Source organism: Ovis canadensis, chromosome 3, assembly GCF_042477335.2.
Source record: "Ovis canadensis isolate MfBH-ARS-UI-01 breed Bighorn chromosome 3, ARS-UI_OviCan_v2, whole genome shotgun sequence".
Taxonomy (NCBI): Eukaryota; Metazoa; Chordata; class Mammalia; order Artiodactyla; family Bovidae; genus Ovis; species Ovis canadensis.
The window spans coordinates 118577533-118649621 of record NC_091247.1 but is presented as its reverse complement, the minus strand read 5'-3'; the positions used below and the strand labels follow the sequence as shown (position 1 = coordinate 118649621).

At 43.3% G+C, this 72089-nt stretch overlaps 1 protein-coding gene across 2 annotated transcripts; it reads left to right on the top strand.

Annotated features, from left to right (window-relative positions):
* The first annotated feature begins 32650 nt into the window (after positions 1–32650).
* Positions 32651–69861, top strand: E2F7 (E2F transcription factor 7). 2 transcript variants are annotated; one of them, XM_069580642.1, is made up of 13 exons: positions 32651–33048; positions 33740–33829; positions 41994–42269; positions 43845–44013; positions 48476–48766; positions 49946–50104; positions 51543–51677; positions 59075–59260; positions 59705–59777; positions 61913–62420; positions 64218–64473; positions 66049–66470; positions 66921–69861. In XM_069580642.1, exons 2-13 carry the CDS (start codon positions 33740–33742, stop codon positions 67089–67091), a joined length of 2736 nt encoding a protein of 911 aa, XP_069436743.1. In that variant the 5' UTR covers positions 32651–33048; the 3' UTR covers positions 67092–69861. The 2 variants fall into 2 exon arrangements, with proteins under 2 accessions (XP_069436743.1, XP_069436744.1); XM_069580643.1 differs by lacking the exon at positions 59075–59260.
* The last annotated feature ends 2228 nt before the right edge of the window (positions 69862–72089 follow it).

Here is a 72089-nt window from a genome sequence, read left to right as displayed (position 1 = left end):
GTACTAAGAAAACCCCAAAGATAGTATCAGAAAATTACTAGAGCTAATCAGTGAATTTAGCAAAGTTGCAGGATACAAAAGACAATTCGCAGAAATCACTTGCATTTCTATAAACTAACAATGAAAAATCAGAAAGAGAAATTAAGGAATCAATCCCATTCACCATTACAACAAAAAGAATAAAATACCTAGGAATAAACTTACCCGAGGAGACAAAAGAACTGTACACAGAAAATTATAAGACACTGATGAAAGAAATCAAAGAAGACATAAACAGATGGAGAGATATTCCATGTGCCTGAGTAGGAAAAAATCAATATTGTGAAAATGACTATACTACCAAAGGCAATCTACAGATTCAATGCAATCCTTATCAAATTACCAATGGCATTTTTCACAGAAGTAGAGCAAAAAATTTCACAGTTCATATGGAATCACAGCAGACCCTGAATAGCCAATGCAGTCTTAAGAAAGAAAAATGGAGCTGGAGGAATCAACCTTCCTGACTTCAGATTATACTACAATGCTACAGTCATCAAGACAGTATTGTACTGGCACAAAAATAGAAATATAGACCAATGGAACAAGATAGAAAGCCCAGAAATAAACCCATGCACCTATGGGTACCTTATTTTTGACTGAGGAGGCAAGAATATACAATGGGGCAAAGACAGCCTCTTCAATAAATGGTGCTGGAGAAACTGGACAGCTACATGTAAAAGAATGAAATTAGAACACTTCCTAACACCACACACAAAGATAAACTCAAAATGGATTAAAGACCTAAATGTAAGACCAGAAGCTATAAAACTCTTAGAGGAAAACATAGGCAGAACACTCAATGACACATATCACAGCAAGATCCTCTATGACCCACCTCCTAGAGTAATGGAAATAAAAGCAAAAGTAAACAAGTGGGACCTAATTAAACTTAAAGCCTTTTGCACAGTAAAGGAAACTATAAACAAGGTGAAAAGACAACCCTCAGAATGGGAGAAAATAATAGCAAATGAAACAACAGACAAAGTATTCATTTCCAAAATATACAAGCAGCTCATACAATACCAGAAAAACTAACAACCCAATCAAAAAGTGGGAGAAAGACCTAAACAGACATTTCTCCAAAGAAGACATATAAATGGCTAACACACATGAAAAGATGCTCAACATCACTCATTATTAGAGAAATGCAAAACAAAACTTCAGTGAGATACCACCTCGCACCGGTCAGAATGGCCATTATCAAAAAGTCTACAAACAATAAATGCTGGAGAGGGTGTGGAGGAAAGGTAACCCTCTTGCACTGTTGGTGGGAATGTAAACTGATAGAGCCACTATGGAAGACGGTATGGAGATTCCTTAATAAACTAGGAATAAGACCACCATATCCCACTCCTAGGCATATACCCTGAGGAAATCAAAATCAAAAAAGACACATGCATCCCACTGTTCACTGCAGCACTATCTACAATAGCTAGAACATGGAAGCACCTAGATGCCCATTGACAGATGAATGGATAAAGAAGTGGTGGTACGTATACACAATGAAATATTACTCAGCCATGAAATGGAACACATTTGAGTCAGTTCCAGTGAGGTGGATGAACCTAGAACCTATTATACATGACATAAACCAAAAAAAGAAAGATAAATATTGTATTCTGTGAAGAAAGCTGAGTGCCAAAGAATTGATGCTTTTGAACCGTGGTGTTGGAGAAGAGTCTTGAGAGTCCCTTGGACTGCAAGGAGATCCAACAAGTCCATTCTGAGGGAGATCAGCCCTGGGATTTCTTTGGAAGGACTGATGCTGAAGCTGAAACTCCAGTACTTTGGCCACCTCATGCAAAGAGTTGACTCACTGGAAAAGACTCTGATGCTGGGACGGATTGGGGGCAGGAGGAGAAGGGGACGACAGAGGATGAGATGGCTGGATGGCATCATGGACTCGATGGACATGAGTCTGAGTGAACTCCAGGAGATGGTGATGAACAGGGAGGCCTGGCGTGCTGCGATTCATGGGGTCGCAAAGAGTCAGACACGACTGAGCAACTGAACTGAACTGAACTGAATGCATTCATATAGAATCTAGAAAAATGGTACTGAAGAATTTATTTACAGGGCAGCAATAGAGAAACAGACGTAGAGATTAGACTTATGGCCACGAGGAGAGGGGAGGAGAGGGTGAGATGTATGGAGAGAGTAACATGGAAACTTACATTATCATATGTAAAACAGATAGCCAACAAGAATTTGCTGAATGTCTCAGGAAACCCAAACAAGGGTTCTGTATCAGCCTAGAAGGTTGGAATGGGAAGGGAAAATGGAAGGAGAGTCAAAAGGGAGGGGATATATGTATACCTATGGCTGATTCATGTTGAGGTTTGACAGAAAGCAACAAAATTCTGTAAAGCAATTATCCTTCAATTAAAAAATAATTAACAAAAAAACAGGCACAAACTTTTCAGTTTAAAATAAACTACAAGAATATATCATAAAACAGGGAATACAGCAAATGAGGAGTAAAGCCTTTAAAAATTGTGAATCACTATTTTGTACACCTATAATTTATGTAGTATTATACAGCAATGAAAAATAACTTATTTAAAAAAAGAAAAAAAACTAATCTTAACAGACACAGTTGTTATAGTGACGATCATCCTTTTCCCTGAACATAATGAAATATACTATTTAGTCTGATATTTGCCATTGGCTTCTTATATATCAGTTCAGTTCTGTCACTCAGTCATGTCCGACTCTTTGCGACCCCATGAATTGCAGCACGCCAGGCCTCCCTGTCCATCAGCAACTCCCAGAGTTCACTCAGACTCATGTCCATCGAGTCAGTGATGCCATCCAGCCATCTCATCCTCTGTTGTCCCCTTCTCCTCCTGCCCCCAATCCCTCCCAGCATCAGAGACTTTTCCAATGAGTCAACTCTTGGCATGAGGTGGCCAAAGTACTGGAGTTTCACCTTTAGCATCATTCCTTCCAAAGAAATCCCAGGGCTGATATCCTTCACAAGGGACTGGTTGGATCTCCTTGCAGTCCAAGGGACTCTCAAGAGTCTTCTCCAACACCACAGTTCAAAAGCATCAATTCTTTGGTGCTCAGCTTTCTTCACAGTCCAACTCTCACATCCATACATGACTACTGGAAAACCATAGCCTTGACTAGACGGATCTTAGTTGGCAAAGTAATGTCTCTGCTTTTGAATATACTATCTAGGTTGGTCATAACTTTTCTTCCAAGGAGTAAGTGTCTTTTAATTTCATGGCTGCAGTCACCATTTGCAGTGATTTTGGAGACCAAAAAAATAAAGTATGACACTGTTTCCACTGTTTCCCCATCTATTTCCCATGAAGTGATGGGACCAGATGCCATGATCTTCGTTTTCTGAATGTTGAGCTTTAAGCCAACTTTTTCACTCTCCTCTTTCACTTTCATCAAGAGGCTTTTTAGCTCCTCTTCACTTCCTGCCATAACGGTGGTGTCATCTGCATATATGAGGTTATTGATATTTCTCCCAGCAATCTTGATTCCAGCTTGTGTTTCTTCCAGCCCAGAGTTTCTCATGATGTACTCTGCATAGAAGTTAAATAAGCAAGGTGACAATATACCGCCTTGACGTACTCCTTTTCCTATTTGGAACCAGTTTGTTGTTCCATGTCCAGTTCTAACTGTTGCTTCCTGACCTGCATATAGGTTTCTTAAGAGGCAGGTCAGGTGGTCTGGTATTCCCATCTCTTTCAGAATTTTCCACAGTGTATTGTGATCCACACAGTCAAAGGCTTTGACATAGTCAATAAAGCAGAAATAGATGTTTTTCTGGAACTCTCTTGCTTTTTCCATGATCCAGCAGATGTTGGCAATTTGATCTCTGGTTCCTCTGCCTTTTCTAAAACCAGCTTGAACATCAGGAAGTTCACAGTTCACGTATTGCTAAAGCCTGGCTTGGAGAATTTTGAGCATTACTTTACTAGCATGTGAGATGAGTGCAATTGTGTGGTAGTTTGGGCATTCTTTGGCATTGCCTTTGTTTGGAATTGGAATGAAAACTGACCATTTCCTGTCCTGTGGCCACTGCTGAGTTTTCCAGATTTGCTGGCATATTGAGTGCAGCACTTTCACAGCATCATCTTTCAGGATTTGAAACAGCTCAACTGGAATTCCATCACCTCCACTAGCTTTGTTCGTAGTGATGCTTTCTAAGACCCACTTGACTTCACATTCCAGGATGTCTGGCTCTAGGTGAGTGATCACACCATCGTGATTATCTTGGTTGTGAATATCTTTTTTGTATAGTTCTTCCGTGTATTCTTGCCACCTCTTCTTAATAGCTTCTGCTTCTGTTAGGTCCATACCATTTCTGTCCTTTATCAACCATCTTTGCATGAAATGTTCCCTTGGTATCTCTAATTTTCTTGAAGAGATCTCTAGTCTTGCCCATTCTGTCATTATCCTCTATTTCTTTGTATTGATCGCTGAGGAAGGCTTTCTTATCTCTTCTTGCTATTCTTTGGAACTCTGCATTCAGATGCTTATATCTTTCCTTTCTTCCTTTGCTTTTCGCCTCTCTTCTCTTCTCAGCTATTTGTAAGGCCTCCCCAGACAGCCATTTTGCTTTTTTGAATTTCTTTTCCATGGGGATGGTCTTGATCCCTGTCTCCTGTACAATATCACAAACTTCCATCCATAATTCATCAGGCACTCTATCTATCAGATCTAGTCCCTTAAATCTGTTTCTCACTTCCACTGTATAATCATAAGGGATTTGATTTAGGTCATACCTGAACGGTCTAGTGGTTTTCCCTACTTTCTTCAATTTAAGTCTCATTTTGGCAATAAGGAGTTCATGATCTGAGCTAGAGTCAGCTCCCAGTCTTGTTTTTGCTGACTGTATAGAGCTTCTCCATCTTTGGCTGCAAAGAATATAATCAATCTGATTTCGGTGTTGACCATCTGGTGATGTCCATGTGTAGAGTCTTCTCTTGTGTTGTTGGAAGAGGGTGTTTGTTATGACCAGTGCATTTTCTTGGCAAAACTCTATTAGCCTTTGCCCTGCTTCATTCCGTATTCCAAGGCCAAATTTGCCTATTACTCCAGGTGTTTCTTGACTTCCTACTTTTGCATATACTATTTGTCAATTTAAGAAAGTTTCCTTTAAACTCTAATTTACAAAAAATTTGAAATCAGAAATGTCTAATACGCTTGTCAAATGACTCTTTATTTAGATCAACACTGCCCAACAGAAGTTTCCACAATGATGGAAATGTTCATTATCTGTGTTAATTCCATAGCCACAAGCCATACGTGACTATTGAGCACTTGAAATATGTCCAGTGGGAATAAGGAACAGAAGTTTTAATAACTTAACTTCTATTATTCAAACTTCTATTGGAATAGCTATGCATGACTAGGCTCTACCACATTGGACAGAGCATATTCAGATGGTCATATAGGTATTCTCTTGTAATCTATTAATATAAGATATTGAAATACTAGAAATACTGATATTAAACCACCTTTTATTTCTGGAACAACATCTACTTGGTAATGCTAGATTTGACTTGCTAATATATTATTAATGTAGTAGGATGGAGAAAATTGCACTCACCAGGAATCTTAGAGAAAGCACTATATTTGCTGAGATGAAATGCTTCACAAGCCTCATAGGATAGGATATAGGTCCTTGAGGGAATGTGAAAATAACAAGGATAATGGAATTTTCCCTCCATAATGACGGAGTATGGAATTTTATGTCCAAAACAGAAAAAAAATGGCAGGGGTAGAATGGAGCCTGTGAGGCTGAGTATGGCATGAGGAATGAAGGAGAGAAAAATAAGACATTACTGACACCATGAAAGAAGAATGAGAAAGAGAGATTTCAGATAGAGAGTTTTCTGAAAGATTCTAAATATCATGTGATATAATTCTTTCTCTGGCCCCCACAAATTTTTTGTAAAGTCCACAAAGGTCATTAAACTTGTAACGTGTGTGTCTTATTTATTAAATGGGTTCACAGATATTACACTCCTCTGTTCTTCCAGAGGTGTGGTACAAGCTAATTTTTTAATCTCTTAAAATTAGTTGTGACTTGCACTGACCAATAAATGTGAGAGGAATTGGCATGGATCATTTCCAGACAGAAAGCTCTTGTTGCCATGGTTTTCCACATTCCCTTTTTCCGTTTTATGTTCTTGTTTCAGATGATGGATTCTCTGACAGCCCATGTCCCTGAATAAGGACTATATGTAACAGAACCCACAGTCAACCTGTGATAGACACAGTGAGAGTAGGAAATGAGTTTTTGTCAACTTGGACCACTAAAAATTGCAGATCATTACTGTAACATAATCCAGTCTAACTGATATGGAAAAGATAGCTTCTAGTGGAGCGTTTAAAAAACAACACTAAAATATTTGGCACTGGGTTAAGGACTGGGAGGTAGACAGTGAAGAAAATATTGTTTGCACACGAATAGGTGAAAATCGACTTTATACAGTAAGAAATCATTTGGTACAAGGTAGAGAAAACAAAGACATACAGAAAAACGGAAATTATGTCCAGAAGAGAATTGTGGGTGCCCCTATTGGTACATGGAACTGACTGAAATCAGATAGGAAAGTAGTCACAAATGTCTTTGAGTGATTTGTACTGCAAAATTCTATCAACCTGGACTAAAAGCGATTATAACGTCAATGATTAAAAATGATCCTAGACTTAAGACAACCATGGGTCCCCATCTTCTATTGAAGAAGAAGTGGACCATTAAACCTGCCTTCCCCAATAAAGAACATAGTTCCTGATGCCTACTTCAGATATGACCAAAGAGAATAGTGGAAAAGGAAGAATCTCTGAGACGTAGAATCTAGGAGCAATGAATAATAGATGTTCAAGGAGGCAAGTTAGGATTTGGTCAAAGGTTAATACTCACTTCCAGCAAAGGGGCTCTTTTCACATTACCTAATCTGTGTGCATACTGAGTGTGTGAGGGGCAGATAAAATTTTAGTTCATAAGTCTTCAGATCAAAAGAAGCCATACCCAGGCTTGATAGAGACTGTTTATTACCATCATCTCCCTGCTGATAAACAGACCATCACACATCATCCAGTGATCCTGGACTTTTAAGAATGGTTTTCTTAGAGTATAGAAATTTTGCATAGTGTCCTTTGGAGAGGGGACAACTGTACTGTGAATGTGAAAAGGAGCATGAACCCAATACTCGGTGACCAGCAAGGAGTTCTCTGGTAATTATTAGGACTATTAGTAAATATTCCAGTCCTTTCCACTTCCAAGATGAAGGTAGGATTCTTCTTGACCTCTAAAAGTTAGAGGCAACATTTAACTTGCCTTGGCCAAAGATATATGAGCAGAAATTATATATATATATTTATATATATATATAATCTCTGGAACAATGCTTGAAGAGCCAAGAATATGATTACCCACTAAATAATTTTCCAAATGATTGACATTCTGAAAGCCTGTATCCCTGTGTGAGGAAATCCCCAGCTGACCCTGAGTTGAGTAAGCGAGAATAAACTTTCATTGGTTTGAACCACTAAGGATTTGGGGTCTTTTGTTAGCAAAACCTTGAGGATCCTGACAGGTACAATGTGACTGGAGAAAACCCAGCAAAAGGATGAGCTCGCACTGAAAGGTGCAGGGCCAGAGTCATCCTGTGAGGATGTGGAGATAAATGCTTTCTAGGACACATTCAGGATACGTACATCTGTGTTCACGTATATTCATTATTTTTGTGCTAAAATTTTTCATATCTCAGAGTTATGCTAGTCTTAAAAAATGGGCAGACAAATATTGTGAGTTCTTTTTCCCTAAGCTTTTGAAGAAGAAAAGAAACAAAAGGATGATCTGTGCCTTAATTAATTTTTTAAGTTCACCTTTTAGTCTAAAATCATTTTGATCAGAAGTATTCCACTAACAAATGAAAGATTCCTCAATTAAACTACAAAGAAAAGAAAGGAAAAAAGAAGGCAGGGAGAGAAAGAAAGAAATGTATTGCTTCATATATAGGAAGGTCAGGAGTAGCGCCAGGGACTCAATGCTGGAAGCCTTCTCTTTTCTTTCTCTTTTATGTTCATGTCTGCATCTGAGTTCTATGTCTGCATGTACGCCTGTCTCTCCCAGGCTCCATCTCTCAGTCAAAGAGATTCTGACTGGGTTTCTGTCTGTCCTGGGTCACCTTGGCCCTGCCCCTTATCCGTTTCTCTCCTCTTTCTTACCTTTCACTGCGGATGGGCTTAATATATATGGGAGGGAGTTGCTACAACCCCAGGCAGTTATAGGCTTACATCATCACCATTTAGCAACCAGGAAGAGAACTTTCTCCACAGATGTGAATACAAAGCTAGTGGGAAAGCCTCTGATTAACTCTATCTAGGTCATGTGCCCACCTTGGATACTTTTATACAAGGATATCTCACTCCAGTACTCTTGCCTGGAAAATCCCATGGATGGAGGAGCCTGGTAGGCTGCAGTCCATGGGGTCGCCAAGAGTTAGACATGACTGAACGACTTCAGTTTCACTTTTCACTTTCATGCACTGGAGAAGGAAATGGCAACCCACTCCAGTGTTCTTGCCTGGAGAATCCCAGGGACGGGGGAGCCTGGTGGGCTGCCGTCTATGGGGTCGCACAGAGTCAGACACGACTGAAGTGACTTAGCAGCAGTATACGCAAATATGGGCTTCTACGGTGGTTCAGCAGTAAAGAACCCGCCTGCAATGCAGGAGATACAGGAGACACGGGTTCAGTCCCTGAGTCGGAAACATCCCCTGGAGGAGCGCATGGTAACCCCCTCCAGTATTCTTGCCTGGAGAATCCCATGGACAGAGGAGCCTGGTGGGCTAAGTCCATGGGGTCACAAAGAGGGGGACAGAACTGAAGCAATTGAGCACACACACATGCTCATGCTCAAATGCGGGCCAGCATGATTTGTTTACTTCTGTGGCCAGCAATCAGTGTACCCCAATATCTCACCATCAGAATATCATATAACTGAGGGATGGAGGTGCAATCCCCCTAAAGCAAGGAGTGTTACTGATTAATAAAAGAAAAAGAAGAGAGAGAAAGATAACATGCAGAGACAGAATTCTTAGGCAGATAAACACAGTAGATATACAACCCTCCCCCCCACACACACAAAAAATGGCCTCAGCTTTTTGGGGAATATTTTGTCCACCTGATGTGAAGAACTGATTCATTGGAAAAGACCCTGATGCTAGCAAAGATTGAAGGCAGGAGGAGAAAGGGATGAGAGAGGATGAGATGGTTGGCTAGCATCACCAACTGATGGACATGAGTTTGAGCAAGCTCCAGGAGTTGGTGTTGGACAGGGAAGCCTGGTGTTCTGCAGTCTATGGGGTTGCAAAGAGTCGGACATGACTGAGTAGATGAACTGAACTGAACTTTTGGGGAATAAATCTTTGGCAACCTTTTCCAACTCTGTCCATGGTCACCAGTCTATATGGATTTTCTGAACTCTGCTTGAATCAATTTTGATAATTTATATTGTTATTAGAAAGCGACTTATTTCATGTAGATTCACCAATGTATTGCCAAAAATTGAAAAAGATTTTTCTTCTAATGTCCATCAAAATGAAAGCCAATGGCATAATGCCAAGGGCAATTGCCTACAAGCAATTCTCTGGAGAACAAAATCAACAGTATTCTAATCTACAGCTCTCTCTTGGTTTGGTTAATCCAGGAAGAAAATTGAGTGTGTCTAGAGAACAGATGGACTACATATCCTTCAGGCAATTCTCCATATATATTAATTTTCACAGCTGAGCTTTTGATAGGTACTGGGCAGCAGATATTTCTAGGTTAAAGCTTCTGACAAGAACTTGGAGTACGGATTATTTTACAGTGCTCAATTTCATATGTTTCACCGGTCAGTCAAAATGGAGAGAGTTAATATGCTCTTATGAGAGTTGAGCCATCTAACTAGGACACAGGTCTGAAGAGAGGAGTCCTCAGGACCTTACAAAGGTAGGTCCATGGAATAAGTTCCCATGGGCAGGACAAGCTTTTCTCAGATCAACTGAACAGCTGAACTGAAGTCGCTTAGTCCTGTCCGACTCTTTGCAACCCCATGGACAGTAGCCAACCAGGCTCCTCCGTCCATGGGATTTTCCAGGCAAGAATACTGGAGTGGGTTGCCATTTCCTTCTCCTGGGACTCTTCCCGACCCAGGGATCGAACCTGGGTCTCCTGCATTGTAGGCAGATGCCTTACCGTCTGAGCCACCAGGGAAGTCAAAACATAAGAAAGAACAACAGACAGCATTCTGTGAGAACTTGGAAACAGCTGGTGTGACGTCATCAGAAGGTACGGAGGGCTTCCCTGGCGGCTCCGTGGTAAAGAATCCACCTGCCAATGCCAGGGACACGGGCTCAATCCCTGATCTGGGGAGAGCCCACATGCCACGAGCAGCTAAGCCCATGTGCCACAACTACCGAGCCTGGGATCTGCAACTACTAAGCCCACACACCACGACCACTGAAGTCCAAGCACCCGAGAGCCCCTGCTCTGCAACAAGAGAAGCCACTGGAAGGATAAGCCCAGGCGTTGCAACCAGAGAGTAGCCCCCACTCACCACAGCCAAAGAAGCAGCAGCAAAGACCCAGCAGAGCCAAAAATATATGCATAAAATTATTTTTTTAAAAAAAAGAAGGTATGGATACAGCAAGTGGAAAAGAAAATTGTCATATGGGTTTCATCACTAAAGTGGTAGTAGAGACGGACATTATAGGATGGGAGGGACTTCAAAAAGCAGAAGGTAGGCAGGGGGGCAAGAGAGGACTTAAGAAACGAGCATGTCTCATGAAAAATGTGTCTTTACAGTTTAGGGAGTGGCTGGAGGGATGAAACAAAGGTTGAATGGAAAGATGCACCAGCCACTGTGATGTAACGAGGTCCAAGCTAAACACTGAATGATGCTGGAAAGTGGCCCTGAGACAAAAGGCCTCCTCCTCGAGTTGAGCTCCTAGCTGGATTCAGTCACATGAATTACCCCAAATATGTTCAAAGGAAGCACAGGAAAAGTGCAGGTGTGCCCAGCCTGAATGCAAACCAAAGCTAAGAAATAATAAACTGTTGTAGTTCTAAGATACTACATTAGGATGTGGCTTGTCCTTTTAGGTATATAGTCAGGTATGGAATGGCTGGCCCAGTCTGGTGCTACCCTTATACTGAGTATTTTAGCATACACTCCTTATACTAATATACATTAGCATTCTGAATGTAAATCATCCTTCACAAAGGACCATGAACTTCTTCTTCTTTGAGAAGGAAGAGTACAGAGGTCCACTGAGTATTGAAGAAAAGAGTAAACTTAATACCAGGGATGTTACTTATACTGTGTCTATTAACATTTATCTTATGTGTACTTTTTTCCCTTTCCCTATAAGATAAAATGTTTGCTTTTATTAGGATTTTGACAGTGCTTTAAATTACTGTCTAGATGTTCAAAATCCAAGACCCTACATTTTTCCCATGAATGTGTCCGTGATGACTGACAGCTACACCAGTGACACGTCCACGTGCCTTTATCTCAGAGGTTCGGAAAGCCCACCCCACTGGCTATGTAATCCTCTTGCCTCCATTCTTCGGTGTAGTCAATTTGGAGGATTGAACATGATGAAATGTCTGTGAAATATTCGTGAAAAGTTAGACAGCAATTTGAAAGATCACAGAAAGTTCATCAGAATAACTTACTCCTTGATTCCACTTTCCCCAACAATGGGAGGAAAAACACCCTGATTCTTTTCTTACACCACCTTCCTCTAAGCAGCTCTTCTTTTGCTTCCACATCTAGATAATTCAACCTTTGACAGCAACTTGTTCTGTCTAATACTGTCTCAAAAGGCAGAATCAATTGTTCTTCCCACTGGTTCTCCCAGCCTTTAAAAGCACTTCTATGACAGGGAACTGCATTTTATCAAACTACTTCCGTATGTGTCTCTCTCACTGTGAGGACAGGTCCAGTTATCACTTTTATTTTCCCAGTTCCAGGATCTACTGCTGCTGCTAAGTCACTTCAGTCGTGTCCGACTCTGTGCGACCCCACAGACGGCAGCCCACCAGGCTCCCCCGTCCCTGGGATTCTCCAGGCAAGAACACTGGAGTGGGTTGCCATTTCCTTCTCCAATGCAAGAAAATGAAAAGTGAAAGTGAAGTCGCTCAGTCATGTCCGACCCTCAGCGACCCCATGGACTGCAGCCTTCCAGGCTACTCTGTCCACGGGATTTTCCAGGCAAGAGTACTGGAGTGGGTTGCCATTGCCTTCTCCGAGTTCCAGGATCAGCACACTGCAAATAGCAGGGACTTGATAATTCTCAGAACTAAAATGAAATGTGAAAACTAAAAATGTTCCCCTATTTAACAGAATGTAAGTAAACTTAAATGGAAGAAAATAATCTCATGATTAATTTTGGCAGGATCTTTAAGTCATGTCCAACTCTTTGTAACCCTCTGGACTGTAGCCCTCTAGGCTCCTCCGTCCATGGAATTCTCCAGGCAAGGATACTGGAATGGGTTGTCATTTCCTTCTCCAGGGGATCTTCCCAACCCAGGGATCAAATCCGGGTATCCTGATTTGCAGGTAGATTCTTTACTGTCTGAGCCACCAAGGAAGCCCCTTTTCGAAAGACATGATTTGTGAAATGACGGAGAATAAAAGAAAAAGTCAGAACCAGAGCAGTTCATATAAACATGTAAGTAAGTGTAAGTGTTAGTCACTCAGTCGTGCCCGACTCTTTGCAACCCCATGGACTGCAGCCCACCAGGCTCCTCTGTCCATGAGATTTTCCAGGCAAGGATACTGGAGTGGGTTGCCATTTCCTTCTCCAGGGGATCTTCCCAACCCAGGGATCAAACCCAGGTCTCCTGCACTGCAGGGCAGATTCTTTACTGAGTGAGCTACAAGAGAAGCCCATAAACATGTAAAAATCATCATTAATTCTGAAAGATAATAATGCAGTGATAGGACAATTGCTTTTCTAGCTTTCTAGTGTCCTCTAGTTCTTCTAAAACTTTATATTTGGTTTATAATTTGACTCTAGAAACAATTATTACATTCCAAGTCAAGATATTATCTAAGACAATATGGAAATCCTTCACCATTAATCTCAAAGCCAGGTCTTAGATAGCAGGAGAGCGGAAAAAAGGGATAACAAAAATTTCACCACTTAGTGTTCTACTTTTTGTACTTAACTTTATGGCCACAGAGGAAATGGAGGTAAATCAGAGGCTGGAGAGAACTATTATAAAATTCCAATTAATGTCATCAGATAATTTGGGAGCTATTACACTCACTGAAATAAGAACAGATGTCAATGAAAAGAGCAGTCAGAGAAACTTCTGGAACAGAGCAGCTCTGCCAGTAATTTCAAAACCTTCCTGTCTGTAGCACCCACATTAGAAGCTGTTTCCAGAAATATACTCCACCGGTGGTACAGAACAGCCATGTTAAGCTAAGATGAGATCTGACATTGATTTATTTGCTATCTATCTTTTTAATCAAGTTTATTGAAGCATAATTTACATGATAAACTACATTTATTTTAAGTACTCCATTAAAAGTTTTGACCATTTATAACTACCACAATTTGTAACCACTACCATAACCCAGATATAGAACAGTTCCTCATCCAAAATTGTTGTGGTTCTTTACAGTCAACCCCATCTCACTCCCAGTCCTAGGGAGACACTTATTTGCTTTCTGTCCCAGTAGGTTACTTTTTTTCTGTTTTGGCTGCAACACAGGGCATATAGGATCTTAGTTCCCCGACCACGGATGGAACCCAGGCCCCTGCATTGGAAGTGTGTTGTCTTAACCACTGAATCACCAGGGAATACATTTTACATTTTCTAGAATATCAAGTAAGCAGAATCATACAGAGTGTCCTCTTCTTTGGCTTCTTTCCTGCAGGTAGTATTTCTGAGATTCTTCCATGCTGTGTTCCTTTCTCTTTATCACTGAGCAATATTTTGCTTACGGCTATCTTGCAATTTGTGTATTCATCCACTTCTTGATGGACCTTGGAGTTATTTCCAGTTCGCTGCTATTATGAAAAAAAGTTGCTTTGAGCTCATGATTAAGGCTTTGTGTTGACATATATTTTCATTTATCTCAGGTAATGTTCACACGTGGAATTGCTGGATAATATAACTGCATGTTTAACTTAAACTACAACACTGTTTTCCAAAGTATGTGTACCATTTTATAGTCCTTCCAGCAAGGTATGAGTTACAGATGCTCCACGTCTTTGCCCACACTTGATATTATTAAACTTTTTCATTTTTTTAAGCATTCTAGGGGGTCACTAGTGGTATATCACTGTTTCAGTCTGCATTATTCTACTAACTAATAATGCTAAGCATCTTTTTATGTGTTTATTGGCCCTTTGTATTTCTTTTTTTGCCAAGTATCTGTTCAAATATTTTGCTCATTTATTATTGGGTTGATTATTTTCCGGTTTTTGCGTTGTGAGAATTCTTTATGTATTCTGGATGCCAAAAAAAATTCAGAAAAAGGATGAAAGCACTTTTTAATATATATGTAAGGAGAATAATTTCTTTTAGTCTGTGGCACACCTCTCATTTCCTTTTCCTCTCATCTTAAAGAACAAAAGGTTTTAATTTTGATGAAGTCTAGTTTATCCTTTGTAAAGATTTTAAATTTGTTTTATCTAAAAAACTATAGTCTACTCCAAAGTTACATAGATTGTCCCTTAGACTTTGTTCTAAAGTCTTACAGTTTTGGCTTTTGCATTTAGGTCTGTGATCCATTTCAAAATGATCTTTGTGTAGAGTGTGAAGTACATGCCGGGTCATTTTTTCCAGGTGGATATCCAGTTATCTCAACATACTTTGTTAGAATATTACTTTTTGATTCTCTGAATTACCTTGAAATCTTATCAAAAATCAATTAATGTGTACATTTTTTTTCTGGACTCACTATTCTATTCCGTTGATCTGTATGTCTACACTTATGCTAAAATTCATTTCCTTAACTCCTGTAACTTTATGACACCTTGAAATTAGCATAAGTTTTCTAACTTGATTCTTATTTTTCAAATTGTATTAAATATTCTTGATCTTCTGTATTTCCATATAAATTTGCCAATATCTATGAAAGAAAGGCTATAGGAATTTTGACTGAGACTATGTTAAATCAGTGGCTTCCCAGGTGGCTCAGTGGTAAAGAATCCACCTGCCAATGCGGAAAACACAGGAGATAGAGGTTTAATCCCTGGGTCAGGAAAATTCTCTGGAGTAGGATATGGCAACCCACTCCAGTAAACCTGCCTGGAAAATCCCATGGACAGAGGAGCCTGGCGGGCTAGTCAATGGGGTGGTAGTTGGACATGACTGAACATAAGGGATATTATGCTAAATCAATAGAACAAGTCAGGGAATTATGAAATTTTAATAGCATTGATGCCTTCAATCCATGAACCTAATATGTGCATTCCTATTTGTTTAGATCTGTTTTAATTTTCCTCAGCAATTTATGGTAATGTTCTACATGCAGCTATTCAATATATTTTGCTAAATTTACTTTAAGGTATTTTATTTTTATGGTATAAAATAGTACGTGTTTTAATTTGATTTTCCAATTGTTTGTTGTTAGTATTAAAAGCTCCAATAAAGTTTTACATATTGAACTTATGTTATCTGGCTGAATTCACTTACTAGTTTTAGCAGTTTTTTCACAGATTCATTGGGTTTTTTTACATATACTACCATATCTTCTACAAATAAAAAACTTTACATCTTTCCTTCCAATCTATATACCTGTTATTGGTTTTTCTTGCCTGTTCCAACAGCTATGATCTCCAGGAAAATGTTGAATAACAGCAGTGAAAGCATGTACTCCTGCCTGTTCCTACCTAATGTTATAGGAAAGATATCCAGTATTTCACTACTAAATATGATATTATTTGCAGGTTCTTCAGACTCCCTTAATTAGACTGGAAAAGTGTTCTATTTCTAGTTTCCCAGGGTTTTTTTTAGATCATTAATTGAAAGTGAAAGTGAAAGTCGCTCAGTCACGTCCAACTCTTTGTGACCCCATGGACTGTAGCCAGCCAGGCTCCCCTCTCTCTGGGGATTCTCCAGGTAAGAATACTGAAGAGGGTTGCCATGCCCTCCTCCAGGGGATCTTCCCAACCCAAGGATCAAACCCAGGTCTCCCACAGTGCAGGCAGATTCTTTACCATCCGAGCCACCAGGGAAGCCCAAGAATACTGGAGTGGGTTGCCTATCCCTTCTCCAGGGGAACTTCCTGACCCAGGAATCAAACCAGGGTCTCCTGCATTGCAAGCAAATTCTTTATCGGCTGAGCTACCAGAGAAGCCCCTGTACAACCAATACCACTATCTATTTCCAAAACTTTTTCATCAGCCCAAACGAATTCTGTAACAATTAAGCAATAAGTCGCTCATTCTTCGCATTCCCCAGCCCCTGGTAACATTAATCTACTTCTGTCTCTATGAATTTACCTATGTTTGATATTTCACACAAATGCACTCATATAATCCTTGTCCTTTTGTATCTGGCTTATTTCACATAGTGTAAAAATGCCAAGATTCATTCAAGTGGTAGCACATAGTGGAACTTAATTCCTTTTATGGTTGAATAATATTCCATTGTATGTACGTACCATAATTTGCTTATCCATCCACTTGTTGAAGAGCATTTAGGTTATGTCTACCTTTTCTATATTCTAAATAACTATGCAGTAAAAATTTGTGTGCAAATATCTGCTTAAGTCTCGGCTTTCAACTATTTTTGTTATACATCTAGATGTGGAATTGTGACTTGCTTTCTATTTGATTTTTTTTCCTTCTGCTGGTTGAAGATTACGGATTCTCTGTCTACTCTTTACTGATTATCTTTAAAATAATATTTTGCATTTATAATAACTAACAAAGTCTATAGTTAATATTTTAACTCCCTCCAAATAATTCAAGGGGTTTAGAAACTTAACTGATAACCTCCCTCCTGGCTTACATAGATTTGTTATCCACAATTAATTTGTCTTCTTTTTAATCCCACAAATTATGTATTTTCATCATTATAGTTACTATTACTGGTATGCTGATATGATACAAATTAAATAAAGAGTACAAGTAGGTTATATGACTTAAAAAACAGAAGAAAAAATAAAATCTTGATTAAAAAATGTATAAACATATCTAGATTTTTCTAGCCACTAATAAAAAAATAAAAATTAACAAAGAAAAAATCAATAGGTGCTGAGAAAACAAAACACCAGGATAGCAAATTTCTGCTCAAGTTAAAAATCTCTGATGTTAGGTTGATATCACCACTATGTCTAACGCTAGTCTGATCGTATCTACAAACAGAATATATCATTTATCTTGACAGTACTAATGGGTTCTGAACTATGTCATCTCAAGTACCTAGATTGTTACCTATGGCCTAGCAGGCCAGTAAGGTTCAATCATTAATTTGGTCAGCATACAACCCTTCAGTATCTGGAATAGGACAGCACAGTTCCACGTACTAGTAACATAGCACTGAATCCACAGAAGAAAATGACTATCTCCAGACATTAGTAAACAGTTTTCCAAAGAAGACATACAAATGGCCAAAAACACATGAAAAGATGTTCAATATAACTAAGCATTAGAGAAATGCAAATCAAAATCACAGTGAGATGCCACCTCACACACATTGGGATGGCTAATATAAAATTTAAAATAAAAACAGGAATAACAAATGTTGTCTAGGAGGTGGAAAAATGGAACCTTGAGCATTGCTGAGAATGTAAAATGGTGCAGTCACTGTGAAAAAGAGTATGGACGTTCCTCAAAACGTTCAAAATAGAACGATCATATAATAAAGCAATTCCACTTTTGGGTACAGATTCAAATGGATTGAAATCAGCATCTCTGTGGGTTATTTAGGACCTCAGGGATATATGTATACTAATAGTCATAGAAGCATTATTCACAATAGCTAAAATTAAAACGCTGGGCTGGAAGAAGCACAAGCTGGAATCAAGATCGCCGGGATAAATATCAATAACCTCAGATATGCAGATGACACCACCCTTATGACAGAAAGTGAAGAGGAACTAAAGAGCTTCTTGATGAAAGTGAAAGAGGAGAGTGAAAAAGTTGGCTTAAAGCTCAACATTCAGAGAACTAAGATCATAGCTTCTGGTCCCATCACTTCATGGCAAATAGATGGGGAAACAGTGGAAACAGTGTCAGACTATTTTTCTGGGCTCCAAAACCACTGCAGATGGTGATTGCAGCCATGAAATTAAAAGATGCTTACTCCTTGGAAGAAAAGTTATGACCAATCTAGACAGCATATTCGAAAGCAGAGACATTACTTTGCCAACAAAGGTCCACCTAGTCAAGGCTATGTTTTTTCCAGTGGTCATGTATGGATGCGAGAGTTGGACTGTGAAGAAAGCTGAGTGCCAAAGGATTGATGCTTTTGAACTGTGGTGTTGGAGAAGACTCTTGAGAGTCCCCTGGACTGCACGGAGATACAAGCAGTCCATTCTAAAGGAGATCAACCCTGGGTGTACATTGGAAGGACTGATGCTAAAGCTGAAACTCCAATATTTTGGCCACTTCATGCGAAGAGTTGACTCATTGGAAAAGTCTTTGATGCTGGGAGGGATTGAGGGCAGGAGGAGAAGGGGACAACAGAGGATGAGATGGCTGGATGGCATCACTGACTCGACAGACACGAGTTTGGGTGAACTCTGGAGCTGGTGATGGACAGGGAGGCCTGGCATGCTGCGATTCATGCAGTCGCAAAGAGTCGGAGATGAACTGAAAATTAAAATTCTTTCAGACCATCAGTTCAGTTCAGTTCAGTCACTCAGTCATGTTCGACTCTGCAACCCCATGAATTGCAGCACACCAGGCCTCCCTGTCTATCACCAACTCCCAGAGTTCACTCAGACTCGTGTCCATCGAGTCAGTGATGCCATCCAGCCATCTCTTCCTCGGTCGTCTCCTTCTTCTCTTGCCCCCAGTCCCTCCCATAGATAACTGAATAAGCAAAATGTGATATATGCATGTATTGGAATATTATTTAGCCTTAAACACATCGAAAATTCTGACATATGCCTCAATATGGATGAACCTTAAGGACATTTTGCTCCATAAAATATGTCAATCACAAAAAGACAAATGTTGTATGATTCCACTTATATGAGAAACTTACAGTAGTCAAAATCATAGAGACAGAAAGTAGAACAGTGGTTGCTAAGAGACAAAAGAAGAGGGGAATGGGAAGCTATCGTTTAATGGGTATAGAGTTTAGTTTTGCAAGATTCAGAGTTCTGGATATAGGTGGTAGCGGTGGTAGCATAAAAATATGAATGTTCCTAATAACCACTGAATGGGTTTACTTAAAATGGTTAAGATAATAAATTTTATGTTGCGTGTATTTTGCCACATCAAAGTTTTTTAATTATTTCCGGAAGTTGACACATAGTGAGAAAGGAAGAAAATGAAAAAGAAACAAAATATATGACATGTCCATATGTGAAATGTTTCAGAGAAAAATAAAAACAGGGAAGAAAGATAGGGAATGCTGGGGGTGGCATGTAGGTGGTTATCATGGTCAGGGAAGACTTCATCAAGGAGGCAATGTCTGAGCAAAGACCCTGTGTCACAGAGGGCTGGCTGTCCACAAGCATTTGCATTCTCCGTATCAGAGTAGAACTGTTGTACGAGGTGATCTCTGAGCCAGGATGACATTTTCCAGGTCCTCTCAAAACCGGACACAGCCATGTAACTAATTCTCATCAGTGGAATTTGAGGAAGTGAGCTTTGTCTCACCTCTAAGCTGAGATTTTATGAATCTGGAGTGGCTCCTCCACTGTGTCTTTCCCTCTCTGCCAACTGATACACAAGATTCTAAAGCTTTAGAACAGGGCTGTCCAAGAGAAATGAGACATATATGTTATTTTTAATTTTCTAGTAGCTACACTAATATACATATTATTCCTTTCCCTGGTAGCTCAGAGGGTAAAGCATCTGTCTGCAACATGAGAGACCTGAGTTCAATTCCTAGTTCAGGAAGATCCCCTGAAGAAGGGAATGGCATCCCACTCCAGTATTCTTGCCTGGAGAATCCCATGGACAGAGGATCCTGGTAGGCTACTGTCCACGGGGTCACAGAGAGTCAGACATGACTGAGTGACTTCACTTTCTTTCACTTTCTTGCACAACACATATAGTTTAGCTTTGTGTAGTGGCAGTATCATAGCCAAGCAAGTTTATCCAAGATGTGATTATTGCTATTATAAATGGGTAAAATTCATTTCAAAAATGCATTTTTGAGCCTACGTGTGCATGTGTATACACACACACGTTGGATGGTCAGTCACATCCAACTCTTTGCAATCCTATGGACTGTAGCCCGCCAGACTCCTTTGTCCATGCATGGATTCTCCAGGCAAGAATACTGGAGCGGGTTGCCATGCCCTCCTCCAGGTGATCTCCCTGACCTGGGGATTGAACCCATGACTCCTGGGTCTTCTGCGCTGCAGTTAGATTCTTTACCCAGTAAGCTACCTGGGAGGCCTGTTTTTGAGCCCAATGGGGCTCAAATAGAGAGAAGGTAACACAGATCTTTGGTGGCTAGAGGGCGGTCTGTGGCAGAAACACCTAGCTGCCCCAGGAGTCCTTACTCCATGTTCACTGTGTTAGAGTCTTGCTGGGACATGCTACAGAGCCAGCGATTATCATCGCAGCTCCCCTTGAATCCAGTGTGGCCTTGTCACTAACTGTTCTCTCAAGAGAAGCTGAATACTGGTGATGTTTGCCATGTCCACTGTCGGATTTTCCTTCCACTATGGAGAAACAGAGGCCTCGGGGGCCTGTAGAGTCACACAGGGAAGGAGCCCACGCCCCAGAGTTGCCACTTACAGGAAAGTCACCTGCCACCCAGGCACCATTTTCAGATGTTTCAGGACTTCTGCTTTGGTAAAGGCACTGTAAATTGAAGGTTTCTTTGCTGTAGTTGCAAACAGAACCCTAATTAACATGCTCCTGATAGAAGTGAAGGAGAGAGGTAACAGCTCTCTGGACAAAGAGCATTCCAGGCAGAGGGAGCCACAGCCCTTGGGCAACAGAAGAAATGTGTCCAGGGATCAGCCAGGAGCAAAGTGAGTGTGGCCAAAGCCAAGCAACAAGGGAAGAGCTGAAGGTGATAAGATCAGAGCCATAAAGAGAGGCCAGATCCTCAGGACGCTGTCGGCCACTGTAAGGACTTTGGCTTTTACCCTGAATGTGTTGGGGAGCCACTGACATGTTCAGAGTCAATGGGCAAGGCATGCCCTGACATTTCAGCCTGGATCACTGTAGCAGGTGCTGAGGAACAAAGTCCAGAGGGACAACAAATAGAGAGATCCATTAAAATGATTGAGGGAGGAGGTGAAGTTGGTTAGGAATCAGGAGGTGGTACCGGAGGTAGGAAGTAGTGTTGGATTCTGAGTATGTGTTTAAGGCAATGCCAAAGGCTCCTTGTCTGAAACTGAGGCATAAATGATATTTATGCTTCCGGCTGGCTCATGCTAGACAACTATATATGCATCGAGAGCAGAAATTGGCTCTTGGCAGCTCGTAAAGTACTTGGTGTCCTCTGTAGTGAAAAGGGCTCTTCCAATGCATAACCACATTATTGTTTCATTACAAGTATTAATAATTGATGTGTAAAAAGTCAACAAAACTAACCGGAGGTCTTAGGAATGCTTTCTGAGCTACTCAGCCCATTAAAAACTTTTCATTGAGATTTAATGCTATTGAAATATATTCATCCTCAGCGCCATCATTAATATAAACTATGAAACTGTCACCAACCTGAGAGACAAGATTGCTTGGGGTTCTTTCCAACAGCCAGCTATGATTGTTATGAAACAAACAAACACGGCAAGCTACTTGAAACAGGAAAACTATCAAGACATCAGTCTTATAGCCATGAAATTCAGTGAAGCTTTCCTCACAGACTGTATGGAGGGTTATTGCCCTCTCTTACTTCTAATGATGAGAGAAAAATTAATTCTATTACTATTGTACACATTTTAATCCATCTCTTTTCCTTTTAAAACCTATATAATTTCCATCACTATACATGTGGCATTCCTCACTAGCAATATTCTCTGCTTTCCTCTCTTTATAATATGTTCTCAGTTATGCCTCAGCTGAGTTTGTCATTTTTTACTCCTTTAGACGTGTCTCTGGAAAAAAGGTAATCCTTTTATATAGCTGTATTGTTCTTCAATTAGCAACTTCACCTGGTTAAGTTCACATTAAGGCAGAAATTTCTTGAAATTTGTAATTTTAAAAAAAAATCACAAGATTAGAAAAGATTTAGGGAAAGAGCAAGCACAAATTGCCCTGAGGATACTGTAGCATTGTGCCACTGTAATTGCAAACATCAATAAAATGTTTAACCATGAGACAAGAAATTGGTAAGATGGAAAAAAAATTCCATAGTAAATTTCACAAGCTTAAGAAAATAGCAGAAGTGGCCACATGGGAACATAATTAAACAGTAAGAAATCCAGTAAACTGGGTATTGGAAACAGATAGGAGGCTCCCTTGAGTCAAAAGGATAGGCAGGATTATCATTAAGAGACCAGTTTACTAAACAAGCGTAAAGCCTCTGTTATTGTGTTCAGTCGCTAAGTCGTGTCTGACTCTTTGTGACCCCATGGACTACAGCACACCAAGCTTCCCTGTCCTTTACTGCCTCTCAGAGTTGCTCAAACTCATGTCCATCAGGGGAGAAATAAATGCATCAAAACATTAGACATTATTCCAAAAAAAACACATGATGAATAAGAAAACATTCTCATTTTACTCAAACTACATAAAGTATAAGATAAAATAAAGAAAACTATGCTTTCTTACAAATAAGGACCTACAACTTTTAAAAAATGACATTAAGCAAAAGAAGCAATTATTTAGCACGCCTTTGCTCAAAACACAATCTCTTTTCATGGGACTTTTATAACAGACAACATGTAGAGAGGAGAGAAAAAGAACTTAATTAAGGTAATTATGGCATCATTAAAATGTAGACCAAGAGAATATGTGCTAATTTGCGGGACCTTATGGGTCCCTGTGCTAGACGGTATCATTCTCTATAATGGGTACAGCCAAATATGAGAACAAAACAAAAGTCTGTTCTACCATCACAGAAACAGCTGTTTATTTGATAGGCATGCTCTTTCTAGAGATTTTACCCACTACATATTTTATTCATATATTTTAAATCTTTAACAAGAATAATAATCCAGGGGTCACAAATAATTCTATGAAGTTGGTTATACAAGCCTCTGTTTTCTCACACTCCTTTCTGAATCCTCCTCCCTTTATCAGGAGGCTCTTCCTCTTCCTACCCCATTAGGAATGTAGAGTCACCTCCATTCAAGCTTTCTTCCTTGGAGGAAGGGACAACTCCTGTCCCCACTCTTACCTGATTCCACTTATGTCTGCCCCTCTCAACTATGCCTGTCCAGGTCTTACTGTCCACAGACACTCTGATCAGTTTCTCTGAGTGCAATGAGGCCGTGGATACACACCCAAGAGCTCACCCTCACAATCTGCGACCAGAGGAGGAGAGAGGAGCATTTGGGAAATCACTCAACCAAAGAGACCAAAATTTGACCCAGTCACAACATCTCAGCCACTGGAGGTGGGGGGCAACTATGTATAACAAAGTGCCTACTTCCCAGATGGGGGCCCCGGCCCAGGCCCCAAGACAATGCTTAGGAATAAGGATAAGAAGTGAAAAGTAACCACCAGGAGAGATTGTTCTTTGACTCCCTATCTTGGCACAGAAATGAACTAAACTGATAATAATTTGCTTGGGGGGTTGGTGAGAGGAGGGTACGAGAAGGGGGCCAAACCCATCTCCCATTCTCTGTGGCAGCAGCACCAGCAAAGATCCAGATGTGGTTTTACTTGATGGTGCCAGCGGCAGTAGCTGGCACCTTTGACAGAGGACACAGTGGCATCACAGAGCATCCTTGACGTCATGGGTACCAACAGCTTCATTAGCCAGAGTAGCCAGGCTACATGGAGATATCTGGCATCGCGCAACCCCAGAGGGGGCAGAAAGAAATCAACATACAGCAGCGGATGCCCTGGGTGTCAGGGAGGTGGAAAGGACTTGCTTGAGAGCATGTGTGACGAGGCGCCCCGAATTCAATGGGGAGGCAGAAGTGAGTCTCTGAACAAGGTATTATGGAGAAATAACATTTTGTACTTTAAGGTCAACACAATTTTTACCCCCAGGTATGATCTGAGGATAAATGTCTTAACATGCTACACAAGTGATGTTAGTTAAGTGATTACTCTTTCCAGGAACAGTTTGCATTTCAAGAGGGATTTCTTGTAGACAAAACCTTAATATTGGTATACCCACACTCCCCCCAGCTGTTAACTGGAGTCGTGAGCTAAGGTACCTCCATTTAGGCTCAGTACTCTACTTGTCCAGTTTGTTCTAATGCTGAAGGCCCCTGTATAGGATGAGGTGGTTAGGTTAGGGAAAGCTGATATTCTACGTATTTCAAGTTTCTAGTTCCTGAGCCCCTCATCCCAAACTCTTCTTTCCACTTCATAATGAAAACATTTTCATTTGGTCCTACAGAGTATTATTAATGAAAAAGTACTATTAAAATTATGCTACTAGAAAGCATAATATATTAATTATATTCTATATTATATATTTATTATATTACATAATTTTATAAATATAATTTATAAAGTATATTCTAAATATAAATTATAAAATATATATTTATAGAAATATACTTATATAAAATAATGCTATTTTAACTTATATAAAAAGCTACATTCAGCCAATTTAAGCTTAGAAAAATAACGATGAACATCAGTCCTTGGCCTGATATTTTTTAACATTCTCATTATTAATGTATGTATGTACATAATGTAATATGACGAGTAGAGAAATGTGTCCAGTATCACCAAATATGGAAACTAAAAAGTGACTTCAGCAAACATTCTCACATATCCACACTAAGTGATTAGGTGTCAGCAGCAACAGTTTTAGAATATCCTAAGCATCCAAAAATACCTAGAATGACAGGAATGGATGACTCTCAAAGACCCTCCAAATCAGACTGACAATTTTAAAGAGAAAATTAAGGCTAGGTAGGCAATATCTTTTGTTTCATGGCCAAGCTTAATCTGGAAACTATGCCCCTCCACAACTCAAAGTGAATTCTTTCCCTTCTAGCTAAGGCTCTGGAGATTAGCAAGACACCTACCCCCATTTCATTCAGAATCTGGTTTCCAGGCTAGTGGTCAATCCCCGCTTTAACTCCCCAAACACTTTGGTTCCCCCCAAACAACCACACCCAAACCTGCAGCAAAAAAAAATAGCATTGCATAAAAGGGTGTCCTACTATACACTCTCTAGTACCACAGTATTCCCAGAAACAGCCAACTCAGCTCAAAATCCATCCTATGTGTTGTGGTCTGAAATGTTTGTTATAGCACAACCCATGCACAAGCCTTTCCTAAAACATACACAAATGCAAACATACACACACGCACACAAAATACGTTAAATTTTAATTGCATGAGGACACAAGTCATACAATCCTTAAGGAAACTGACTTTGCTCAATAGTGCCAAGGATGACAAGGACTCTGTAAAGATAAAGAATGAATTTCCTCTGTTCCCTGTGGGACATGTAAGCACAGTTTAGGCACCTCTCTTTGCATAGCTGGACATCTGGATGTCGTGAGATGGGAGCCATAATTGCCCTTTGGTATTAATATGATCTTTTTTAAAAAATTGTTACTAAGGCCACGAGCAGGAACAAATCAGAAGGAGAACTGATTCTCCTTCTGACATTGCTTATGGTCAGCCAAGAGTAAGTTTTCTGCCTTCTCTGAACCACAAACAGTTAGAGAAGCAAATGTAACACATTCCCAGACCCAGGAATATCTGAAGACAAAGCCCATTTTAAATGGTAGCCCTCAGTTTAAGAAAAACCATTAAACCGATCCACTCAGACACCTCAGAATTGCCAGGATGTGAAGTCAAGGTCCCTCTGTTTTCCATGTGGTGAAAAATCAGTTTTTAATTCTCTTCTGTGACTGGACTTTTGCAAACGGATGTTACAACAAGATGACTGTGCTTGCAGTAGTGGAAGGAAAGGAAAATGTCAGAGGAAGCTGATATATTAACTGGACAATTCATACTAAATGACACGTATTGGATCTCACCACTGTATATTTTCCCTGCAAAGTGCGATCAATTGAGATTGGGAACCCCAAAAAGGCAAAAGACTATCTGCAAGTTTGAGAAACCACGCAGTGTGTCTTATATATGGAAGAACGTCAGTCATCTGCTGTGTTATCTTCCGATCACAGCCCCTGCTGCTCATTCGTCTGTTACTTTCTACCCGCCCATCAGATTTCTCATTTACAACCTCAACTCCTGAAAACCAGTGATGACATAGCCATAGCTCTTCAGAGACAGTACTCCAACACATTCATTTATACTGATGCCTTCAAGTCCCAGAATTTATAAATAATCTGTCAGTCACTCAGTTACTCAGTTGAAGCCAACAGTGGCTGGGAACTCAACTAGGGCATCAAGAATATGTCACTTTTTCTGCCTTCACTGATGGAGCCTGAGGATCCATTTCTGAAATCACTGAGTCAGAAGCATCCAAAGGAGTCAATGAATAACCATACAATTAGCATATACAAAGAACACGACACTAGGAACTGAAAAAAACATGTACTACCCAGGTCCAATTCCAGATCAAGTAAACTAGAAATCTCTTGAGTGTGTGGTTCAGATATAGGGGTTTTTTTAATTTATTTTGATTGGAGGATAATTACAATATTGTAATGGGTTTTGCCATACATCAACATGAATCGGCCACAGGTATACAGTGTCCCCCCCATCCTGAACCCCCCTCCCACCTCCCTCCCCACCCTATCCCTCTAGGTTGTCCCAGAGCATCAGTTTTGGGTGCCCTGCTTCACGCATCATACTCTCACTGGACATCTTATTTTACACATGGTAATATGCATGTATGTTTCAATGCTATTCTCTCCAATCATACCACCTTCTCCTTCTCACACTGAGTCCAAAAGTCTGACAAGAGACAGACCTCAAACCTAGGGACACATACAGACTGAAAGTGAGGGGCTGGAAAAAGGTATAGGTTCTTTTTAAAAATATCTCTCCAGGTGATTTTAAAGCACAGACAGGATTGAGAACCATGGGCTTAACACAATACAGGACCCTGAGGCCTGCGGCCACAAAAGTGCACAGAGCAGTTTCCACTGTGTCAGGTGGGAGAGGCATCGTGGAGCCCCGAGCCACCACGTAAGTCTAGCCAGCTTGAATGGCCCTGCTATGAGGAAGACCAAGCCCCACGGAGAAGTCACAAATTCTCGATGCCCGGCCTGAGTGCCCAGCCACTATCAGCTTCAGCTGAGTAACTAAGTGGCAGATTACTTATGAATTCTGGGATGTGAAAACATCAATATAAATAAATATGTGGAAGACTGTCTCTGAATTTGCTCATCAAACATTCATTTTCTAGTTTTCCTCTAAATCACCCTTGTTTAAGCAATTAATTACAAGTGTTTGAAGCCACATACTGAGTTTTTCATGTTTTGAATAGAGATTACATTTTAATTGAAATAGGTGGATAAAATACTCTGAAAATGCTCCGAGAAGGTCCACAACATAAAGCTACCTAACTTGAAAGAGACATACAGTATTATTTTGACATATCAGATAAATGAATAAACTAGAAACACTGGAACGGTGATCTAGAAGGCTGAATGGGGGGGTCCCCCAAAAAAGGCATGCATGCATGCTTCAGTTCAGTCCCTCAGTCGTGTCAGACTCTTTGCGACCCCATGAATTGCAGCACGCCAGGCCTCCCTGTCCATCACCAACTCCTGGAGTTCATTCAGACTCACGTCCATCGAGTCATCCCTGATGCCATCCAGCCATCTCATCCTCGGTTGTCCCCTTCTCCTCCTGCCCGCAATCCCTCCCAGCATCAAAGTCTTTTCCAAGGAGTCAACTCTTCTCATGAGGTGATCAAAGTACTGGAGTTTCAGCTTCAGCATCATTAATTCCAAAGAAATCCCAGGGTTGATCTCCTTCAGAATGGACTTGCTGGATCTCCTTGCAGTCCAAAGGACTCTCAACAGTCTTCTCAACACCACAGTTTAAAAGCATCAATTCTTCAGTGCTCTGCCTTCTTCACAGTCCAACTCTCACATCCATACATGACTACTGGAAAAACCATAGCCTTGACTAGACAGATCTTAGTTAGCAAAGTAATGTTTCTGTTTTGAATATGCTATCTAGGTTGGTCATAACTTTTCTTCCAAGGATTAAGCATCTTCTAATTTCATGGCTGCAGTCACCATCTGCAGTGATTTTGGAGCCCAAAAATATAAAGTCTGATACTATTTCCACTGTTTCCCCCATCTATTTCCCATGAAGTGATGGGACCAGATGCCATGATCTTCGTTTTCTGAATGTTGAGCTTTAAGCCAACTTTTTCGCTCTCCTCTTTCACTTTCATCAAGAGGCTTTTGAGTTCCTCTTCACATTCTGCCATAAGGGTGGTGTCATCTGCATATCTGAGGTTCTTGATATTTCTCTCGGCAATCTTGATTCCAGCTTGTGTTTCTTCCAGTCCAGTGTTTCTCATGATGTACTCTGCATATAAGTTAAATAAGCAGAGTGACAATATACAGCCTTGACGTACTCCTTTTCCTATTTGGAACCAGTTTGTTGTTTCATGTCCAGTTCTAACTGTTGCTTCCTGACCTGCATACAGATTTCTCAAGAGGCAGGTCAGGTGGTCTGGTATTCCCATCTCTTTCAGAATTTTCCACAGTTTATTGTGATCCACACAGTCAAAGGCTTTGACATAGTCAATAAAGCAGAAATAGATGTTTTTCTGGAACTCTCTTGCTTTTTCCATGATCCAGCGGATGTTGGCAATTTGATCTCTGGTTCCTCTGCCTTTTCTAAAACCAGCTTGAACATCAGGAAGTTCACGGTTCACATATTGCTGAAGCGTGGCTTGGAGAATTTTGAGCATTATTTTACTAGCATGTGAGATGAGTACAATTGTGCAGTAGCTTGAGCATTCTTTGGCATTGCCTTTCTTTGAGATTGGAATGAAAACTGACCTTTTCCAGTCCTGTGGCCACTGCTGAGTTTTCCAAATTTGCTGGCATACTGAGTGCAGCACTTTCACAGCATCATCTTTCAGGATTTGAAATAGCTCTACTGGAATTCCATCACCTCCACTAGCTTTGTTCATAGTGATGCTTCCTAAGGCCCACTTGACTTCACATTCCAGGATGTCTGGCTCTAGATGAATGATCACACCATCGTGATTATCCGGGTCGTGAAGATCTTTTTTGTACATTTCTTCTGTGTATTCTTGCCACCTCTTCTTAACAGCTTCTGCTTCTGTTAGGTCCATACCATTTCTGTCCTTTATTGAGCCCATCTTTGCATGACATGTTCCCTTGTATGCATGCTTAGTTGTGTCCAACTCTTTGTGACCCCATGGACTGTAGCCTGCCAAGCTCCTCTGTCCACGGGATTTCTCAGGCAAGAATACAGGAATGGGTTGCCATTTCCTACTCTAGGGGATCTTCTCAGCCCAAGAATTGAACCCATGTCTCTTGCATCTCCTGCACTGCAGGCATTTTTTAATGCTATACCACTTGGTACATGTCCTAATCCCTGGAACCCATGAATGTTGCCTTATTTGGAAAGGTCTTTGCAGACATAAGTAAGGCTCTTGAGATGAAGTCATTCCAGATGATACAGAGAGGACCTAAATCCAATGACAAGTATCCTTATAAGGGGCACATAGGAGAGATTCAAGAAGGACGAGGAGGAGGCACTGGGACCACTGAGGCAGAGATCTGAGCAAGAAAGCCATATGTTAGTCAGGATTGCTTACGGCCACCAGAAACTGGAACAGGTGAGGAAAAGATTCTCCACCATAGCATCAGAGGGAGTGCGGCCCTGTCAACAACTAGATTTCAGAATTCTGGCCTCCAGAATTGTGAGAAAATAAATCTCTGGTTTACCAACCAGGGTGCAGTAATTAGTTACAATAGCTACAGGAAACTAATATAGTTGTAAAACAACATTTATTCATCTAACTTTCTGCTTCCACTACAGTGGCAAAATTTAATAAACTGCAATTTTATTCTTTGTATTTGTCCTTATGCTTCTACTTACAAGACAGACTTCAGTTTAAAATTCCATTTCTATTATAAGTTAAGTTGCTTGGTCAGTCGTGTCCAACTCTTTGCGACCCCATGGACTGTAGCCCACCAGGCTCCTCCGTCCATGGGATTCTCCGCACAAGAATACTGGAGTGGGTTGCCATTTCCTTCTCCAGGGGATCTTCCCAACCCAGGGATTGAACCCAGGTCTCCCGCATTGCAGGCAGACACTTTAACCTCTGAGCCACCAGGGAAGCCCATTTCTATTACAAAAGTGTCAAATTTTTATTACTTTATTTTTCCTTTATGTTTAATGTTTCCCATGCACTTTTTTTGTCTTTTTAATGTATGATCTAGCAGTGATTTTCACGCTATATTTACCAGCAATCTTTTTTTTTAAGATTTGTTTTTTAACGTGGACCATTTTTAAAATCTTTACTGAATTTGTTACTATAACACTTCTGTTTTGGTTTTTCAGTCCAGCTCGCACCCTCTGCACTGGAAGGTGAAGTCTTAACGACTGGACCACCAGGGATGTCCCCCTAGTGTACAAAGGTAAGCACTGATTGAGCATTCTGAATTCTGCAGAAAGTTTGTTTAAAAAAAAAAAAATATATATATATATATATATATGCACACACACACATGTATATATATACATACACACATATACGTGGCTTCCCGGTGTCTCAGTGGTAAAGAATCCACCTACAGGTTTCTACAGTCTCCTGCAGGAGACTTGCAGGAAAGATGGGTTCTATCCCTGAATTGGAAAGATCCCCTGGAGTAGGAAATGATAACTGGCTCCAGTATTCTTGCCTGGGAAAAAAAAACCCATGGACAGAGGAGCCTGGAGGGCTACAGTCCATGGGGCTGCAAAGAGTCAGACACGACTGAGCAACTGAACAGCAATATATATACACTTGGTACAGAAAGGATAATAATGAGAATGATATCTGTGCTAGAAAATGTATTGTTTGTAGGAAAATGTCTGTAGACATGGTTTGTTACTGCTGCTGCTAAGTCGCTGTAGTCGTATCCGACTCTGTGCGATCCCATAGACGGCAGCCCACCAGGCTCTGCCGTCCGTGGGATTCTCCAGGCAAGAACACTGGAGTGGTTGCCATTTCCTTCTCCAATGCCTGAAAGAGAAAAGTGAAAGTGAAGTCGCTCACTTGTGTCCAACTCTTAGCGACCCCATGGACCGCAGCCCACCAGGCTCCTCCGTCCATGGGGTTTTCCAGGCGAGAGTGCTGGAGTGGGGTGCCATTGCCTTCTCCGGGACATGGTTCAAAGCCTGGCAAATTTCCAATAGTGGGACGTTCTACAAAATAACAGCAACCTTCAACATTGTCAAGGTCATCTAAAATGAGGAAAGTGAGAAATTGTCAAAGGCAGGAGGCACCTATGGAGACATGAAGACTAAATGTAACGCTGTATCCTGGAACAGAAAAAAAGGACATTGGATAAAAATTATGGAAAACTGAATGACTTTAGTTAAGAATAATATAGCAATATTAGTTCAACTTAACAAACGTGCTATATAAATTTTAAGATGTTAACGAATAGATGAAACCGGGTACCCACTGTATGGGAATTCCCTGTACTATCTTCTCAATGTTTCTGTACATTTAAAGCTGCTCTTAACAGTCACGCCTATTAATACACACACACACACACACACACACACACACACGGCTTTCTCTATCAACATTCGTATTTTAAGTAAGAAACTAAGGTTGAAGGAAGTGAAACATTTCATACAAATCAGCAATTTTGAGGAAATTTCCTCAATTGTTTCCCAGAATACTAGTGGGTTATTTAATAAGGCTAATTATTGGCAATGTTCTGAAAAGGGAACACCACCAATAAACTTTCCTGGACTTGCAAAGGAAAAAGAAAAAGCAGCTGGTCCTGCTGGCAGTCGAGTTTCCAGGGCTAACTGGCGTGCCATCTGCTCGCCGCAGCAGAGCGTGGTAACCATGGTTCACGTGTCACTGCAGCGTTCGCCTTAGAAGTCGGCCTCTACAAGCCTGGACAATTTCGCGGCCGCGCAGGTTGCCGGGGGAGGGGTGGCGGCGGCAGCAGCATCCAGAGCGTGTATCGTTTTCCCAACCCCATCTGCTCCCTCGCCCCCAGGCTGTGCCCGCGGTCTGCCCGCGCGGCCAGCCGAGGGACAGGCGGGTATTTTGCGCACAACAAAAGAACGCTCATCCTCCTCCTCCCGCCGCCACACGCCGCCCCCGCTCTCGCTTCCCGCGGCCGCCCGGGCGCGCGTCCCCGGGAGGAATCAGGCCCCCGGCCCGAGGTTTCCAGGTACCCGGAAGGGGAGGAGGCGAGGCGGCCACAATTGGGCGGGTGAGGCCTAAAGGCGCGCCCAGGAGCGCCAAGGCGCGGAGGGCGGCTAGCCCGGGCCGTGCCGCCGCGCGATTGGCCGGGGCCGGCCCGCCGGCCGCCGCTGATTGGCGGATGCTCGAATTCGGTCTCAAGGCGCCAGAGGAGGTGTTTTAGCCGGGACCGCGGTCGGGAGCCGGAGTCGCGCTCGGCGGGCTGGGACGCTGGCGCTCCGCAGACTCCACGGGGTCCCCGCCAGCAAAGGGTGCTCGGAGCGGGGAGCTGCTCGCCTAGCTTTCCCCGCCCGATGTCGCCGTCCGGCTGCTGATCGAGTCCCCCAGCTGATCCCGCTCCGCTGTGGGGCTACGGAGGTCCCGGGAGAGGCAGGAAGGCTCCTTCGCAGAGTGGGAGTAAGTAGCGCTGGCAGGGAGGCGGGAATTGGGGGGAAAGGGGGCCCTCCGGCTCCGGCTACCAGTCTGCCTCCCCTCCCATCCCCGGCTGGCGGGGAATCGAGGCGTTGCTGCCTCTGGACCAGGCGTGCGTGGGGTGTCTGGGCTCCAGCTCGCCCTCCGGCCGGGAGGTAGACAGAGGACCTGCCCTACCTCACGAGCTGGGGGTTTCATTGCAAGAGTTTATCTTTGGGTCTGCTCGGAGGCCTGGGAAGGGGCTGCGCTAGGCACTGAGTGAGTTTGGTCTAGCGATCAGGTTTCCTTCCCCCCCATTCAAACCCCCGTCAAAGCCGAATTCCTCCCAGTTCTTTGCGCCAAAATTAACTGACCCAGGAGACCCTGTACTTTCTGACAGATTTGCCCTACACCCTCTTGACATGAAACTTCATTTTGTCCTGTTACTTTTCATTCAAACCGACTATTTTTATCAGGTTTTTTTTTCTTCCCAATTTCAGTCATTGCTAAGCACAACTTTAAGTGTTTGTGTTCGTTCATGTGTGTTTTACAGACGCGGGGTAGCCACGACCCTGGAAATTCCCAGGATGAGTTTAGGGAGGGGAAGTTCATGTTCATGAGCAAGTGATAGATATTTCTGTTGACGGAAAGAATATCCAACTGCAAAGTCATTTTCTAATGTAACTGTACGTTACAGATGGAGGTAAACTGTCTAACACTAAAAGACCTGATCAGCAGGCCGCCCAGACTAGATTTTGCAATTGGAGATGGGGAAAATGCACAAAAGGTAAGTGAACTTAAATACCTTAAGCTCTATCATATTTCGGATGGTAATGTCTAATTCAGTTAAGGATTCTAGCACCCCACTTGTGTTTGCCTTATAATAATCTTGGTGAACATTTTAGAACTATGCTTTTTTTTAATAGGGGAGACATCCAATCATTATCCTTCAGTTTCTCAGTCACTGAGTAATGGAAAGAGGCCAGGTTACATGTAATGCTGAAGCAAATTTATATGAATCAAAGATACGCTAGACACTGCAGTCAAAAGATTGTAGTACTTATAGTTATCAAGAGTAGAATTAATGCAAATAAACTTACAAAACAGGCTCACAGACTTCCGGTAGGTGCTTCTGGTCGGGGGTGTAGGGAGAAGGAAGTGTTTAGCGAGTTTGGGATGGACGTGTACACGGCGCTATATTTAAAACAAATAACCAACAAGGACCTACTGTATAGTACAGGGGACTCTGCTTAACGTTCTGTGGCAGCCTGGCTGGGAGAGGAGTTTGGGGGAGAATGGATACATGTGTATGTATGGCTGAGTCCCTTTGCTGTTCACCTGAAACTATCACAGCATGGTTTGTTGATCAGTTATACCCCAATACAATTGAAAAAAAAAAGTGGAATTAGCTAATGCTGGTCAGAAATGTTAAGTCTCAGTTCCCAGGAAAACTCTATGTGCTAGATTATTAAAGTATAGAGAGATGGTCTTCATACTGATGAGGCTGTCCATCTTCCCAAGAGCATGAGCAGTGCCTCTGATGAAGTGACTGAGCTCACCAAGACTGAGTATTTTGTGGCACCCCTGCTGGTTTTGCCCTTGTGGTTTCGCCCTTGTGGTTTTGCATGCCTTGTAATTTGTAAGACACTGGGGCTGTGTTCAAGAAACGTGACGAAGTAACCAAGCATAGCAGTGTCTAAACGGGACTCGCGTCATCACAATGCCCTTGCCAGCCCGCGCCCTCCTGAAAAGGTGGGCAAGCTTGTTAGTAATGAATATCTAAGCATTTTTAGGCAGAGGCAAGTAGATATGGCATAGCCAGGTTTAGAAACTTTAAATATCAATTTGAGCACAGCCACTTCCTCAGGCATTGAACTTCTTCTCTCGGTCCTTGAGCTTTTTAGACTTAGCGTCCATCGTGAAACTGCCTGACTGCAAAGTACCTGTTATATGGGCCTTTGAAGAATACTTGACAACCATTAATTTTGGATAGGTGTGAAATTATATGCTTTTTCATGTATGATTTCTACCACCACCCCCCCACCCCAGGATTTGATTTATTTTTGTTGGGAAAAGAAGTATACCAAAACATTAGTGTTTTTAAAGAGGACTTTAAAAAAAATTCCATTTGCCATATGAGAGGGGCCATGCCCAGACTTTAAAGTATATATTCAGAGTTTTGGTTTTGCAAGTTTCAGAGCCAAACTTTTTGTTTTCCTTCATAATTTGGGTGGAACAGTCTTGAGAGAATGTGTATACCTTTAAGTAAGTAAGTAAGTAAGTGTTAGTCACTCAGTCGTGTCTGACTCTTTGCAACCTGATGGACTGTAGCCCACCGGGCTCCTCTGTGGGATTCTCCAGGCAAGAATACAGGAATGGGTTGCCATTCCCTTCTCCAGGGGCTCTTCCTGACCCAGCGATCAAACCTGGGCCACCTGCACTGCAGGCGGATTCTTTACCATCTGAGCCAGCAGGGAAGCCGTGTGTGTACCTTTACATAGAGACAGAGCAAAGGGGGAAGAAAAGGCAAAGTTGGTATCCACTTCTTTCCTCCCAAGTGGATGACTTTTTATTAAGTACTTTCAACAAGAGTGCCTCTCCTACTCTAGCCCAGTAAGTACTGTGTCTGGCTGAGCTTTCATATTTTAGTGGGTATAGAGAGAACGTCAGATGACTCCATAGAGATTTAGGAAAGTGACTAAAATGTTTGAAATAGAATGCAGGGCTTATTTCACCTGTCAAGGAGATGGCAAAGGGAGAGATGAGTGCTCCAAGAGATGCTCGAAAGGGCTTTCATCGCTCTTTTCACCTTGCTGTAAAGGAAAGGAAAGGAAAGATTTCTCGGGATACTGAGAATGTGGGATTTGGAGCCAGATCTGGATTTGAATTCCTGTTCTACCATTTGTTAGCTCCTTGAGCTTGAATAAATTTATTTATTCAGTTTTTCAACAAATATTTATGTTCCAGTTGCTGGGGATACAGTGTTTCAATAAATCTCCTAGCTTCCCTAAGCCTATTTTTTATTTTATGAATTGGAATTAGTAAGTAGACTCTCTTCTCAGGGTGTCTATAACCCAACAACCCATATTGTTCACCCTTACTCAACTGAACTGACAGCCCAAAGATAAATATGATGCGGGCTTGGCCCTCAATCACCTGAGAGATGTTTCACGGGCTCAGATGTAAACTCACCAACTAGCCCGTGATTTGTTAAGTGCTATAGGGTTGGGAACCAATTGCCCCAGCAGAACAGAAGAGTAAGAAAGAAATTCACAGGGAGTCTAGAGAAAGCTGGAAAGCTTCACGGAGGAGATAATACTTGGGCTGAGGACTTCAGCCTGTGAGGGAACTAGAGGAATAAGGTGGACTTTGTAGGCAGAAGAATCATCTGAGTCTCTGCAGTGTGGACATTCAAGAAATGCTCAAAATTTCCAGAGTGGCCAGAAGCTAGTGGTACTTCCTGAAAACCCTCTGGCGGGTGCCTGGAACAGTGTCCTGTGGGTCAGTCAGCATGTAGAGGGCTTATCTTTCTTGACTGTCTGATCTTCGTCGGTCAAGGTCTATAGTTCTGTATTAGGCACACATATTTCTTACCACTCACAGAGAAACTTTTCCTTAAAACGTCAAGTTTACTGTGCCTAAGTTGTGAGATTATAAACAAGACTCCTTTTCAGTTGTCTGTACTGCATTTAGGAATGACAAAAGTAGAAAAAGGATGGCTTGGGATGAAGGAGTGGACAGTAAAGATTGAGCTTTGGGAGGGCTATGTGAAGGAGATAACTCTTGAGCTAGGTCTTGAAGTAATGAATGCTAAGACTTAGGCAAGTGGAAAGGAAGGATATTCGTAAAGAAGTGGAAGCTAACATAGTGAATTTGGGGACCTCACCTAGACTTAGTGGGCATGGGTTTTCTTTGAAGGTCATTCATCTTTTGCATGCTAAAGTTGGTTCAACTGTGTCCAACTCTTTGCAACCCTATGAACTATAGCCCATTGGGCTTCTCTCGCCATGGGATTTTCCAGGCAAGAGTACTGCAGTGGGTTACCATGCCCTCCTCTAGGGGATCTTCCCAGCCCAGGGATCAAGCTCACCTCTTTTGGGAGTGGTTAAAAAAAGAAGGCGAGTTCAACTCGAAGCATTTATTTATACCCGTGTGTTTACAGGTAAATAAATACATATGTGCAAGGGGCAGTTGGTTGCCTGATTTGGGGATTCGTGGAAGGTTCTAGCCAGATACAAACTTGGGAATTATCAAGTACATGTTGGTTTTAAAGCCATGAGTGGGTGAGCTGCCCTGGAGAGCAAACAGGGAAGTGTGGAGGGCTGAGGTTTCTAAGAGCAGAAAACGAGGAGCCTATGAAGGAGGCTGAGAAGGAACAGTCACAAATAGAAAGAGAACCAACAGAGAAAAAGTACTAGCTCAGAAAGACAGAGTTTTATAAAGCAGATAGTCAACAGTCTTAACTGCAGCAGTGAGGTCAAATGTGGTGTTTTGCCATTGACTTGTCAACTAAGATGTGATCTGCATGAGAGCAGTGGATTAGAACAGACTGGTGATTTGAGGAAGCCCCAGGGGAACGTCCTGGGTGTGAATTACTCATTCTGGAAAGTGTGCTCTGAAGGGGAAGAGAGAGTGTTGATGACTAGGAGACACCTCCGGGCGTGCCTGTCATATTTGCGATGAGCCTGAAAGAGTAGGGTGGGTTTCAGCGTGATGGTGTGCATAGCGGCTCAGGTGTGATAAGATGCAGGGCCGGTTTGAAGAAACATGGAGGACTGTTTGGGCAAAATGTGGGACATGCATGAAGTGGGACTGGAAAAGAGGTTGGTGCAATATCACCAGGGGCCTTGAACGTGCTGCTGCTGATGTCCTCTTTAAGGTAATGTGATCAAGGCTGCATCTGAGAGAGAAGCAAGATTAGAACCCAGATCTCCTGATGACCAGGTCCTTTCTATGGCAGCTAAGTCATAATGCTGGTGTAGTAAATAATAATGATGATGAACTTTCGTACAGCACTTGACAGATTACAAAGCACTTGCGCCCTCGGTATCTGGCCTGATCCTCACAGCAACTGCCTGGCAGGTAAGCCAAGGTGCACGCAAGAACCGAAGAATCTGTTTCCTGGGTGCTCTCTTTAGGACCGCTGTCACTGAAGAGGTTATTTCCAGGGTGTGGCAGCTTTTTCCTGGCAAGCAGATCTGACTCGGAGATAAGCGGTCAGGTGCTGTATCAAGGAGTGCCCTGGGGATGGTGCCCATTTAAGGGACAAGAAGGCAGCAGAATGAGACAGCAAGTGAAGTGGATCAGTAGATCAGTCTCAGCGGAAGTTGGGTTCACCCTGAGGGAAGCTGTGGGATGACCCCCCGCCCCCCCCCCCCCCCGGAGTGGTTCTGAGTCTGGGCAAGAGGACCTGGCTTCTCTGTGTCAGTGTGGCCTCTCCCAGCCGCTGAGGATAGTACTGGCCTCTCAGGAAGGGGCATGTCCTGGACGAGTCAGTCCACTTCAGCCAAAGCATGAAGGTGCCTACTGTTGGCACTCCCTCAGCAGCTGGGGAGCTGAGGCATTCATTCCTCAAGAGAGCTGGGTACACCCCAGTGTCTACCACATGGCTGGGCAGCCTTGCTGGAAAGCCTTGCGGATAGGTACTTTGGTCTGAACCCTTAATTTTATAGATCTGGAAACTTGAGTCCAGACAAAACCAACACTTTGTCCAGTATCAAAAAATACAGAGTGGAGTCCAAAACCAGGTTTCTCAATCCAATCCCTTCCTCCACTTTCCACAGTGTCAGGATTTTGGGATAGACAGACAGATGGAGCACGGTGTGATTAGGTTGCAGCTGACTTTCTGCCCACCTGAGACCTCAAAACAATTTTCTGTTTTATTTTCTGTGGATGTAGAGATATGGTAATGATCGTAACCTACCACGTGACCTTACTCCCCTCCTACTTACCCAGGGATTGAACTTGGGTCTCCAGCATTGCAGGCAGATTCTTTACCATCTGAGCCACCAGGGAAGCCCCAAGTATTACTTAAACTGTAGTGAAAATACATCAAAGTGCTAGAGGAAATAATTGATCTGAATTGCTCCTCAGTAGGGAAAAGTAGCAGGAGCTCAGTGTTCCTCGGAAGACAGCTACCACAGAGGCAGTGGAGAAGGAGGAAGAATCTCTGCACCTCCGCAAGCCTGGGCCACACCCTCCGCCGTGGGGAGACCTTTGGAAATAACTCGATAATCAAAGCCTGTTGTTCCTTTTGCACCTACGAGGGGCAAGGCATTCTGCCAAAAATAGTGAAGAATGAGACATGTGGAAGTAGCTCCCTGACCTCCAGAGGTGAACAGTCTCGTTAATGAGACAAGACACACACCCAGGAAGTTAAATAGCAAGAAGATGTGCTCTGTTCTATTAGCTCTGAGCTCAAGTATGGATGGTAATAAAGAACGAGAAAGTGCAGGGAGAGAATAGCTAAGTTGTATTGAGTGCTCACTATACGCCAGGAACTATTCTCATAACTCTGGAGATCAGTATTTTTATGAACTTCGTTTTCAGTTGAGAGAATTAAAATACAGTGAGGAGAAGGAAATTGCCTGCACTCACCCTGCTGATGCACTGGCCCTACCAGCCTGCGTGCAGAACTGCTCCCCATGCCTCTCCATAGATGCTTGTGGGGATCAGTGGCCTGCTGAGTACCCTGGAGCCGCAAAAAAGATAACTCCATCCCAATTCATACTCCAGACAAGCTTATTTCTAGACGCAGAATTTCGGAAACTTGGACGCAGAAATTCAGAAAATGCTATCAGCTATTTCTTGCCCTACCCATGACTTTTATACCGAATGAGTTTGTATGTGACCTCAGGCAAGGTACCCTCCGTGTGCCTCAGTTTCTTCATCTGTCGGCTTGAAAAATAATAATACCCAGGTTAGAGGATTGGATGAAGAGTTAGTGGTGTCAAGCGCATGAAACAGGACTTCCCCGGTGGTCCAGCGGTTAAGAATCCACCTGCCAGTGCCAGGGACGTGGGTTCGATCCCTGATCGGGGAAGACTCCACATGCCACAGGGCAGCTGAACCTGTGCACCTTACTGCCAAGGCCACCTGCTCTAGAGCCTGGATTCTTCAACAAGAGAGGCCACTGCACTGAGAAGCCCACTTGGTACAACTAGACAAAGCCCATGCGTAGGAACAAAGATACAGCACAGCCAAAAAAACAAAGGGCACGAGACAGGTATTGTCTGTGGCACATAATACGCACTCAGTACTTTCGCTTGAGAGTTCCCCTGCAGAAGACTCATCAGAATTGCCCACTAGTAGGGACTTGTTACGAGATCTGGGGAGATACAGGCTGGATGCTTACTGCTGCAGTGGTGTGAGAAATTGTCACCCCAATCTCCACTCCCTTCCCATTACCCTGGGACAGAACTCACTCACCGTGGCTAGCTGGCAGCTTCCACTGATCCAAGGAACAAGAGATGGCCTGCTACCACGAATTCCAGTTTCTCCCAAACAATTCTGTTTTCCCTTTTCACGGGTTACTCATTTATAGGAAAACGCTTTTTTTAAACCACTTCTCAGCCAAGATTCAAGCATCCAATAAGCCATAGAGTGATACAGGAATATCAAATATGCAACTCACCACCATAGAGTGATACAAGAATATCAAATATGCAGCTCATCCACCTTGCTAATTACGTTGGGCACAATTGCCTGGAGCTTAATTCAGCCATGGGAAGAGCAGAATCTTTTCTGGTTTTGAATGGGAAATCTTACTCTGCGGGAAAGAAATTTGTTTCAGAAACTAACTTAGTCCTTTCAGATGTGAGTTCTGTGTACTCAGTCCTTTTTCTTAATGGATTAATGGACACATCATTAATCTTTTCTTGTAATTAGCTAAGACATTTTATTTAAAGTATGGTCTGGGGGAAGGTGCTAGTCCACAAACTTCTATCAAGCTGCAAAAAATCAATAACAGAACTTGAGAGTTTAGCATTTAGAAACCTCTATAGTAATTGGATCTTGCCCCTGTAACGTGTAAGCCTGTGACCAGTGGTCTCTTCTTGTTGGACAAGCTATAGGTTGGGTTGAGTGGCGGACTCAAGGGGAGTGTCACATGTGATGGGAGTTGCATGTGGGTCCTATGAAGGAAGACCATGTATCCGTCTGCGGGAGTTTGGAAGTGAAAGGCACTGGTCCTTCAGCAAGGGTAGTTTGAGAAGCACCACTCTAGGGGAGGGACCGTGCATCGCTGGGTGGTTTGAAATGTGGCCTTCTGTGGACGCCCTTCCATTAACTGCTGTGTTAGCACTGGTGAATGCTGAACAAAAACATAATCGCGCTTCACTGGTTAGTGCAAACTTGTGAGTAGTGTTTAAAAAACATGTCACTTAGGAGCAGTATGGATTCAACCCACATTGGCTCTTATTATCATCCCCAACTATTATAAACCTCCACCAGTGATAGATACACTCATGCCTTCTTTCACAGAGATAACATGAAAAATCGCCAGTCCAGGTTTGATGCACGATACAGGATGCTCGGGGCTGGTGCACTGGGATGACCCAGAGGGATGGGATGGGGAGGGAGGTGGGAGGGGGGTTCAGGATGAGGAACACATGTACACTCGTGGCGGATTCAAGTCAATGTATGGCAAAACCAATATTGTAAAGTAAAATAAATTAATTTTTTAAAAATAAATAAACACTGATAAACTATTTTTTAAACAGTTTAAAAGGAGTAGCCAATTATAATCAGTTTCTCACTGGAGCTACCTTTTGATTCCCATAGGTCCTTCTGTTTATTTTCTTTTATCCTGTCCTGATATTTTTCAGCCCTGAATGTATGGTCTGTTTGCAGTTTATGGTCTTAGTGAATGATGGCAACAAGTTGCACTCTTACCTGATACCTGCTCTTTCTCATTTTTGCTAAAAAGTTCTCTTTTTTTTTTTTTTAAATAGGAAAATATATTTGTTGATCTCTCAAGGATGGCCCCAAAGACGCCAATAAAAAATGAACCAATTGACTTATCGAAGCAAAAAATCTTCACTCCAGAAAGAAATCCCATCACTCCGGTTAAGCTTGTGGACAGACAGCAGGCAGAACCATGGACGCCCACCGCTAACCTGAAGATCCTCATTAGTGCTGCCAGCCCGGACATGAGAGACCGGGAGAAGAAAAAGGGACTGTTCAGGCCCATTGAGAACAAGGATGATGCGTTTACAGGCTCTCTGCAGGTACACAGGCTCTGCTCCTAAGGGCTTTCACAGAATTGAAATTTTTTAACTTAATTATTAAAATGTCATAGAACTCTCAACTTTTTGGTTGCTGTTGAGTTGAAAGCACTATTCCACTTACTCCTTTTATTTATTTACAGCTGAAGTGGGACTCTCATTCTCTGTCTCATTTTTCATAATGAATGTTTTTGTTTTCCTTTCTTCAGTTTATTTTTTCTTTTCTCTCTTTACCAAGTATGTGTTTTTTAATGATTTTTTTAAGCCATGATATTAATTTTATGATAATTAAAATTGTTTTAATTATTTTAGTTAATAATGATATTGATTTATTATTTAAATTTTAATAATTTTGATTTAATGAAGAAATTTGGTCTTTTCATGCTGCCATGAATTATAGTTTTCACTCTGATTTAATACTAATCTAAATATTTGGGATTTGGGAAATTTTATCATTCTCCCATGTCTGTTTAGTTCACTGGTTTAGTGCTTTAACATTAAGTCGTCTTTAAATCACCTGTCCTGTGGGAACCAGAGCTCTTGAGCAAGCAGCATATATATCCTTTTTTTAAAAAGTCTTTCTTGGGACTTAAATTGAGCCTTTTTCAAATGTGGTTGATAAGAGAAGGGCACTCGTTTAATGTGCTTAAAATAAGAATGAGTCAGGAAGAGTAAGATTTAGCTGTCCTTGCTCAAGTCTGTCAGCTTTAGTAAATTGTGAAACATAAGAGATTGGTGACACAATGTAGGCAAGTCCGTCTCAGATTTTCGTGTTGACGGGGATTACACAGGGTCTTAGGGAAAGGTAGATTCTGATACATCAGGTCTGAGGGGTGGCCTGGGCTTTTCACAGCTCTTAGGGAAAGGTAGATTCTGATACATCAGGTCTGAGGGGTGGCCTGGGCTTTTTACAGCTCTTAGGGAAAGGTAGATTCTGATACATCAGGTCTGAGGGGTGGCCTGGGCTTTTCACAGCTCTTAGGGAAAGGTAGATTCTGATACATCAGGTCTGAGGGGTGGCCTGGGCTTTTCACAGCTCTTAGCACGCTCCTGCTGCTGCAGATCGGACAGCCTGGTGGGCGCACTGGTCGCAAGGGGGTAGCAGCCTGTAAATTATTGCATTGTTCCTTCTTTAACTTAACCAGTAGACTCAGCCTCAGGGCTTCCCTGGCAGCTCAGGTGGTAAAGAATCTACCTGCCATACAGGAGACCTGGGTTTGATCCCTGGGTCGGGAAGATCCTCTGAAGACGGGAATGGGAACCCACTCCAGTGTTCTTGCCTGGAGAATTCCACAGACAGAGGAGCCTGGTGGGCCACAGTCCATGGGGTTGCAGAGTCAGACACGATGGAGCAACACACACACACAGGGCCTCAAATCACAAAGGAGGAGAAGTTCAGTTCAGAAAAGCAGTAGGCAAAAGGTTAAGACAATAAGGTTAGGAAGAGTATTCTAACTAGAATCTGGGATGGTAAGGATGAGGATGTTCCCCTCAACTCGCCAGAGCCACCCGCTGCAGTCTCCCCTTCGGGATGTTAACCGTGACGTCTCCCACCTCCCTTCTGTGTGCCCCGTGTAGCTTGATGCTGTGGATGACAGTGCTGTGGATGAGTTTGAAAAGCAAAGGCCAAGCAGAAAACAGAAAAGCTTAGGGCTCCTGTGCCAGAAGTTTCTCGCTCGCTATCCAAGTTACCCTCTGTCAACTGAGAAAACTACCATCTCCCTAGATGAAGTTGCTATCAGTCTCGGTATGTATCATGGGGTCACCTGGAGGCCTGTCTCCAGTTACGGTGGGAATCGATTCCTCGGGCGAGCCGAAGGCTTCAGATCACCTCCTCTACTAAGCACAGAGCAGGCCCTCCAAAAGAGTGAGGACGGAGGAGCAGGTAAAGCTGTTCTTCTGTCATTATCCTTATGCATAGAATTCCAGGGAGCCTTCTAGGCCTGAGGGTCAAACAAATATTTGGTTTCTTTAACCTCAAAAAATGTATCTGCAAAAGACTCACATTACAAATTAATAGCTAATCCCTTAATTCTATCTTATTTCAGACAGACTCAAGAGATTTTTAGACATATCCTGCTGCTTATTTTTTTTTAATGCTTCTGAGAGTTCAGAACTGCTATTATTTCTGTTACAAAGCCAAATTTGAAAGCAAGAGAGTTATGTTTGAAGCCCTGTACTGTGACCTTCACAGCAAGTCTGCTCAACTAGAAAAAGCACATCTGGATATAATTCAAACAGCTAAGCCTTATAACAAAGAGGAATATATCCGTTCACATGGCGTGGCTGTGTGTCATGTACAGTGGTGTCTGGGCTATAAATATGCAGGCAACTGATCCAAGTAGAGACTCCTAGTGGACGTGGATTGTGGTTAGTTTCACAAGGAACATACTGTTGACAATGAATAAGTAGAAATCACAAAGATTTGAAGATGTCAGAGTGTCGCCTTAACAAATTAGGACAGTTTACATACAGGAGAAGAAAAGTCTCAAAGAAGTCAACCCAGTAGGCTTTATGAGCCTGGAGGAGGGCATGGCAACCCACTGCAGGATTCTTGCCTGGAGCATCCCATGGACAGAGGAGCCTGGGAGGTCCTTCAGGTCGCAAAGAGTCAGACAGGACTGAAGCAACCTGACATGCACGCACACACGCATGCAAGGCTTTACCACAGATCATGTTTTTAGTTGGTTTATTATCTTCCCATAGCCCAAAGAGTGTGACTCAGTTGATCCTTGTCAATCTGAATTATTCAAACGGATGGTTAAAAAGATTTGCTGGAAATTGAAGTAATGAAGAGCCCGTGGTTATGATGGGAAGACCGTGGGCTGGACTTTGGGTAAGACAGAACTGGATTTGAAGCCCAGCTTTCTAATGTATAGGCTGAGAGAGATTTTAAAAGTTAATTAATCTTTTCTCAGTCATAGCATAGAAACCATAGCACCTCCCTTGCAGAAGCTTAGAAGAGTTAGGGATCAATGTCAGTAACATGCCCAGCTCAGGGCCTGGCTTAATAACTTACTGCTCCATGGAACTGTTTCTACTCAGCTGTTATGAGAGGTTCCCCTTGCCCACTTCCACAGTCCTCAAGCTGTCCTGTCAACCTGTACAGTCAGGAAAAGGAAGCAGAGGGCTTGGACAGGGAAGCTGTTTTAGAACCCAGGAATAGGATACAGTATTCTGGCCTCCCTTGTAGCTCACTCAGTAAAGAATCTGCCTGCAGTGCAGGAGACCAGGGTTCAATCCCTGGGTCGGGAAGATGCCCTGGAGAAGGAAATGACAACCCACTCCAGTATGCTTGCCTGGAAAATCTCACGGACAGAGGAGCCTGGTGGGCTGCAGTCCATGGGGTCGCAAAGAGTCGGGCACGACTGAGCGACTAACACTTATTCTGGCTTTGGTAGCAATGAAACGAGATGTGAGCCAGCTGGATAGAAGCTTGGTGTAGACATAGCTGAGGTGCTGGGTCCTAGAAACTAGTCTGAAGAGGTTGAGGGTAAAAGAACAGATCATACAATGTCTTTCTCTTTGGGGTTCCTCTATACACCCATCCCTTATCAAGAGATCTTGCTGATATCAAAGCAGAAGAAGGAAGATTAGATGTTGGAAGGGAGGACAGGGCTGTAGGTCTCCTGTATAACCATCTGGAGCAGAATGCCAAGGCTTTTGCAATAACTTCCTACTGTGTCATGATTTCCCAGGCCTGCCAAATGAACTTTCCATCTCTCTTCATGTGAGATAAGACAGGGTCCCTTCCTAGAAGCTGTTCCCAGGGTAACCATCTCCTTGATTGAATCTAAACTCCTGGCTCTGTCCCAGGTCACAAGCTGTAAAACCACATTTTAACCAAGGATCTGCAGAGCATTCAAATTGCATTGTTTCCCAGTTTCTGGTCTCATGTAGATTTGATACTGTATTACAGGTAAGAAGTTAAAGAACTGGGAATGACTTTAGTAAATGGAAAATTACACAGCCTAGGAAAATTTACTGGGCTGAGATGCTCTTGATAAGCTCTGTGGGGCATAAGGGAAGCGTGGTAACAATGAGTAGATGCTCGAGGGCATAACCAACGCCATGACTAGGATGAATAGGATCGCCTTGAAGACAAAAGGAAACGAAGGCTCAGAGAATCTTCCTGATGAGCAGCCCGCAGGACTTGAGGTCTGTGAAATGGAACTTTTAGGTGCGCCCAGCCAGAGGACAGCTAAACTCAATCCAGACTGCAAAAGTGAGCGACGAGTCAGGCTGCACACCTGTTGTGCATGTCAAGCGGTATCTTATTGTCTAAGTGGTCCGAATCGTCCTTTTATTTCTTATTTCTTCCTTTATTTCTTGGGATGTCTAGCCACTAGGTGGAGACTTAACAGCTCCTATCTAATACAAAATAACAAAACAGTTGGGCATATGGCTGGCCCTGGGGTGTCTCAGTCGCATTCACATGACATTTCTGATGGGAAGGTTTATGGCGAGTTACGCTCTAAACGAGATGTGTTAATACATGGAAACAGAATGGAACCAGGGCCCAGGCAGATCTGGACAGGGGGCTGCTGACTGCCCCTGCCAGCACCTTCCAGCAGGCATCTGGCGGCAGAGCCGGAGCTTTTGGAGGGTGAAGAGCCTTTCAGGGTCATAAGCCGAAATGTTCTGATTGACTGTGAAATGCCTCTTCAAGCGGGGATAGCACTTCCTCTCAGTTCCACCATTCTGTTGTAATCTGGTCTATTTCTTGTGTTAAGTCTTTGGAAAGCCAAGAGCTGCATACACTGAGTCTGCTCTGATTATACAACAGCTGTTGGCAAGCGAAAGGGAAGAAGGCATTTTTGTTGCTGGGCCCTTTTGCTTGGAGATGCCTGGCAGCATTTGTTACGGATACTTAGGCGAGAGCAAAAAAGGGCCAGTGAGTCCCAAAAGCCTAAGTGTCTGTTGCATAACAGGATGCGACACAGATGGGAGGTTTAAAAAATCAGTTTCTGCTGTCACCTTGAATGCCAGCAGGAATTTTAGGTATCTCCCACGCCACACAGGAAGTACTTACAAAATAATATACAAAGAGCAGATAAATTAACACCTATCAGAATCCCTTTGAGTTTATTATCGCACTGAATCCTCCTCATTTTATGAGATAAATACCCAGGCACAGAAAGAGTAAGTAACTTCCCAGGCTTACCCAACTAGTAAGGGATAACGCAGGGATTCCAGTCCAGACAGTCTGACCCTGAAGACCCCACACTTAACCCATGAAAATATTTTTAGTAAATTCAATAGACTGCTCATAATCCTGGCTATTTAGGGAGTGTGGCATAAGTGGGTAGGAAATCCATGAACTGGAAGGTCAGCCTGTGCAGGAGTTTCTGTGCTGTACTGATGGGCTGTGTGGCAGGACACAGTGCGTGAGAGCACGGGGAGAATTGTCCCTAGCTGTGACAAGCACATGGAGGCCTGTGTGTTCCAGCCCTGGCCCTCGCTTCCTCCTGCAACCTGAGAAGGGTGCCCAAGCTCTTGACTCCTAAGTTTCCAGCGCAAAGTAGGAAACAGAATATTTACCATCTCTTTTCCCTACTGGCCATTACAAGAATTAACAGGGTAACTTTTTCACATCACTCAAACTCCAGGAAGGAGAATGGTCCAATAATGAGGTTACAGTCATTGGACACAGTTTTATAGTCTGTATAATTAGGACTAACTGCAAGTCAAAATCAACCGTCCAGCCTTCATCAAGCATTTATTACTGTGATGCACATTGCTCAATCCCACCAGTTTTAACATGTTGAAATGTTCATGTGGTTTGCCTAACAGGTTCAAAGAAAAGTTGCTCTACTATTTATGTAATACAGATGGAACTATCATCCATCTCAAGGTGGATGTTTACCCTAGATCTTATCAAGAGTTGGATCCCAAGAAGAAAAAGGAAAAATAATTTCTGTTGCTTGCATTCTCATAGGATGAATTTGTTGAGCAATTATGTTTGCTGGGCAAAGCATCACCCAGAATAGTTCACAGACAAGGCCCAAGCCTTCATGGAATTTATACTCATAAGTGTTCTTCGGGGCTTCGCTTGTGGTCCAGTGGTTAAGATTCTGTGCTTGCACTGCAGGGGGCCCAGGTTTGATCCCAGATCGGGGAAGTTCAGCCTGCCATGCAGTGCTGCCAAAAAAAAAATTTAGAAAAATGTTCTTCAGCATGACAATGGTCGGCTTCTATTTTTGAAACAGGCGTTGAAAGGAGACGCATCTATGACATTGTAAATGTGCTGGAGTCGCTGCATCTGGTCAGCCGGGTGGCCAAGAATCAGTACGGCTGGCACGGTAGGCACAGCCTGCCGAAAACCCTAAGGAACCTCCAGCGGTTAGGAGAGGAGCAGAAATACGAGGAGCAGATGGCACACCTCCAGCAGAAAGAGCTCGACCTGATAGATTATAAATTCGGAGAACGCAGAAGAGATGGCTGTCCCGATTCCCAAGACCCACAGTTACTGGATTTCTCCGAACCAGACTGTCCCTCCTGTGAGTCCCCTGGGCCCACACTGGTCTCTTCTGAAGATGGGGAGGGCCAGATGGGCCACCCTGGAGGCATGTGGCCTCTCGGTCTCTCTCATGAAGACGGGCAGACAGATGGCTTCCCAACTGGGCTGCCCACTCCGCCTCACGGGAAACCTGTCTAGTGGCATTTTCACTTGGTATCTGGTGTGTTTGGATCATAGGTGGCGAATGGCGTTCCAGTTTCAGACTGACAGTCCCACGCTGCTTCCTCTTTGTGAGCCTTTAAGGAAAATTTACTTGGAAAGAATTTCTGTCTTCAAAAGATTCTATTTGTTCAACTGTATATTGGAGTGGATGACTTAGAAAAGAACCCAATTTGCAGAAAATGCTGATTAGGAAGACAGACCACCTTTCATTTGATACTGAATTTTTTTTACTTATATTGTATTGGATTGTTGTTCCCCCCTCCTAGCTCGTGTGTATGCTGTCCCTCTTTGATCTTTATTCTCACCCTAATCCTCCTTGCTAAGATGATTAAGTGCAAATATTCCGTATGTTTCACTTGCAAATATAAGAAATAGATATGGAAGGGTGGGCCTGGCTTACATTCCATTCATTGCCTCATGCCTTTAATTTCACCCTCTGAACCAGTCTTTATCTGAATAACCAGAGGAGACAGCCATCTGTCGGGGATGATTTGCCTGTCATCTGTGGCAACACACATCTAAGCGGTGTCTCTTGCTTACTTATTGTTTATTTGTTTACTTATTTCCAAAATGCAATGGAAGAGGTGGGCGCCTCCTATGTGGATGGTGTATTCTAGCTCTTGTGGGCTCAGAGAAATACAAGTGGAGTCCTTGCCTTTGAGGGAAGAGCAGATGTTCTGAAAACAGTTCCCGATCCCCACTCTATCCTTTCACTCTTCTACTTTAATCTTTTCCAAAATTGCTTCATAGATTCTATTCAGTGGAGTATGAGTACAAAGCATTTCAGAACTAATACCAACTATAGAATAATTTTAGGACCCCCCCAAAAAAATCTATCTTATTTCTTTATGAACCATCTTTTTGTGATGTGTGGCCAAGTGATCAAAAGTGACGTTTCCATCTGCTGATAGAGTTAGATAGGTCTGGCGAACTACAAGTGCAGTCTTTCTGGTGGTAGATTATATGTTTTGATGCTTTCATTTCATTCCCTTTGTAGCATCTGCAAACAGTCGGAAAGACAAGTCTCTGAGAATTATGAGCCAGAAGTTTGTCATGCTGTTCCTGGTCTCCAAAACCAAGATTGTTACTCTTGATGTGGCTGCCAAAATACTGATAGAGGAAAGCCAAGATACGCCAGACCATAGTAAATTTAAAAGTAAGCATCTTCACTTAAATCCACTTAGCAGCACAGAAAGGGTGGGGTGTCACGTGTTGATGTTTGCAGCCTTGGAGATTTTTTTAAAAATTATTTTGTCGAGATGTGCACTCCTTCTTGCCTTCTTTAAGCTTCTTGGTGCTTTGAGAGGTGAGCTGATCACATACTAGAATACCTGGGGAAAGTTCTGCCTGATGCCTTTTCCTCGACAGAGTGGATGCTGGAGGCAGAATGGCATCCCACACGTGCAGGTCAGGGAGGGTATGAGAGGCTTTGAGTTTCTCTTTAGTATCGCTGCATCCAAGATGGAATGTCTGAGTTTTCTTTCCCTTTTCTCCTCACCCCCTGCATACTCTTCTGATGTGGACATGAAAGTTGTCTACAGGTAAGAACCAGAAGAACAGGAGGGGAGGGGGGGTGGGCGGTGGGACGTGGATGCTGGACAAGAGCGTGTTTCCAGTTTCACACCCAGAACATCTTCCTCTTCTGTCAAGCCTGGGTCCTGAGCCAGAGGCCCCAGCTGCTGGTAGCTCATTCAAGCCCTGGAAACCCTGAATTCAACATTCGTTAGCTTTTGTTTGTTTCCAGCTGGAAGTATAGCCACCCTGTGGGAGAAATGACTAGATAAAATGCAATTCTATCAGGATTGGGAAGAATATTGCATCTGGAGGGAAAGCTTGATGTTACAGGCCGATAATCAGAGCCCTTTGCTTACCCTAGCCCTGAGTTCAAGTGGCTTTCCTCCCTGTAAGTTGACTCTTGGATAGAGCTTACTTTGTGGGCATCATGTTACCGCCCACCCCTCTGAATTTCTCCTCCAGTGCATGTATTTTCAAATGTCTCTTCCCTGAACCTCTCAGACTCAGGGAATGCCCACCCAGCCCTCCCCTACTGGGTGTCCAGCGGGGTTAGAGGTGAGGCGCTGACTGTCTTCAGCAGCCGTAGCTCGTGACCTCGAGCCCTGGACAGTCTGTGTGCCCGGCAGTGCAGCCTTTCCAGAAGCTCCAGGGAACCCCTGTCACTGTCACAGCCCAGCTGCCTGGGAGAGCAGGTGCCACCGTCTCCCGCAGGGAGAGACTCCAGGCAAGCTTCTGACAAGCCGTGGATCAGAATGACGTTTCCTGCACCTTTAATTACAGCCCGTTTGCCTCCCTCGGTGTTTTTGCAATCACAGTGATCCCAGCTTGTCACCAGGCGCCTCTGGTACGAAGCGTGAAGCTGTGAGAGCAGGACACGCTGACCTTCGCTGAGTGGGGTGATCAGACACTGGAGTCCTTAGTGATTTCACGCGGGAGCCACTGGCCTCCCATGCTACCCTACTGCTCTCTGCTGGAGGCTTCTTTGGTGGCTGAGAAAGTGACCCATCACACAAACTAAAAGGTCGTGATGTCCTGGACCAAGGTATGGTGTGACCACAGTTGTTTTTTATGTCTTCAAGCAAAGGTACGCCGCCTCTATGACATAGCCAATGTGCTGACCAGCTTGGCGCTGATAAAGAAAGTGCATGTCACAGAAGATCGAGGCCGGAAACCTGCCTTCAAGTGGATCGGGCCTGTGGATTTCAGCTCCACGGGTAAGGCGCGGTGTTGCTCAGGACCATCTGATGGATAAACCCCAGTTGCTTTTTCAAAGCTTACACCTACCACAGGGTGAGATTAATTTTCACCTCCCATCACCCACGTCACATTCAGAATTAGACTTGCGCTGCCTGTCTGGGAACAGTGAGCCTTAGCCTACAAGTGGTTATGCTGGCGGCTCACTCGCAGAGAGCTTAGAACCTGGCAGTTTCTGAAGCTATTAAATCACAGCTCGTTGGCTTTGTTTTAAATTTCATTCCAAAGTTCCTGGAAGTTCAGGCCTGAGAATTAAAAATGATGCTTCATTTTAACAAGTTGTTTTTTTTTTTTTTTAATGACACTTCTTATGATCTCTGGTTGTTTCTGCATTAGCAGAATAAAACATTGTTTTTCTTTGAAATTCCAGATAATGTAAAAATTATATCAGTTACTGTCACACAACTCATAGGTGGTAATCATAGTATGGATGTAATGAACACCTTTTCTGTAATTTATTCAAAAGGTCAAAATGTCATAATTTTACTAAATTAGAGCAAAAAAAGGGTATTATCTTCTACTTATTTTACAGGTAGTATTTGTGCAACTGGGGACTGGATCTTTCTGCACCAGCTACTTATGTATAGCTATACTGCCTGGAAAAAAGCCATTAAAGTTATTTTTAAATTGCCCTTCCAATTTTAGTCTTAGTAGTATAAATTCTTGCACTTAACCCACGCTTATAAAAGATATAACTCTCTACCTCACTTTATAACACATTATTCACTTAGAAACTAGATGAAGCCACTTACAACCAAGTATAATTAATTCAGCAAGTCCTTACTGCACGTGAACTGTGCAGGCAGAGTTCACTGTATTGCACTGAGCAGGTAATGCATTTTTCACAAATAGAACATTTGTGGCAACTGTGTTATCAGGTGATGCTTAGTATTTTTTAGCAATGATGTATTTTTTAACTTAGGTGTGTACATTATTTAGGTATGATGCTACTGCACAATACAGTATAGCATAAACCTAGCTTTTGTATGCACTGGGAAACAAAAAAATCCATGTGACTCGTTTTATCGCAGCGGCCTAGAACCAAACCCACAATATCTCCGAGGGTTGCCTTTAGTAACGCCAAGGAAAACTCAGAGACATTTATGATACAGTCCCTGCCAGTATGAAATGTACAGCTTTGCCACTTTCTACTCCTGTTTTTGGCTTATCCTTGGGTTTTCACCAGTGAAGCTCTCTTCCCCGTTTCAACATAAAATATTCTACTCAGCCTTCAATCTGGCTCAAATGTCAGCTCTTGCATGAAGTTTTCCCCAATCACCCAGAGCAAGAAGTATCTCATCGGAATGATTGTAATTTAGTATCTTGCCATTATACCTGGGGATGATATCATGGTATTGTCCCTGCTGTACACATTTGAGGCAGACACGGTTTTTATTCGCCTTTGATTAAACCCTAGCATCCAGACCAGAGCCTTATCTACTTCAGTTGGTTAATGAGCTTCTACTGAAGGTGTATAATTAATATACCTTTGAAAATCAGAGAACTCTTAAGTACTGTATATGATAGTACTGGCTCTGTAGGAATTCAGAGATGATATGGGTTAAGTTCTGATGGACTGTTAGGTTTTGGAGGGATGGAGAGCTTTTTTTTTTTTTTTTCAGTTGAAGGAGCAGATACCTAAGAACATATGTGGCTTGTGTGAGAGAACTCGGGCATCCTGACTTAAGTGGAGGACCTAGGACAGGAATAATGAGAAGTAAAGTGTGATCATTTGGGATCACATTTTGGAAGGCCTCAAAAGTTAGCCAAGAAATCTGCACTAGTGGGCAGAAGTGACAAGGGGTCTTTAGATAAAGAGATTGAAAGAAAGGAGGAATCCAAAGTTGGTGGTGTCACTGAGGAAAATAAGATAGCCAGAGAAGTGAGCTGGTGTTGAGAAGTCGAGGAGTTTGTGGATTTATATACCCAGTGGGTCAGCCCCTGGGAGCGCTCTGATGTGTCGTGGGAGAGGAGACGTGGCACTAGGTCAGGAGCCTCAAACTGAACTTTCTTCCTCTATCCTTCAGAAACCTGGCCCTCCTGTATTTCCTATTTCCGTCACTGACAGCACCATTGTCACGAGCCCAACAATTAACTGTGGCACATCAAGTTACCTTCGATTCCGTAACTCACTCCCCTTCACTCTTCAGTTAGCAATTCACCTCTTTACTCTTTTCCTTCCCTGCCATCAGGACCTTTCCTTCCCTCTAACAGCTTTATTGCGGTATCATGACATTCAATAAACAGCACAGTGGTTAAAGTTACAGTTTGTTAAGTTCTGCATCGTATGCCTCAGTGAAATAATCACTGCAACCAAGGCAGTTGACCCATCACCCTCCAAAGCCTCCTTCTGTTCCTTTGAATACCTCCCTCCCTTCCCCACTCCCAGCAACCAAAGGTCTGCTTTCCTTCACTCGAGACATGTTTGTATCTTCTAAAATGTTTAATAAGTGAATCATAGACAGTCAGTGCTTATTATTGGCAGATTCCGTATTTGCGAATTTACGAACTCACTAAAATTTATTTGAAACTCCAGAATCAATACCCACAGCATTTTCTGAGTCATTCACAGATTGCAGAGTAGCAGAAGATTTCCTCTGCCATTGCATGTGCTCCCAGCTGAGGTCAGAACAAGGCAACCTTGTTGCTTCCCACACTTGTTTCTTTTGACTCATGCTGTAAACAAGCATCCTTTTCATGGTCTTTTTAGTGCCGCGTTTTCACGTTTTTGTGGTTTGTGTTGGTGGTCTTGCTGTTTAAAATCGTCCCCAAGTGTCATACTGAAATGCTGTCCAGTGTTTCTAAGTGCACAAAGGCTGTGCCGTGTCTTACAGAGAAAATGCACACGCTGGAGGAACTTAGTTCCGGCGTGAGTTCTGACCGAGTGCAGTGCTAATGGGTCAACAAGATGTTCTAACTGTGTCTTAAACAGACTCACGAAACAGGGTTATGTACTAATCAGTTTATAAAAGTGTTTTGACCAGAGACTTGCAGAAAACTAACCCTGTATTTCCTTTTGGAGAGATGGTTCCGTTTTGACTAACCCAGTGTTCACAGTGACTTTATAGAACTTTACCACAGATAATGACAATCAGCTGTAGTGCGAATACTCTTTTTATCAGACTTCTTTCATTCAGCATAATTATTTTGAGATTAATTGTGTGGTAGTATGTATCAGTGGTGTATTCCTTTTTATTGCTGAGGCGTATTCATTGTATGGATATACTGTTCTTTATTCATGCACTTAATAGTGGGCTTTTGAATTATTTTCAGTCTAGAGCTATTACAAACAGCTGACTCATTGGAAAAGACCCTGATGCTGGGAAAGATGGAGGGTAGGAGGAGAAGGGGGTGACAGAGGATGAGATGGTTGGAGGTCATCAGCAACTCAGTGGACGTGAATTTGAGCAAACCCCAGGACACAGTCAAGGACAGGGAAGCCTGGCGTGCTGCAGTTCGTGGGTGGCAGAGAGTCAGACATGACCGAACAACAGCAAACAGAGCTGCAGTGATGTCCATGTTCCTGTCTTTATATGCAAATATGCTTTCATTTCTTTCGATTCATGCCTAGGAGTAGAGTAGGTGCATCACACGATAGGTGGACGTTTAAGGTTTTGAGAAACTTCCAAAGTGTTTTCCAAAGTAGCTGTAACATTTCACATCCCCACCAGTGGCATATGAGAGTTCTGGGTCAGCCTTAGTTTCAGCTGTTCCAATAGGCGTGTAGAGGCATCGTTGTTGTTTCACTTCATGTTTCCCCCTGTGGTGTTCAGTCCAACCATCTGGTATCATTGGTCTTCCATTTGACAGGCTTTCTTTAACATTTCTTAGAGTGCAGGTCAGCCAGTGGTGAAATCATCCAGCTGTTGTATGCCTGAGAACGTCTTTATTTCACCTGTGCTTTTGAAAACTGTTTTCCTTGGGTAAGGATTCTAGGTTGGAGGGTTTTTTCCCTTTTGGTACTTCAAAGAACTGGATTCACGGTCTCCAAGCCTGCATTGTTTCTGACAAGAACTCTCCCAGCATCCTGTTCTTCCACATGTAATGTGTCTTTTTTCTCGGTTACTTTTAATATTTTCTTTATGACTGGTTTTAAACAACTTGATTATGTGTGGGTTGTTACAGTTTTCTCAGTGTCTCTTCCTTTGATTTGTTGAGCTTCTTGGATCTATGGATTTAAACTTTTCATCAAGTTTGGTGAATCTTTTGTCGTTATTTCGTCTTTCCCCTTCTGTCCTTTGGCAGCTCTAGTTATACTCGTGTTTGGAGGTTTGAAGTGGTCCTACAGTTCACTGATGTTTTGTTCATTTCTTTGTCTCTTTTCTGTCACTTTGGATAGTGTTATTGCTCTTTAAGTTCACAGGTTTTTTTTTCTGCATGCATGAATTTTTTTCTAAACTGCCATGCATTTCACCCATGGTGTTTTTCCATCTTCAACATTGTTGTTTTAATTGCTAGAAGCTTGACTTGGACCTGTATTAATTTTTTTAAAGATTTTATTCTGTGGCTGTGCTGGGTCTTCACTGCAGTGCACAGAATGTGGGCTCTAGGGTGCACAGGCTCAGGAGTTGGGGCACATAGGCTTAGTTGCTCTGTGGCACGTGGGATCTTCCCAGACCAGGGCTCTAACCAGCGTCCCTAACACTGCAAGGTGGAATTTTAGCCACTGGACCACCAGGGAATCCTGGGCCTTTGTAGTTTTGATGTCTCCACTTAACATGTTCAATTTATTGAATTTATGGAATACAATCATAATATCTATTTTAATGTGCTTGTCTACTAATTCTATCATCTATGTCACTTTGAGGTCCATTTCAACTCATCTTTCTGCTCATTGTGGGTTATATTTCCCTGCTTCTTTGTATATAACGTAATTTTTGACTGTATGCCGTGTGTGTGTGCCAAGTTACTTCAGTCGTGTCCAACTCTGTGCAACCCTGTGGACTGCACCCGCTGGGCTCCTCTGTCCATGGGATTCTCTAGGCAAGAGTGCATGCCCTCCTCCAGGGGACCTTCCCAACCCCAGATGGAACACACATCTTTTATGTTTCCTGCGTTGGCAGGTTGGTTCTTTACCCTCGAGCCACCTGGGAAGCCCAATTGTATGCCATTATATGTACACTGAGAATTATAAATTGTTACGTGCTAAATAATTCTGTCTTCCTAAAAGTGTTCTTGAGCTTTGTTCTCTGATACAGCAAAGCTACTTGGAAACAGTTATCCTTTCGGCTCTTGCTTTTAAGCTTTGTTAGGCAGAATTGCACCCCATTCCAGTACTCTTGCCTGGAAAATCCCATGGATGGAGGAGCCTGGTAGGCTGCAGTCCATGGGGTCACTAAGAGTCAGACACGACTGAGCGACTTCACTTTCACTTTTCACTTTCATGCATCGGAGAAGGAAATGGCAACCCACTCCAGTGTTCTTGCCTGGAGAATCCCAGGGACGGGGGAGCCTGGTGGGCTGCCGTCTGTGGGGTTGTACAGAGTTGGACACGACTGAAGCGACGCAGCAGCAGCAGCAGGCAGAACCCACCCTATCAGCAATTAGTCTTGAGTACTCTGTCCCCACTACTGAGGCAACACCCTCTTTAGCATTCTAACCAAAGACCATGACGTATGAGACTTTTTCCCCACTGTGACTATTGGAAGTCGGCGCTATTCTCAGCCCTGTCTGAGTGCAGACACTGTCCTGCTACTCCTTTTGAGGGCTCTTTCCTTGGCCTTGGGTAGTTCCCGCCCATGCAGGAGTACTCCACTGAATACAGTCAGCCCTTTGACTCTGCAGGTTCCACATCTGTAGAGTCAACCAATGAGGGATCGAAAGTTTTTTTTTTTTTTTAATACAGAAAGTTCCAGAAATCAAAACTCAAAATTTGCTGCACACTGGCAACTACTGAGATAGCATTTACATTGTATTAGGTACTATAGTAATCTAGAGATGATTTAGTGTATAGTGTCTACAGATGTTTACTCCAGTATCCACACAGGATTAAATCTATGCCGTGTTATATAGGAGTCTTGAGCATCTTAGGTGAGATGCTCAACTATCCATGTGGGGACTTGAAACCGCTCTCCTGTGACTGCTGAAGGGCAGCTCTACTCCAGGGGGCCCCTCTGCAGGCCCCAGCATCCTTCTGTGTAGCTGTGCTCATCAGGATCCTGCCCCACGAGCGCTAGCTGCCTTGGCTTTCCAGGTCTCCCAGCTCCATCCCCAGGTTAAGGAGCCTTGCAGGCTCTGCCTAGAGCTCCTTCTCTGCCCCCTGACCTGGAAATGTTACCCAGGCAGTAAGCTGAGCTAATCAGAGCTTACCTCTTCTCAGGTCCTGTCTCTGGTGGACCACCATCCTTCATGCCGCGGTGTCCAGTATCTTGAGAACCATTGTTTTATATACTTAGTTCAATATTTTATTTCTTTCAGGAAGGAGGGTAAATAATACTGTCTTGACCCACTTTCTTCTTTCTTCTAGTTGATTCTATAACTTCTGGTTTTCTAAAGAGAGAATTTGTTGGGTTTTTATTATGAGACAAAGAAAACCATAGGTGGTTTTCTTTTTCAATATTTGTGTATTTTAGAAAATGTAGGTCTAGCTGGGCCTTTCAGTTTATTAAATTGGTCTTATAATTAAAATGTGCATCCCTTGAACTTAAAAAAAATAGCACAGATGAGCAGGGTAGGAATGACTGTCTGAACAATGGTAAGTGTTTCTTTATAGAACATAGACCTGGTTCTATATAGAGATTTCTGTCCTGATTTCACAGAGGCTTATTTAAGCATAAAATTGGCCTCAAGGCCCCGTCTTCTAACACCCTCACTGTTCTGCAGCATTTCAACCATGAGGTGTCTGCTGACCTTATGCCTTTGGTCACTTAGTAACTGAGCTTCCTGCTGCATAGGAAAGAAATAATAAAGCATAATAATAGGAAGTAGAGATTCTTATACCCATTGCCCTGGGACTGTGGCATAAGAGGCTGATCTCAATTAATGTTAAAATCTCTAAATATTCATGTTGGGCTGAGTACGATTGGGTTTTCCTTTGATATCTCTGCCCAAAGAAAGCATTTGAAATGTCAGGTCCATTCTAATTTGGGTTATGGAACATCCTGATCTACTTTTGTTACAGTTTAGATAATTTTAGAATATATATGGATTCAGTCTTTAAATTCACTAACTTTTTTAAAAGATTAGTACACTGAAAGAAATTGGGGTTTGAGACAAGGCTCATGAAATTCCTTTGTCTTCATTTTTAATTTATAGGTAGCTCCATTACAATGAGAGGTTCCCAAAGCCATATCTTAAAAAGGCTGCAATTACCCTGAATTGTGGCTGTATGACACTACCAGTTCTCTTATTTATTTAGATGACGATCTCGTGGATGTTTCTACACCTGTCCTACCAGAATTGAAAAACGAAATATATGGCCACGTTCAGTTCTGTGCAAAACAGAAGCTTGCTCGACACAGCTCTTTTAACTCAGAGCAGGCTTCCGAGAAGATACAGAGGAAAGTGAACTCAGAACCCAGCAGCCCTTACAGACAAAAACCAGGTATCTGCCTCTGCTTAACCCACAGTCTTGCCAGTCACCATGTAATGGTAGCCCCACCTGTACACTGACGTTTTAAAGTGAGCTGACTGTAGGCTCTGCATGAGACGGTGACTTCACAGGGTATAAACGTGGCCCTCGGCCTGAAATTGATTCTCGTTGGCCTTGAGGATTACTTGGTTTGCCACATGACCTGTTCGATGCATCTCAGCAATTCATCAGGTTTATAAAGCAATACTTGCTTTGTTTTGTTTTCTGACTAATTTTTAATGAGACCCACGTTCACCACTTACAGCTAGCTTCTGGACATGTCTCTCTCTCAATCAAAACCAGGATGGATTTGAGATAGGCTTATAACCCCTGAGCCGTGAATAATGAATCCTGCTCTATAGAACTGCGGTTATAAGTCCCTTGCTGTGTTTGTTAGAACTTTGTCTCCCTTTTTAGGATCAGGAATCTACTCCTTGGAAATTGGAAGTCTGGCAGCTGTCTCCAGACAGAAAATGGAAGACAACTCAGAGTAAGTAGTTTCTGTCCTAGTTTTACCTGTGACTGAATTGAAATACCACCCATCAAAGGGTAAAGTTTAGCAGTCCTGCTCAAAAATCAGCCATTTGTTCAGTAAGAATTTTGTAAGTTTCCCCCTTGTGCCCAGTGCTGTGCAGGGTTTGGCATCTGGGACCCAAGATTGAAAATTTTTATGAAACATTTCTGTGAACGCTTACAAGGGAAAATAAAAAGACAAACCACTACTAACGTGACAGAGAAATGACATATCACAGTCCCGTGAATCACTTTGTCGTTATCCTGACGGCATTTATGAACTGCCAGGTACTATTCTTAAAGTTTTACATGTGTTATCTCATCTAATTATAACAACCACCTTTTGAGCTTGGTGCTGTTGTCCTAATTTACAGGGAGGCAACTGAAATCCTGAGAGGTTAAGTAACTCACCCAAAGTCACAAAGTTAATAAGTGAAAGAAACTACCCTATCTGAATCAGATTTGGGGTTTGATTTTGAAGGAGATCACATATTATCAGAGGAAACAGGAAATGCTGAAGAGAGAACAGAAAAGGTTTATAATGACAGACAAGGCAGGAAAAAGACTGTGGAGCAGAGTCAGGGAGTGGATGGGAAGTAAGCCATAGTGATTCGTCCAAGTAAGACAGAGGAAGAGCTTGGGGTGTTGGAGGTTGAGTAGGTCCCACTGGCAGAAGGCTTTGAAAGCCAAGTCGTAGAGTTTAGATTTATCAAATGGACAGTAAAGGGTCCCTGTAGATTCACTGGAGACCGTTCAGGCTGCTTTGAGCAGGAAGGGCTAGAATTAGAGGACTGCCGACTAGGACGCCACGGAACAGAGCATTCCCAGTCTGTCCGCTCTGCGGTGGTGCTGGTCCAAGCCGGGTCAGCTGGCGATGGAAAGAAATGCAAACCGGTATAAGACCGTGAGTCAGCACCACTTAATTTGAATGTGTGCTGTGCTGTGCTTAGTCATTCAGTCATATCTGACTCTTTGTGACCCCATGGACTGCAGCCCGCCAAACTCCTCCGTCCATGGGGATTCTCCAGGCAAGAATACTGGAGTGGGTTGCCATGCCCTCCTCCAGGAGGTCTTCCCAACCCAGGGATCGAACCCATGTCTCCTGAATTGCAGATTCTTTACCGTCTGAGCCACCAGGGAAGCCCAAGGATACTGGAGTGGGTAGGCTCTCCCTTCTCCAGGGGAGCTTGCGGACCCAGGAATCGAATGGGGTCTCCTGCATTGCAGGCAGAGTCTTTAGCAGCTGAGCTCGCCAGGAAGCCCAATTTGAATGTGTGCTGCTTGAAAATCCTGTAGTAATAGAGAGTGGAATGGGATGAGAACGACAGAGAATAATTTTGTAATACATTTACTTCCCCACTCGCTGCTTACTTCATTTATCTCACAGTGAACGTGAGATAAACAAGATGTGCCCTTTAAATCAGCCTCTGGCCTGTCTCTGTTATCGGCCCGACATCTCTCAGGAATTCCGTGTGCAGACCCCACTGGGTGACCTTCCGTAGTTGGATGAGCCTGTGGGCTTCAGTGTTCCTCCCTCGTGGTGGGCGAGGGGGCTGAGAGTAGCTTGTGTTAAAGAATGATGTAAAATTATTACCATACTGTGCTGGTCATTATAGCGTCTGTGTGCCTGGGAAAGGGTACTTGCTGGGCAGCTAATGACTACTGGCTGTGGGAGAGGCGGAGGGGAGCCTCTGAAAGCCTCTGTCCCGTTGCAAAGCATCCATCCAGGTTATAATACGTGGTTGTCTGCTTCTGGGGTTAGCTCATGATTTCAGGGAGCCCACTTTAAGAGCGGGAGTGGGGGACTTCCCTGGTAGTCTAGTGGTTGAGAGTCTGCCTTGCATTGCAGAGGACGAGGGTTCAATCCCTAGTCGGGCAAGTAAGATCCCACTAAGATCTCACATGTCAGGGAGCAACTAAACCTGCAAACCACAGCCTGGAGAGACCGCAACTAAGATCCAATGCAGCCAAATTGATTGAAAGAATTTTTTAAGTAGCAGGAGTGAGCGGTGTTCCCTCAGCCCTGCTTTGGCTCATCTCTCTAGGAAAGCAGGGCTGGAGGTCAGTAGACTGTGGCGACTGCATGGCCCCGCTCTGTTCCTTTCATTACAGGGTAGCAGCTTTTGCCAGTCAGAACGCGATGCCTCCGTCGAGCAGCCTGGACCCTGCAGCTCCTCTCCCCAGCCCGTCCGTTGACTCAGAATACCGTGTTAGCCCCTTGTCCCACCAAGTCCTCTCTGCGGTCCAAACAGACTTGAAGGCCTTGCCCACCCAGAACGGTCTGAACGGCCAAGGAGGCGTCTCCCTGGCCTCCGTGGCGCCAGACGCAGAGCACCAGCCGCCGGCCCTGGCGGCTGCCCGGCCCCTGCTGTACATGCCGCCCGCCCCTCTGTTCATGCTGTGCGGGGGCCTGCAGGAGGGACCGTCTCCGGGGTCAGGCTCGGGATCAGGAAGCGGCGGCGGAGGCTCTGAGGTCACCGCAGCAGAGCAGCCCCCCATGCCCTCAGGTCAGAAGCGCCTGAGCAAGGAGAGGAAGCCGCAGGCGGAGGAGGAGGAGCCAGCCACCAAGAGACAAAGCAGGGACCACGAGGACGGTCCCCTCTCCCTTGTCATGCCCAAGGTGAGTGGGCGGCAGACGCGGACTGACAGCCCATTGACCCGGTTTCTTCCTAACTGAGATGCACAGATAGTCGCAAGCTACTGAGTCTGGAATAGGAGGTGGTGCCTGTATCAGTTTTATAACTAAGCCCAGGCCTGCCTCTTCCAAGTAACCTGGCCATAAAGTTCAGTTCAGTTCAGTTGCTTGGTCATGTCCAACTCTTTGTGACCCCATGAACTGCAGCACCCCAGGCTTCCCTGCCCATCATCTCCAACTCCCAGAGCTTGTTCATGTCCATCGAGTTGGTGATGCCATCCAACCATCTCATCCTTTGTTGTCCCCTTCTCCCGCCTTCAATCTTTCCCAGCATCAGGGTCTTTTCAAATGAGTCAGTTCTTCTCATCAGGTGGCCAAGGTATTGGAGTTTCAGCTTCAGCATCAGTCCTTCCAATGAATATTCAGGGCTGATCTCCTTTAGGATGACTGGTTTGATCTCCCTGCAGTCCAAGGGACTCTCAAGAGTCTTCTCCAACACCACAGTTCAAAAGCATCAATTCTTTGGTGCTCAGCTTTCTTTATAGTCCAACTCTCACATCCATACATGACCATCCATACATGAAAAACCATAGCCTTGACTAGACGGACCTTTGTCAGCAAAGTAATGTCTCTGCTGTTGAATATACTATCTAGGTTGGTCATAGCTTTTTATCCAAAGAGCAAGCATCTTTTAATTTCATGGCTGCAGTCACCTGCAGTGATTTTGGAGCCCCCAGAAATAGTCTCCCGCATTGCAGGAGGATTCTTTACCAGCTGGGCCGCAAGGGAAATCCAGGAATACTGGAGTAGGTAGCCTATCCTTTCTCCAGCAAATCTTCCCGACTCAGAAATCGAACCAGGGTCTCCTGCATTGCGGGCGGATTCTTTACCAACTGAGCTATCAGGGAAGCCCTGGCCATAAAGTAATCCTGTAATAAAAGTAATTTTTAGAAAAGTCACACTTAGCATAAAATGCTAAAAAGTATAAAGAAAAAAAAAAAGAAGCAGTCACTGTTATCACATTTGTATATCCTTTCCAGTCTGTTTTGCCTTATTTTTTTTTAACATGTCAGTGAAATAATCACCTACTCCAGGGCGCCCCTGAGGTCCAGGTCAGGAATGGGGTGTCACTGGCTCCGGGTTTGCGTCAGTGCCCATCTTTCTAGAATAAAAGAACAAAACTCTGAGCTGTCTGCATCCCCTGCTTAGTGGACTTTTGGAGGCTAATGCGATATGACCAGTAAAACTCTCAGAGAGCAGAAGCTCTGTCATCGCAGCCATTTGTAGGGGGTCCGCGAAGCACACTTCATGGACATCAGTCCCTTAATTAAGACCCTTCCTCCTCCAAGCGTTCCTCTTGCCATAATGAATTTTTCTAGCTTTGTATATAGCCTGTGGCTGCAGAATAGCAGGGAAAGACTGACTGGTATGTCTATTTATGTATGTCTCAGATAAACAGGACAACTTTGCAATTCTTATCCAGCTCCTAAAAGCCTACAGCATCAACACCCTTTGTGTATTCCAACTCAGTAATTTATTTCACCTTCTAAACACCATGCTCACTTACCCATTATTAAAATCTCCATCATTTCTATGCTTAAGAAATCTTAAGCCTCCAGATTCCTCTAATTAGGACAGAAATGACAGACATACACAAATCAGGGTGGCACACAGTGGTGCCTGACCTTTTCATTATGGGTTAGCTATTTGGAGAAAACTGTTGTTATGATTCACTGCTGGGAATTTGATTTGCTTTTCTGTTCCTGGTTGGGTTGTGCTTAGAAACCTTCAGACTCCACAGACATCGCCTCTCCCAAGACCTCAAAGAACAGGGGATCTGCACCCCATGAAGACACTCACACGAACGGGCAACTTTCTGCTGCAAAAGCAGTTTCAGGAAAGGCTACCACAAACGGCTTCGTCTCTTCTGAGTGGGGAAATCCTTCTAGAAATACAGAGATAGAAAAGCCTTCGAAGGAAAACGAGAGCACCAAGGAGCCGTCTCCGCTGCAGTACGTTTATGTGCAGTCTCCAGCAGGTAAGAGGTGTCACGCCTTCGAGTCCTTTGGGGTGCTCAGATTATACAGTGCATGTTTGCATTTTTCTGTACATCTTGTAACCACACTGATGTCTTGAGGAGCTGTTTCTGAGTCATTTCAGTCCAGCCCCTGGCTTTCTCCATCAGTGAAATGAAGAGGCAGCCTGCTTTCACTTTCCCCAACCTCACAGATAATGAGAAAGTAATTAGGGCAGGTAATTTGTTTTTAATGCATTCAATTTTCCTTGGTAAAAAAAAAAAAGAAAGCACAAATATTCAAATGACATGTCTGTTTTTATAAGTCAGCTGAGTCTGGCATTGGTTCAGTTTCACTATATGAACCTCTTGGTCACCACGTGCGGCTCACACGCTGACCACTTAAATATCCCCAAGTGCTGATGTGTCCTTGTGGTTGAGTGCCAGGACTGGAATGAGGGGGCTGGACATTAAAACCACTTCTGATCTGCGTGGACTTAAGTATCTCGCCCTCTTGAATTGGTAAAACAGCAATAATAAGAGCACCTGCTTCTTGGGGGTGCTATGAAAACAAGATTAAGTTTAATAAGCTAATACATGTGGAGCACTTAGAATAATAGTGCCTGACACTTAGAGGACTCAGTAAATGCTCTCTTGAAATAAAGCTGAACTATAACAGCTACCTAATTTTTTAAAATATGCATTGTGTACATGAAGCTGCTCTTGATACAAAGAGACTTAGAGTTATTTTCTTCAGTTTCTTGTTCCTGTCGCAGGTTAGGTGGGTATCTATTACTATTCACTGATCTAGACCACATTCTTTATTCTTTTAGCCAGTATTTTGTGAGAGCATCACCTAAGCATGATAGTGTTACTGATACGTTAATAAACAAAAAACAGACCCAGCTTCTTCAGAATGAAAATGTCAGCCCAGCAAAGGGATCAGTAGCTTTTTCTGGGCCGTGGGTCCTTGGACACTATGGTGATGCCTCTGGACTCCTCCTTAGGTTGTTCACAAATGCAGAAAGTTAAATACATAGGATTACAAAGGACGCAAATTACATCGAAATCCCGCTAGGAGAATTATTTTAAATTATAGTAGTAAGATCTGCCAAGCCTCTCATCACTTGTGGGGAGCTTTAGACTCAAGAAATCCACCACCAAGGTAAGAATATATGAATACACCTGTGCTTTTCACTACTGACGGTGTCAAGGTGCTGCTCATGCAGTTGTGATTTGTTGCCTGTGACCTTAATTGAGGGAAATATAAACTTCAGTTAGAAGTTGATCACAAGAGAGATACTGTTTTTCCCATCCATGTTCACTTTTCTCCTCAGTTTGGGTTCAGTGGAGCTCATGCTAATAAACTCTCTTGGGAGACGTGGGCATCCACCAAATTTTCACACGAGTACAGGTGGAAACAGGGAGGTGGCCGTTGCGGCAAGGAAGTGAGGGGCTGCTGGACGCACACAGAGCGGGTGGCCTGGTCTGCAGGTGGGTAATTTACTGCGGGCTCCCACTTTGAAAGGCCCTGAGCGTGGGCGCCTGGATGGCATCTCCGCTTTGCGCTGACTTCCCCTTGCTCTGCTTGTGTTGCAGGATTAAATGGTTTCAGTGTGCTCCTGTCTGGCAGTCAGAGCCCCCATGCTGTGGGGCTGCCTGTGGGTCCGCTGCCCCCACTCAGCGTTCCGTGCATGGTCTTGCCCTCGCCACCTCTCGGTGCTTTTCCTGTTCTGTACTCCGCCACGATGCCCGGGCCGGTGTCCTCTGCTCCCAGCCCTCTCCCGAACGCGGGACCTGTGAATTTTGGCTTGACTAGCCTCGGATCAACACCTCATCTTCTCATCGGCCCTGCCGCCCTGGTTAATCCAAAGTCGTCCACACTCCCCTCCACGGACCCTCAGCTTCAGGGTCCATGCTCACTTCACCTGAGTCCGGTGATGTCAAGGTCCCATGGCAGCGTCCAGCCTGGATCCCCCGCTTATAGAGGTCACCCAGCCTCCACGGTAAAACTACAGCAGGTGAGTCCTAAGGGTCCACGTTAGCCTCGCACCTGGACGGCACATCAAGGCGCGATGGGGTTTCCCTGCATCGCGTCAGGCTTCCCAGGCGGCGCCAGTGCAGGAGTTGTGAGGGACGCAGGTTCAGTCCCTGGGTGGAGGAAGAAATGGCAACCTGCTCCAGTATTCTTGCCTGGGAAATTCCATGGACGGGGGAGCCTGCCAGGCTACAGCCCATGTGGTTGCAAAGAGTCAGACACGACTGAAGCCACTTAGCACAAACACAGTCAGACCTTAGTCAAGCAACTTTCGGACGGGGATCCAGCACCAGATTCTAGCTAGCATCTATTCTAGACCCAGAGGCATCTGCTCATCTCATTAAGTAGTGAGACTGAAGGGGGGGGATGGGGGATCCTGTACTTTGAAAGCAAAAATAGTTTTAGGTGTCAATCTGGCTTTTTCCTGTTTCAGTCTCCAGTTCCAGTGACCCCCAAGAGCATCCGGTGCATGCACCAAGAGATGTTTTTCAAGACGCCTGGCAGCCTCGGGGACCCTGTCCTCAGGAGAAGAGAAAGGAATCAGTCACGAAGCTCCAGCTCAGCACAGAGGAGATTGGAAATCCCCAGCGGGGGCGCCGACTAACCTGAGGCTTCGCCCAGCAGAAGTGAGGATCCAGGCACCCGCGTTTCCCGTTGTCCCTAATGCTGAACCGCAACCAGCATGCACGCTTCCTCTCCCCTGCATCCCCTGGTTCCAATGTTGACTCTCCATCCTCGCGAAGCATCTGCATTCCTGCAAGTAATCGTCCCTAATTGGGCATTTCATACCCGTTCGTGTCCGACTCTACGTGGTGTCACAGTGGACGCATCAGCTGACTTCTGTCATTTCATCTAGGAATCATCTGATTGCTGGAAGGAAATCTGAATAGCCTCCGGGAACCTTGCGGTTTTTCTAAAGGGGAGGGGCGCGCCTAGCACTTAAGTGGGGTGAATGTTCTTGATGTGTATTAGCACTCCACCCCGAGTAGATCTGTGGTGAGAGAAACTTCCTGTCTGCAGTTTAAGAAAGCTACTGCTTCCTTCGGCTTCATCAGGAAGCCAGCTTCAGTTGTGAATCCTATGGTATTATTTATTTTGTTCATGAAGTGGGATTTCGTGCAAAAAAGTTTACAACGACAGCAAAACACATATTTTTCAGGGTATGACGACTTGAATGTTTGTACTTTTTTTCCTGTAATTTGCCCTGCACTTACTTTACAACCTAGTAATAATGTGGATAAATATATCTACACGACGGAATGTCAAGACCAAAATAACTGTGAATGACACACCTTGCTATAATGAACTGTGCTAACCCAACCTGGGCGTGAGAATTACGATGAACTCGAGCAGCCAGATAGCTGCTGCTCAGTAACTGTGTGGACAGTGAGGTTTTACTGATCATTTGTTCAAAAACAAAAACACAAAAACCTACCATGTTCATTTTCCTTCACTACATGCCCTGGTGGTTTTTTATTTAAATGTTAACTGTAGAGTATCAGGTGTGGGATGTCTTCTAGCAATTGCTTTTTATTGAATAAATCAGGATGGTAGAAAGCAGTTCTACAGAAAATTGAGACCGAGTTGGGATGTTTTAGTAGAATTCTGAAGAATGACAATGTAAAGATTGATATAGGACAATAGATGAAGCTTTCTTTTTTTTTTTTACTTGTTTCTTCATGTTGGGAAGAGTAAGAGGGAAAAGAGACACATTATGTTTAGAATTCCAAAGTATTCAAACCAGAGTGATTTTTTCATAGAAGTTCTGCAAAATGAGAACAGAGTGCAGGGGATCGTTGTTCTAGCATAAATGCAATTCTAGAGACTTATCAGTATCCCTTTGTTAAACTGTGTTCCTTGAGGGTTTCATTAAGTAGCCAAACTAGATCTTTGCTGCCTAGATGTGTTGATATTTACCTCGTGGTCTCTTCAGAACAGATGGCTTCCTCCTTCCCCCACAACCCTGCCTCCCTCTCCCCCTTCATTTTCCCCTCCTCTCCTTCTTCCCCTCCTCCTTTATTCCTTTCTCCTTCTTTAAACTTTTTAAAATTTGGAATCTTGGTGTAGGATTTTATTTTTATTTTTGGACCCAAAATGTTATATGAAAGAATAAAAATATTAATTTAAGAGACTCTGGGAGTCTGATAAAGTAGCTTTATATTAACTACAGGATGGTATTAGCCTTATCACCCCCACGAGATCGTTGAAAACTTGAGGTAGGTAGCCAGGTTAAATAACTTTGCTATTATATAAAATTTTTATCAACACTAAACTTTTAAAGTTTACAAGATGGTTTTTTTCCCCCCCTTTTCACAGTCTTCTCTAGAGTTGAACAGATAAAAAGTCCGGTTCTCATCTTCTTCTAGTCTAATTGTATGGTAATGATTATCCTGAAGAAATATGATGGATTTCCTATCGAAACAAAAATATGCCTCTTTCAAGTAGATTGCAAGACACACGCCATGTCAATCCACACAGGATACATACATTATCATGCTTCAGATCGTCCACAAAACATTTTCACTAGAGAGGGCTACATTTAGATGAAAATACAGACTGATTTTCCCCACTGTTCTTGGATGCCTGCCACTTTAACTTCTTAATCCTTTTTTTAATTCTGTTCTTGGTATGACCATATAAACCTCAGAAGATTTACGGTTCTTGAGGAGTGTTAACAGACAAACCCATAAATGAGATTATGAGTCTGTGACCATACTTAGCGACAGAAAAACCAAGAGCAGCTTCCTTTTGTGTTCAGTGCCCACTTCTTCATGCAGCTCCGTGATGTGCAGAAATGAGAATGTAGTGATCATTCTCTCAGAGTATGAATCTGTTTGTTACGGAGCAGCTGATGGTAGTGGAGCAGCTGCGCTAGACCTGGATATTAGGGGTGGTGAAGAAGCCATGGTGGCAATCTCGAGTCTATCATTGTATAATTTCATAAAAGAAAAAGAAAACACGATTGTCCGTGATCCTGCTAAGGAAATGCAGCTTTGAGTCAGCACTGAGGGAGGTGTGTGTGCCCTACACTGTCCAGGGTTTGTGAAACCCTTTCATTCTGGTACGAGAGTTGGGGGTATAACTTTTATACTTGAATCTACCTACCGAGTTTACATTTCTCAATTCCTTTTTGTAAGGTGCTATTTCTGTATTTAAATAACGTTTTTTTCCCAGTGTAAAGCTGCTTTCTGCTTCATTTTATTGCACTGCTAGTTTTGTGTGGCTATTTTATTGCTGCTTACTGCTTTTTTTGTATTGCGTAGCTCTGCTCTTTCTTCTAATAGCTATATTATCTATATAATTTTTTCTTTTAGTTTTTTCTTTCAGCAAAGTATTAAGCTTTATAAAATATCAATAAAAATTAATTCACTTTACCAAGAGGTGTTGGTTGTATTTGTCAGTGAGCTTTCTGTAGATACTGATTTCATGGTAAAACCATTCACTGTTACAAAATAGCCAACAAGACCTTCATAAAGCCAAGTCACTTCTTTTTCCTTAGCCCTTCTGGTGGTTTCCAAATGCCAAAACTTAACAGTAGCAGAATCATGTGGGAGCTTGGGCAGGTTTGAGGGACTCTACTGTTGAGGTTTTCATTTCTACCCGAGGTAGAATCACTGTGGGTTTGAAGTTTCCAGATGATGTGAAGCTTAACCAATATAAGAATCACCAGTAAGATCACCTCCCTGGCTTCTCATGATCTCTCTAAGGTTAAATGGTTCTTAGTCTAGCAAATGCTCACCCATTGTTCAAAGCCAGATTCCATGGTTAACCATCACTTTTTTTTTTTTTTTTTTTTTAACCATCACTTTTAAATGAACCTCCAAGAGACACTGTGACTTTCCTTAGCTCATATCTCCAGAGCCAACTGGAGATTCCATTGCTGTCGGTCTCCTCTGCTAGATTGTCAGGCGCTGAGGAAATCAGCTTAGAAACACCAACCTCAAACCCAGCCCTTAGGGTTCTGAAGAAGCCCCTAAAACGGTGAACAGAGGGACCACAGGACCTGCCACAACAGGGCTTGTCCCTTCCAAGCCTTCAGGTAGATTCAGCTTGTGCCCGAGACCTCTTCCTTCCAACAAGTCACTTGTGCCGGTCTTTAGCCTTCATCTTACAGAGGCATCTAAAATGACCCAGGACAGGTCTGCTTCTACACACAATCAGGATTAGGATTTGCGTGAGTCTCAGTCGCTTCAGTCATGCCCAATACTTTGGGAACCCATGGACCATAGCCCACCAGGCTCCTCAGTCCTCATAACTCTTCAGGCAAAAATAAAGTGGATTGCCATTTCCTACTCCAGGGGATCTTCCCAACCCATGGATCAAGCCTGTGTCTCCTGTACTGGCAGGCAGATTCTTTACCACTGAGCCACCTGGGAAGCCCATTAGGATTTTACTAGCATCTATTTAGCGGCATGTCATGTTATAACAGAGTATTGTAGGCATCCACCAATATCTTCTTGCATGTGTCCATCCTTGTTGTCTAACAGTGTAAAGGGTATATTGAACAAGCAGAACTCATGGGATAATCGTGGAAGCAAGTTGATTTTGTCTGCCAGTGTCCCTTTAAGCCTGGTCAGTGAGGGTAACACACATACCCTTGTATGAAGGTAAAGTCAGGTGCTGAGGCCTCCCTGTCACTGTAAATAGTAGAAGTTCCATAATTTTAAGTTAAGACATTCTGGGTTCATGATGCAGAATGAGCATTTAAAATTGCTGCCTGGGCTCTCTGTAGCCTGGTCACCAGTGACAATCCTTTGTCTCTTCTCTGCTGGGTGTCTCTCCTTTTCCAGTGAGCTGGCCTAGATATCTATGCCCAGGAAGATCAAAGCAGGGGTGGTGCGAGAGGCGATCAGTATCAGTTCAGTCACTCAGTTGTGTCCAACACTTTGCGGCCCCATGAACGGCAGCACGCCAGGCCTCCCTGTCCATCACCAACTCCCGGAGTTCACCCAGACCTATGTCCATCAGGTCGGTGATGCCATCCAACCATCTCATCCTCTGTTGTCCCCTCCTCCTCCTGCCCTCAATCTTTCCCAGCATCAGGGTCTTTTCCAATGAGTCAGCTCTTCGCATCAGGTGGCCAAAGTATTGGAGTTTCAGCTTCAACATCAGGCCTACCAGTAAACACCCTGGTGAAGGTGGCAGTTAAGCAGAGGTGATCAGGCCTCTCATATGGTGGGCCTGGTACATGTTGGAGCTGTTTTACGTGGACAACTGCTCAGAAGCCTCTGCTTGGGAACACTTGCCGGAAGAAACTATCTTCCTCCAGCTGCTATTCTCTTTCAGTCTCTGGTTTTCCAGCATCTACTCCACAGAGCCTGCTGGGCAGGATTTAGAACAGTCTGTCTGCCAGTCTGCCACTAGCCCACATCCAGTGCCTGATTCTTGGAGAGAAGGCCCAACGCAACTCACGTGGCCTCTCCCTCCCCATTGTAGCTTCAAGCCCACACAGATCCCCCAGGCCAGAATCATGAACCAGCACCCTTCTCAACTGCAGGCAAGAGCTGAAGTGAGCAGCACCCTGCCCTTGCCATTAGTGGCTCCTGGGAGGCAGAGGCGAGGAACCACAGCGTAACTCGCCACAAAATCCATTTTTATTTCC

Bases quoted from the DNA above. Each gene is read 5' to 3' on its own strand.
- E2F7 (XM_069580642.1), top strand. From the start codon at position 33,740: ATGGAGGTAAACTGTCTAACACTAAAAGACCTGATCAGCAGGCCGCCC. The intron at 33,830-41,993 runs GTAAGTGAACTT...TTTTTTAAATAG, and splicing joins ATGGGGAAAATGCACAAAAG to GAAAATATATTTGTTGATCT. The intron at 51,678-59,074 runs GTAAGGCGCGGT...TTATTTATTTAG, and splicing joins TGTGGATTTCAGCTCCACGG to ATGACGATCTCGTGGATGTT.